The sequence below is a fragment of the Chenopodium album genome, chromosome 8 (genome assembly GCF_948465745.1).
Source record: "Chenopodium album chromosome 8, dcCheAlbu1.1, whole genome shotgun sequence".
Classification (NCBI taxonomy): domain Eukaryota; kingdom Viridiplantae; phylum Streptophyta; class Magnoliopsida; order Caryophyllales; family Amaranthaceae; genus Chenopodium; species Chenopodium album.
The window spans coordinates 62,916,781-62,988,869 of NC_137841.1; the positions used below are offsets into that span (position 1 = coordinate 62,916,781).

The window sequence follows — 72,089 nt, forward strand, 5'->3', positions numbered from 1 at the left end:
ATTAAATGGGGGAAAATATATGTAAAAAGAACATTTTTAGATATATAAATGTCCATGCACTATTATAAGAGTTTTGTTAACCATTTTATAATTAAGGTAGAGATAAATCTTAGTTATATATACTCCGTATATTTTATTTATATAAAATTATCAGTATCCATACCTATATACGAAGTATTTGTGTTGTATACTATATTTAATTAGTTGTTGGTTATATATATGACTATTATATAATACTACGTATATAGTTTTTGGCACAATGCTTAACTTAGAAAAATATATGTTCTGGTAGATCAAATATAAGGTTATTATTGTATCTATAGATTTAATGAGTGCGACGGGTAAATAAAACATGTATATATTAGATTGATTGTAGCCACTGTTGCGGATGGTATGATAAAATTTTTTTAGTTTTTTCTCAACGGGAGATATAAATAAATTAGTCCACTTCTTATATAGCTATGTGGAGTATTATTCAATTATTTTTCAATTAATAAAATAAAATTATAAAAAATTAAAAGAAATTCAAATAACATAAAATACTATTCAAATAACGTTCCTTTAATTTTGTTTTTATTGACCATTAGTAACCAAGTCCTTTAATAGTAAATGAATTACCTTTGTTTTTATTTTTATTTTTCCTATGGGTTTAATAATTTTATTTATAAACCGTGCATCGTACGGGCACTATGCTAGTTGTTCCATTAAATGTATCATGTTGTGAAATCTATTACTCCACTTTATCCGTCCATTATTTATATTCTCTTATGGACAATTTTTATGGGAATTAATAAACCTAAATAAGTATTAGTAAAAGGTAAATTTATATTGGGTATGTTAAAAAGTGGAGAGAGAAAATAATGAAAGTACATGCAAAAACAAAATTTACATAATGTTAAATTGGCATAAATATTATTGCAAATTGGAGAAAATTTTGATAAAATATTATTAATAGTACTTGAAAAAAGCAAATGAGACTATCATTTTGGGACTTAAAATTGACCATAAAGGACTATCAACAAGGGATAGAGGAAGTATAATTTAAGAGACAATTTTTCAACTTTTAACCACAACACTTCAAACTCTTAATCCTCAAATTTTGTTAACTTTACCCTTATTTTTTGTTAGCCTTTCAATTTTCATTGTAACTTCCTATTCTATAACTTCCACTAAACGTCTTGTCAAAAAAAAATATACGATTAATATATTTTGTGCCCGTGCAAAATGCACGGGATATATTAAGAAAAAAAAAATCTAATAATTAGAGTTAAGAGTACAATTAGGTACTCAATTCTTCCTTTTTTCACCTTTTAGGTACTAAATTTTTTTTGCTTTGCTTTTGGGTACTCAAAGTGATTTTCAGGTGAACTAACTCACCACTAACTCATCACTAACCATACCTAATTAAAAAAATTAATATTTTAAAAAAAAATTCTTAACTTTGACTCATAAATTAGCCGTTATTACTCTATTTAAAGGGGCATGAACTTGGCCAAAAAATGCCATGAAAACACCTGCAAAACACTAGCAGCACACCATGTTTTCTTAACAAAATTCATCCAAAACGATTTTCCCTGATTCAATTTCAATAATAAAAAAAAAAAACAAAAACAAAAACAGCAACGTAGAAGCTGTAGCAATACACCAGCAACAAATATCATCAAAACAGGTTCATTAACCATGTCTATTTAGGCACTAATTCTTCAACAAGGTTTTCCCAGATTTTTTTGAAATAATAATAAAAAAAAAAAAAAAAAAACAGAAACAGAAGCTGCTGCTAGGTTCTTCCCCTGCTGCTGCTAGTTTAATCTAACAACAAACAACAACAAAGCAACAAATTTAACACAAAAAACACAAGAAATCGACATCATCAATTTGTTCAAAAAAAACCCCAAAAAATCGAAAACCCTAGGTCGCAAATAACATCAAGAAATGGGCAAAAAATTCAAAATTTATATCAAAATATCAACATAATCCATGAGTAATTGAGCTTAGCTCAAAAATATGGCGGCTTTTGGTGTCGTTTTCCCCATAATCGAGCCCAAACTTGCTCGTATTCTTCGACAATGACGCAGCAGAATTTCCAGAAAAGGAAAGAATAAAGGGAGCAAAAAGGGGTAATAAAGAATAAGAAAGGGAAAAAAATTAAGGGTGACCCACGAATTTTTTTAATCGGATGGGGCCCACTTTCTCTTAACTAAGGTACTGAATTCTTTAACCAAAGGTTCCGAATTCTTAGGCTGATTTATTTTTTTGGCCGGAATTCTTAACTCAGTACCCAAAATCAAAGTAAAAAAAATTAAGTACCTAAACGGTGAAAAAAGGAAGAATTGAGTACCTGAATTTGTGCTTAACTCTAATAATTAAATTATATTTCAAATACGTGAAATTGATTTCAAACTGACTCTTTTATGCTATATAAAAATCAATTTCACGTATTTGAAATATAATTTTGTTATTAGATTTTTTTTTAATATAATTCTCACGCACTCTCCTTTTCTTTTTTTTTCTTCGGCGATTTCACCAAATGCCACCAAGTACTTACAAAATTCACAAAATGCCATCAAAGTTTTCAAAATTCACCAAATGCCATTGACAAACAATACAATGACACCTCAAGCCACTAATATCATATGGTGATATGGATGTTAATTTTCCGTTAATCCAATTCTTATTTCACCAAATGTCATTACTTTGGAAAATTATTTCACCGAATGCCATTACTTTTTAAAATTAATACACAATAATTGTTTATTTTAATGAATCAAAATCATTTTTTTCGATTTTCGTGACGAATATTGTTCGGGTAAGGTTTTGGAGATCATTTTGACCCTTTATGGGCACAAATTAAACTCGAAATTGGCAAATAAAATAAAATAAAATACCTGTTTCGCGTTTTTTCCGAAAAAAATTACAACATCGACATTCGAAATGGAGCATTTACGTTATTTTTTTTTTTGTCAATTTTGAGTTTAATTTGTATCCATAAAGGAACAAAATGACCTCCAAAACTTTACCCGATCAATTTTGATGGTTCAAAAATAACGACACGCTAATCAAAATATTTTTAACACGCAAAACGGAGAATTTACGTTATTTAATTTTCAACTCTGAGCTTAATTTGTACCCATAAAGGGTCTAAATGACCCACAAAACCTTACCCGATCAATTTTGATGTTTAAAAAAATAACAACACGCTAATCGAAATATTTTTCAACAATCTTAACGGAGCATTTACGTTATTTTTTTTGTTAATTCCGAGCTTAATTTGTACCCATAAAGGGTCTAAATTACCCCCAAAACTATACCCGAGCAATTTTTGCCACGAAAATGAAGAAAAAAAAATATTATTTTTATTAATTAAAATGAATCAATCATATTATGACACGTGTCAAGATTTAATCTTAATGACTAACGAAGTTAACGACCGTTAGTCATTAATGGCATTTGGTGAATTTTATAAAATCTCGATGGCATTTGGTGAATTTTGAAAACCTCAGTGAAATTTGGTGATGTTTTTAATTACTTAGTGGCATTTGGTGAAATAGTCGTTTTTTTTAAAAAAAAAAAAAAATTATTTGGCATCCAAACAACTTCCACCTCTTTTAACTTCCTCTATTATTTTTTCTAATAACACCAAACTACCCAAAAAAAAAAACTACCTATTTAATTATTATATATATATATATATATATATATATATATATATATATATATATATATATATATATATATATATATATATATATATATATATATATATATATAAATCAACTTCACGTGTTCGAAATATAATTTTATTATATATCGAGAACTATATAAAAATCAATTCCACGTATTTAAAATATAATTTTGTTATTAGATTTTTTTTTCTTAAAATATATTCAAACCACTAATATAAAAATCAATTTCACGTATTCTCAAACGGATTGAATGAGAATTGAGGAATTGGGTTTTGGAGTGATGTGGTGAGAAGTTGTTAAAATGACTCTACAATTATACAAAATATAATATATATTATATTAGAGCCATACAACTTATATTAGAGAAGTTGTTAAAATGACTCTACAATGATATATATTATTTGTTTATTAATCCATTAATAAACAAATGTAGCCATTATATCATATCAATAATAACATATATAGAATCAATGTAAAAATTGGTGACGCTACAAATACAATAATGTCTGTTACACTCTTTGGCCAATATGTTGAGATGATTATCGGTTGTCCAATATCAAGTATTCAAGCGATGACAGATAATGTAAGTATATCCTTTAATCATATATATTAAGGAATTACTCATAGGCATAATGGCTACATTTGTTATTTATGAACAGGAATTTAGAGACTACTTTCTAGAGGAGTATTTGAGTGAACGATTGATGAATACATTCACTTTCATACTACATGTTCCTGAGATAGGAAATGATGATATCATAGTTGCATCTGTTTTACATGTAAGATGGGAGGAAGAATTCTATTATCTAAACCGAGAGATGCGTGAACAATCTATTTGAAGACTTAAATTCATTTAGCACAATATTTCAAGACTTTAATTTTTTTTATATGAATTCAACACTTCTTCTTGGTCTCTTCTTTCTAAATGGCATCACGGCTACACGACAGAAAGCAATGTTGCCCACTCCGCCGAAAAAGGGGGCCGCTTTCTTCCCCCCAAAAATGCCAGTTCCACCATCAGGGCCTAGCAAGGAGCATAATTCTGTTCCGGAGCGGTCCTTCATTCCAGCAACAGTAGTATATGGTTCAAAGCGCCTTGTTCCATCCGGCGAGAATCCCCTCCATCACTAAGGCGCACTCCGGCTTTCGAGCCTCCGCTTGCTCCTCTTATATGTGGACTTATTTCAAAAACTTTTCTTTTATAAAGTAATAAAGACTAGTCTTTATTAATTGATGGATGAATGCCAATCTCGCTTTCTAATGTTATTGTCATGTTGATGCTATATTAAAAAATAGAATCTAAAAAAGTTGTATTTTTTTATTTTTTTTGTAATTTGTAATCAATTTGTTTTTTGTTTTTTCATTTTTTTGGTTTTTGTTGTTATTATACTTGGTTTTATTAAATACCATTTGCATCTATATACTTTGTATTTTTTTAATCCTATCCTTAATTATAACTCGTGCATCAGCGCGGGCACATTCTAGTATTAAGAGATGTTTTTTCCACACTTCCTCACAACACTCCAAATTCTCATCCTTGCAATTCTAGCGAATCTTTTTTTTTTTTTCTTAAATAACCACCCTTTTTACTCATAACTACCTGTATCACTTAATTAAAATCGAGACAATCTATGTTTTTCAAAAAAAAAAAAACCAATAACCACTTTTTTACTCATAACTACCCATATCACTCATTTAACACATACAAACTACATATATCCCGTGCATGAGTACAGGTATACTCTTGTAAAGAGAATAAGAGAAAAATTGGGGAGAGAATCAATCGGTCCATGGAATAATTCTTAGAGAACATTAAACCCTCAATCTAGAATATTATAGAGAATACAGGAATATATAGTAGACATTTACAAATATTTCATAACACTCTCCCTTGGATGTCCATTATCGAATAATGTGTCTCATTAAAACCTTACTACGAAAAACCTGTGGATAAAAATATAGTGAAGGAAAAAGAGTATATCATTCTTCGTAATACACTTGCAATGCTGTCTCATTAAAAACATTATCAGGAAAACCCAATGTGGGACAAAACCATGGTTGAGGGAAAAATAGTGTAGCGCGTATTTCTTCCCCTGATGAATCCATAACTTGAGATATTCTAATGTAAATGTAATTGATTCAATGCCTTAGTAACTTCACACCTGTAGCTGAATAACATTCCTTGATAGTTGATTCTCCCTAATATAATCAAACTTGAATCTTCTAATCTTCACTCCAAGGCATCTCTATTTCTCCATACTTATGAGAACAGTATCTATGTTGCATTTACCACTATCTTATATGACATTTTTGTTTCAAGTTGTCTTACCATCAAAATTAAACCTAATTCTAGAGATCGTAAAAGTAGCTATTGATAATCAAATATTGATAATAATTTATGGCAACTCATCATATCTTGATATTATTATCTAAGCTTATATGAATTAGTAATAACATAAGTAATTACTATGTACTTTACTCATTCTGAACCATAAAGAAGATTATTTTTACTGTTATATACGTCCTTCGTTTTTTAATATTTGCAACACACTATTTTTCATAGTATTTAAGAAATGTGGGGTTCACATAATATAATACACTTTAAAATGGATGAGTGGTTATTAGGAGTGTGATTTAGTGGGCCATGTGCTTTAAATAAGGATAAGGAAACTAGTATAGCTTTTCCCTAAAATAATACAGTGTGCTGCAAGTATTGTGACATTTCCATTTTAGGGAAGTGTTGCAATTATTAAAAAAAAAAACGGAGGAAGTATCTCATTACTAATCTTGTTTAGACATTTTGTATTTTATACGAGAGTTATCCAACGTATACAAAATCTATTAACTCTCATATGATTAAATTTCAAGTTGATATCTCAATAACTTAATCACCAATACTCTTCATGAGTTTGATAACAATATCATCAACATTGTCATATTCAGAGTATAGAATTTGAAGTGCTAGATATTTGAGTACGTTGTATGTAAGTTCTTCGAAAACTTTTCATGCATGATTTATAACATGTTATTGGATCGTCATCATATAAACTTTCATCACAATTATAAGCCCATCGAAGTATAAATTTCTTCTTGTAAGCCTTCATCTTAATTATAAACTCGTCATACGTACCACAAACATTCAAACATAACACAATTGGTGAAATTAAATATATATTAAGCAAAGTTTGGTGAAATTGGTGGGAAACTCACCTTGTGACTTTAATGTCACGATTCAAGCTCTACCAAATACATTTACTTGGAAATAGAGGGGTTTTCTTACCTCCCCCCTCTACTCTCAAGCGTTTACTTATTATAGAAATGAACTGGCTTAACCTATGAGAGGTGCCTGTGAGATACAAAGTACCTTGAAAAAATGAAAAAAAAAAAAAAGTACGGAGTATATGATTAAATGCATATGAGACATAGAGTACTTAGAGAAAAGACATACTGCCTCCGCCCCTTTATTTTTGCCCCATTGTCATTTTTGGGGTCAAGCTTTGAAAACTTTGAGTATAAATTACCATAAATCTATAAAAGATGATATAGTCATGAGTGTTCGTGTTAGTTTTATTTAATATTACGTTTTTATAATTTCTACGTGTATGGAAATAAAGGTAGGGATGTTTTATTACGCGTTTTGGACACGGTATACAGTGAAACGAAAAAAAAAAAAGGGAGTAACTAAGTAAACTTCATCCACGTTCTCTTGTCCCAAAAAAACTTCATTCACATTAAAAGTCTTTAAACGATTTAACATTATTATGTGATGTGATGGTCTGATGGATCACTTTAGTCAATATTTGGCCTTATTATTTGGTACTCCCTCTATCCCATAATACATATTACGATTAAACATTGTACATATTGTATGTCAATATACTAATTTGATTTTTATTTTATATATAATTAAATATTAATAAAAATTATTTTTAAAATTATATTATGAAACTTTATATTAAAACCTATCTAACAACATATTTTATGATAAAATATATTTTTATTATGTTAGTAAAAAATTATGATCAAATTTAATGCGTAAATAGTGAAAAAAAAAAAATCCATCGTCTCATGTATTATAGGACGGAGGGAGTATTTTGGTACTCAGACTCGCTAAGAGCATGAATATTGGAGAGGATGGTTTTATCCTCTTATTCATTCTCTCTCCTTACCCTATTTTGACACTTCACACTCTCTTTCATCCACCTCATTTTCCACTATTTCTTTCCTCTCTTCCATCCTCTTCCATTAATTTTTCCCACATCAAAGGGTATCCTCTTGATATATTTTATACTATAAATATGGCCCCACCATATTATTATTCATTATTTGTTATTGATAAGATCTAATAATAATAATAACATCAACATTAATAATAATAATAATTAGTATTCCGTAATTAGCATACATAATAAAAATTACCATACTTTACCAATATTTTGATACAATAACACATGAAATTAGGAATAAAAACACTAATTGATACACTAAAGTACAACAAATACAAGAAATTAAAGACAAATAAGTAAATATCCTCCTTTTTCCTTACCGATTATAAAAAGAGAGGAAAAAGAGGAAGGAGTGAAAAAAGGTAAAAAATTAAAGTGCATAAAAAATGGCCAAAATTAGGTTCATTTTATAGAGAAAAAAAAATTAAGCCGTTGGTGAAATCAGTTTTTTAAAATAAGTTACCGTTTTTCACTAATTACCATTATACATATTTTGAGGTAGTAAAATTTTGGTAAAAATAAACAAATAAAAGGTTGACACTTGTCAAGCAATTGGAGGCCAAATTGAAATTCTAGCCGTTGCCCTTGTTTTTGCTACTTTGAAGTTTCTGTCATATGTCAGTAAGTTTTTAATTTCTTTTTTTTTATCAGCTAAACGTAGTCGTTTGTCCATTAAAATTGCTCAAACGGTGGGTTTTGACTGATTTGCTCCATCCTTTTTGGCACAAAGGACGAGGTGAATAATCCTTCACCAGATGAGGATGAATGAGAATCCTCCTCCCCTTGAGGATCCTCTATACTACCTAATATCAAAGAGGATTACTCCAAATTAGCAAAAGTACCATACAATTTGATATTCATGCTCTAAGATGAGTCGCTACTTTCTAGTACCCTTTTCTTTTTTCTTTTCTTTTTATAATCAACCTTAATTTATCCCACAAATCCCCAAAAGTTCAGTGTTATTATTATTATTTTAAAATCAACTTTATTCCATTAAACCCCAATAGTATCTCAGCTCTCTCCTCAAACTCATGAAAAAAAAGGTTTTGATTTCCAACTTTAAAGTTGTAAAATTGTTGATAAAAAACTATAGATTGTAAAATTGTTGATCAAAAACTATAGATTGTAAAATTGTTGAGTGAAGTCGAAATATACCAATACTGTTGATTGAAATTTTGAAATTGTTGATTGAAGCTCTCAAATTGTTTATTGGAATAGTTAAATAAGTACGAGTAGTAAATTTGTTGACTTAATTAACTTGTGACATTGTTTAGTGGTGAACCAAGGGAAGTTTGCATGGGCCATGGCCTCCACCTTGGTTTTGGTTATGTATTAAATATTGCAATTATTTATAATTTTATATTATGTGTGTCATAGTTTAGTTGGTATGTAATAGAGTAGAGGTGTTCATAGGACGGGTCCGGCCGGGCCAAGGCCAAAAAATTCAACCCACTTCTCGGGTCGGGCCAAGATTTGGGCTGGATTTTTTGTGCCCAAACTCGCCCAAAATGGTTGGAGCGTGCGGGCTTTTCGGGCAAGAAAAAAAAGAACAACTAAAAATGTTTTAAAACACATTCCCAAAACCACCCAAAAAAAAAAAATTTCGAGCTGAATAATTCTATTCAAAACCAGGTCGGGCTGAGTCAGCGAGCCGGGCTAAGTTTGATCAGGTATATAATATAGTAATTGGATCTATGTTAGAGGTCTTAGGTTTGAAGCTTGCTCCTAACATTTTTTTTATAAGCTTTTATATAATTGGAAAAATTAATAGGAATAATCCCAAATTTGGTTGATTCGCTCAAAATAGTCCCAACTTTCGATTATTTTTTAATAATATGAACTTTAATTTCAATTTGCTTTTAATGATCCAAATTGGTTAACAAGTTAGATGACACGTGTCAGGCACTTGATTGTTAAAAAATAAAAAGCCAAAGTTTTAAGAAATTTTTTTAAAAAAAAAAAATTAAAAAAAAAACCACCCCAGCAGCCCTAACCACCCTCTCCGCCATTCACTCCGCCAACTCGACCCCCTTGCCTCCAACTCCGGCCACGCCTAGACCCTTTCCCCCATCCTGGCACCGGCGCCACGCTCTGAACCACCAACCCACCACCCTTTTAAAACCAACGACACACCATCGAGTCAACTGCCGCTGCTCTTCTCCACTCCCTCGTTTCCCTCCTAAGAGCCGCCTAACGTCGGCTTCTTCCATGGAAGCTTGTTCTCTGCCTTAGCACTTTTGACCGTGGCCGATGATTATGCCAACCACCGATCTTGGACGCCCCTTGGTTACGGTGGTTGTGGTAGGATTGTGTATTGGGTCGGGGAGGTAGCCCAGGTAGGGTGGTAAAGGTGGATGGGTCGTTGTTGGTGGTGGAGGTAGCTTAGCTGGGTCGTTAACTCGTTGGTGTCGGTGGCTGGCATGGCTTACATACTTTACACTTTGCAACATTAAATTTTTTTTTCCTTTTTATTTATTTATTTATTTAGTTTTAAATTAGTTGATTAAGTGTTAATGTTTTAAAAATAGTTAATTGAGTGTAGTATTTTTTTTTTTTTAAAAGAGTTAATCAAGTGTTATTTTATTTTTTTTCTGAATAAATAATTAAGTGTTGATTTGTACTCCGTAACAAATAATCATGTTATTTAAAAAAATATATATAATTATTTTGTTTAAACCAGTCACCTGAGACCATTAGAAGCAAATTCATAATAAAGTTCGACACACGTGTAAATAAATTAAACCTAAAATAAAGAAAAAATTACCTACTCAACCGGTTACCGATCACCTGAGACCATTAGAAGCAAATTCATAATAAAGTTCGGATTATTAAAAACTAGTTTTGTGCCCCGTGCGATGCCCGGGTGGTTTATGAAGTCTATTTAAATCTATCCAACGTGGCGCGACACTCAAATTTTATTTTATCAAAAATAAAACTCTAAAATAACAACTTTATCAATGCCAAGTGTCGCTGCCTCGTGACCTGGCTAAAAGTTTAGCTTTATATATTAGTTATATGATATGATAATCGAAATTTGGGATTATTTTGAGCGAATCAAGCAAAGTTGGATTATTCCTGTCAACTTTTTCTATTTAATTTTTCTCCTCACAATTTTTTTTTAATATTATATGATGTATACACAAGATAATAATACATATATTATATTTGGCCCCTTTAATAAATAAATTTTGGCTTTACCCTTGGTCATTGTTGATTGAAACTGTAAAGTCGTTAAATTCGATCTAAATAACTTAATGGGTATTGGGTAAATGGTGTCTTATAGTAAATGTTAATATGGATATATTTTGGCGTTTTTACTCTTGAGGTTTATAGCATTTTTGAAAAAATTATGTGTTAACATTATAGAAATCATTCGCTCATTTATCCCCAAATTCAATTCGAGTTGATCAATCTCCTTAAAATGAACCTCCAACACCTCTAATCGACATGTACGTTTATTTTAAATATGGCTCTCGACTTGACTATATACGTTTGAAAATTTTGAACACAAAATAACAAATTCCTTGATCCGCCAATAGTGATCAAATATCTTGATTTTGTCATAAAGAAATCTATTTATTTATTACATGCTATTAAAAGCGAAACATAGAGGACACACACTTGTCATTTTCAATGTTGTATCTATTTATGACATTTGTTTTATATAAAATGAAAATCTTTCCCTAAATTATTAAGCTATCAATATAATTATTACGTGTAATTTAAATATTTTCTCTTGCATGTTTTTATTATTATTATTTTTTTTTTTTTTTTTTTTGTTTTGACAGGAACATTTTTTTATTTTCAACTACGTTAACCCCGTGAGATAGACAGTTTTAACATAACAAATTAATTATACACTAAAGGGAAATAATTATAAAAAAAAAAGCTAAGAATTGAGTAAATGAAGCAGATTTGAAATACAGAGTAAAATTTAAGGAGATGAGAGAATAAAAATCTTTGTTTTCAAAGGGAAGATGACACGACCATAGTGGGAAAAATGGAAGTCGGAGGTCTTTTTTTTATTATTATTTTTATTTTTATAGTGACACTCAAAATTTTGTCATTTTTCTACGATAAGATGATAAGTTATACGTAGTATTTGTAATTTCATATAGCTTTATAAACAATGATGATATAAACGATTGTTATGTTAGTAATGTATATAGATATACTCCATATTTTTTTAATACTCGGATCGAGTCATTATATCTATACAGTTTTTATAATATAATTGTCAAATTTCTCAAAAAAAAAAAAAGAAAAATTGTCAAAAATATTTAACAGTGCATGGTAGGGATTTAACCTAGTGATTTATAAACCTCATTCTTAGTTAGCATGGGCCAATTAAAGGAGTGGATAGCAAGAGCTGGTTAGAGAGTCATTATCATCATCGACCTCCTTGCTTCCATAATCTCAGCTTATAAAAACTCAGCAAATTAAATCCAACTTCATTACTACACTATCTATATTTCACTTTCTTTCCTAGGAGAAAGAATTAAGAGTATTTAATAGTTCATAGAGTGTACGCTTAGTTAATAAAGTTGGTGATCATGTGGAAGTTGAAGATAGCAGAAGGCAAGGATCCATGGCTAGAGAGTCTAAACAACTTCACCGGTCGACAACACTGGGAGTTTGATCCGGAGGCTGGAACAACCGAGGAACGGGCCGAGGTTGAGAGGGCAAGGAAGGAGTTCAAGGAGAACCGTTTCAACATGAGGCAAAGTGCTGATCTTCTAATGAGAATGGAGGTCAATTTTTTTTTTTTTTTTTTTTTTTACACTTTCTTAGTTAACTTATAGCTCAAAGTTGTTTAATATTTTTTTTCTTTCTTTAGACTACTAACCCTTAGTTTATGAGTTAACGTTCGGTATATACACTTAAGAATTTGACTTACAAAATAGTTGTATTTATTTTATGTCCAAAAATTCTACTATATATGTACGTATACATTATATCAATTTCCAAAATATATAAGTATAGATTATATGTTTATAATTTTTGACGGGGTCAAGAATATAATCGAGATAACGTGATGCGATTGTTTTGATTAAATTTCAAACCAAAATGTTTGGACAGTTGAGAAAAGGAAAGGCAAATGTAGAAATGGCTAAAGGAGTGAAGTTGAAGGAAAGAGAGGTAATAGGAGAGGAAGCAGTGACCATAACACTGAAGAAGGCCATCAACTTCTTTACCAGTATTCAAGCCCATGATGGTCACTGGCCTTCTGATAATGCTGGCCCACTTTTTTTCATGCCTCCCTTGGTAAGTCATTTTTATTTACGTAGTAAAAAAAAATGGGTTTTTCTATACAGTGCCCCTAAGGTATTGACTTTTCTAAGTTGTGTCCACCCATTTTCAAAATTCTACACTGTACCCCCGAAGTATCTTTAGTGTCTACGATGTAACCCTAATCCCTCCGTTAACTTTCCGTTAACTTAAAAAAAAAAAAAAAAAAAAAAAACAACAACAACAAAAATCCGTAAACACCTCTCTCCTCCCTCACAACTACCCACCAGACACCACTACACCTCCAGCCGCACCACCGAGCCGCGCTCCACTCTCCTCGACCCACCACCGCGCGTCACCACCTAGTGCACCACCAAAGAAACTATTGGACAAGGCAATGGAGGAATTCGAATTCGAAGTGAAATTTTGACAAATTGGTTTAGGGCTTTTATTTCATTGGATTCTAATTGCAAAATTAAGTTGTTAATTGTTGTTTTTGTTTTGAAATCAAAGAATTTGGTTTAAAATAATATAAAACCCTAATTTTTTCCCCAATTTGATTTTAATTGTTAAATCGTCAATTTTGGTTCAATTAGATTAATATTCAATACACAAAAATTGTTTTAATTGATTTTTCCAATAAAAATCTGCACGAATATAGTTCAATTGGTCGAAAATTTGGGCATGAAGAACGAAATTTGGGCTGTCGCGCGCGGTGGTGCGGCTGGTGGGTCGAGGAGAGAGGAGCGTGGCTCGGTTGAGAGAGGAGAGAGGAGGGTGACGAGCGCGGTGGTGGGTCGAGGAGAGAGGAGCGCGCACGGCTTGGTGGTGTGGCAGTGGTGCGGTGGTGGTGCGGTGGAGGTGTAGTGGTGGGTAGTTGTGAGGGAGGAGAGAGAGGTGTTTGGGTTTTTTTTGTTTTTTATTTTAATTTATTTATTTTGAAGTTAACGGAAATTTAACGGGAGGGATTAAGATAGGGCTACATCGTAGACGTTAAAGGTAACTTGAGGGTACAGTGTAGAATTTTGAAAATGGGTGGGCACAGCTTGGAAAAGTCAATACCCCAGGGGCACTGTATAGAATAACCCAAAAAAAATTATAGTTGGGGTGTTTTTTTTTTTTTTTTTTTTTTTTTTGACAAAATAGTTGGGGTCTTTATAGTTGGGGTATTGGGGAGGAGAATTATTGCTGTGGCTTCTTTCAATTTATATTATTTATAACATTTTACTGATGCATGTGTTACTCCCTCCATTTTGTAAAAGTCGTAATATTTTGACTAGCACATATGTTAATGTTCAAATTTAACTATTAATATACTCCCTCCGTCCCTTTTTGATAGTCACTTGCTTATATCATTTTTGGTGATCTAAAATGTTAGTCACATTTGCTTTTTTTCAAATGGGTAATTCTATAAGCATTAAATACACTCTTGGAAATTGTATAAAATTAGGAATTAACACGTGTAATTAAATCAGTGTAATTAGTGTTTATATTTTGATGATTTCTTAACTTTTTACGTTTTTCAAGTGTAAATTTCATGCTTATATGTAGCCCTAAGGGCTATGTATAACATTTTCCTTTTCAAATACCATTAATTTTATTTTTTTTTACTAAAATTATCTCCCATTTGAAAAAATATTTGTGCAAATTTAATTTTCTTATGTAAATTTTACTTTCACATGTACTTTAATTACTTTCTCTCTCTACTTTTTTGCATACCCAATGTAAATTTACTTTTTCAATGTACATTTAATACTTCTTATTTATGTTTATTAATTTCCGTGATTTTCTACCAAAAGTGACTATCAAAATAGGACAGAGGGAGTATGTAATTATGTTTTACTACGTATTAAGAAGTATAAAAAGTTATTTATTGAAAATAGACCTGATTAAGGTTGGCCCGAGCCGATTTTGGGCGGGTTTTGGGCATTTTTTTGGACCGAAGTCGGCCCGACCCCTTTTTTTGGGCGGGTTTGGGAATGCGATTTTACACATTTTTAGTTGAGTTTTTTGGCTCGGCCCAAAAAGCCCACACGACCCGCCCATTTTGGACGGGTTTGGGCACAAAAATTCCGGCCCAGAATTTGGCCCGGCCCGAGGAATGTGCCAATTTTTCCGTCTTCGACCCGGTCCAAACCCGTCTCGGCCCGCCTAATGATCACCTCTAATTGAAAATATACTTAATGACTCATCCAAAACGATTTTACATGGCAACATATGTTTTTTTTATATATATTGGTAAGAAAATATAGTCGAAATTGGCATATGAATAGTGCAAAAGTCAAAATGTTGCAATTATTATGAAACGCAGGGAGTAATACCCAAGTTTGATTACTAATACTACCTCCTTTTTTTTTTTTTTTTTTTTTTTTTTTTTTTGTAGTTGACATAAACCATTTGACTTTTACACTATTCACAAACTACACTTTGACTACCTTTTATGATTTATAGTTATGATAAAATATAATTAAGTGAGATCTTTTTTTTTTTTTTTTGACGGGTAAGTGAGATCTTCTTAAAATCGTCTCAATGTATACTTTTATTTTATTAATATTCACTTTTTATAATTTTATAACGTCGGAAATTAGAGATTTTAATCGTTAAAATAGTGCATTAACAAGCGTGAAAAACGAATGGTGGCATTTAAATAAAAACGAAGGTAGTATTAATTATACATTACTAGATTAAAAAAATTAATGTGATAAAATGGTATACATATTAAAACTAAGGGCTTGTTCACATTTACTGAATTGAGCTGAACTGAACTGAACTGAACTGAATTGATTGGAGCTGAATTGAACTGAACTGAATGTTTTATGAGAGAGGGAAATTAGGAGCTGAACTGAGCTGAACCGATTAGAGTTGAACTGAACTGAATTGAAATTAAGTAAATGTGAACAGACCCTAATTCGACAACATTTTATATAAAAACATTTGTGTTTTATGCATTAGTAAAAATAAATATTAGAGGAAGTACTCATATACACTAACACGCATGGTAACTTTTGTAATTAACTTCTGCCAGCTTTACTATTATGCTTAAATACATACTTCGTACTAAGTAAAGCTTGGCGGAGTTGCAAAAATTTACGTTGTGACTTTCAGTTCATGAGCTCGAGTCATATCAACTACATTTGCTTGGGAACAGAGAGTTTTCTTACCTCCTAGCTCTACTCACATCATTGACTTACGGAGCTAGATTGACTTACGTATGAGTGGTGTCGGTTCAGTAGAATCAGTCAATTATATTTTACCTTTTAAAAAAATACTACCTCCGTCTTTTTAGTTAACATGTTTTGACTTTAACACTATTCACACAATCCTCTTTAACCGTGGTTTGTGCTTTATACGTAAAAAAAATATATAGTTATGTGAGATCTTATTAGATTTGTCACGATATATATTTTTAATATATCAACTTTTTATAATTTTTACATATCGATAATTAAAGATATTAATAATTGAATTTGTGCATTTACAAATATAACTAAAAAAAAACATGTCAAGTAAAAGGAAACAGGGAATTTTTTTATTTTATTTTTATTTTATTTTTATTTTTTGACAAGAAGAGCTAACAACGAAAAGACAGATAAATAAAACAAACAACAAACTAAAAGGACCAAAAAAGGAAATCATGACGACGAGCCTTCATCGCTAACCAGTGAGCCGGAGCAACCCACTGTCGCGGAACCTTCTGAAGTTTGCATGCAGAAAATTCCTGAATAACAGTTTGAATATCCTGGAGCAGCCATAAGCTAGAAATTTCTCGATCCGTTCCCTCTCGAAGAAAAGAAAATAAGGTCGAACAATCAGTGTAAATCAACAGACGACGAAAACCACGTCGATTCACTGCCCGAAGAGCCTAGAGGCAAGCTGTAACTCGGAATGGAGAGCTGAACTAAAAAGGAAGGCCCTAGACCCCCCCCACCCATAACCTGCTCTGAATCTGATCGTCGAAAAATCCAACCCGCGCCAGCCGTATAGTCCTGAACTTTACACGCACCATCAAACACAAGGCAAGCATCATAAAGAGAAGGAAGGGAACCACGAAGACAACAAGTAACCGGTCTCTCTCTCGTATTAGAGAAGGGGTGCCTAATAGAAGAGTGAACAAGAGTTCGAAACTCTTGAGCTGAAGAGCTCCTCGAAATTCACTCGTGAATTAGATGTAGGACTAGAGCCGGAGATAAAACAGCCTACCAAAAGACTTTATGATTACGTGCCAGCCAAACAGCCCAGAAGAAAGACGCAAGAGAAACAAAGCCGTCCTAGTTTCGAGCCTGACGTAATTCCAAAATCAAGTCAACAAAGGCTTCTAGAAAAGGCTTGTTATGTTGAACCGAAAAAATGGATCCATGAGATGTAGAAGCCCAAATATTAGTAATAACCAGACAGTCACGAAACAAATAAGCTGAAGTCTCTGAAGCCCCATGACAAAAGACACATGTTGAATTCACCGGGATTCCTCTAGTCTGTAAAACTTCAAAAAGAGGCAGAGCATTATTGAGAACCTTCCAAATAAAACACTGCAACTTTGGGAGTAGGGGTAAACCCCAAAAAATCTTCCACCAAGAGGCTGGGAAAGTAGTTGCTACAACTGAACCAACAGACTGATGAAGCAACATAGCATATGCGGACTTCATATCAAAGTTTCCATCTCTCGAGAATTTTCAGTATACGACATCCATCAGCTTGCTAGGACGCTCCTGAGCAAGAATGCGAAGAGCCGAAGAAGACTCGAATAGCCTGTGAATAGAAGTCGAATCCCACGCGTAAGAACGCGGATTAATGATAGAAGAAACATGAGACGGAAAGTCCGTCTCACCCGAACCCGGATGAATAGTCAGAGGTTCTCTAGGAACCCAAGTATCCTCGAGAATTCGAACTTGAGTTCCAAAACCCACCTTCCAAGCAATACCACCAGATAAAACTGCCAAGCCTGATAGTAAACCACGACAACCCCACGACGAGCGTGGAATACTTCTCGTCTGAAAAAGCCGAAGAGAAGGGTATTTGGCTATAAGTAATCTAGAAACCAAAAGCTGAGGGTGATGATGGATACGCCAACACTGACGAGCCAAAAGCACCGAATTGAAGCTACTGAGCTTACGAATTCCTAGACCCCCCATACCCTTAGGCATATGCAGGAGGGTCTTCGAGCACAAGGCTAAACCCCGAGACTGAGAGTCGGATTTCCACCAAAACTGGGCTAAAAGACTGTCTATCTTTGAACATAATGAAGAAGGGATCTTCAATACAGAGAGAATATGATTGAAAGATGCAACCAGGACAGAGTTTATAATAACCAGTTTTGCTGCCGAGGAAAGACCTACCGAGGAAAAGGAAGAAAGACGCTGAACCACCTTGTCAACTAAAAAACCAAAATTAGAGACTTTGCTACGACTTAATTCAACCGGTAAACCCAAGTATGTACCAAGAGAAGGTTTACACTGAAGCCTCAAATTTCGGGAAAGATAATCTCGATAATGAGTCGGGGTATTCGGGCTGAACTTTACAAAGGACTTCTGAAGATTAATAACCTGACCCGACAAGCTGCAAAATTCTGAAAGAAGAGCAATAAGGTTATCACAAACCTCGGGCGAAACTTGCAAGAACAATAAGGAATCATCAGCAAAAATAAGTGAGAAATTGCTGGAGCACCCCGGGAAATGCAGATTCCTGTAATAAGAGATTCTCTTTCAGCTCTCCGAAGCATCGCAGAAAGAACCTCCATACAAAAGACGAAGAGATAGGAAGAAAGCGGGTCACCCTGACGAAGACCACAAGAAGGCTGGAAGGCCGACGACGGATTCCCATTCACCAAAATCTGATAAGAAACCGTAGAAACACACTAGCGGATGATATGAATCCAATATGGAGGAAACCCATGGGCTCGAAGTAGCCTGAAAAGGAAATCCCAACTCACCCTATCATATGCTTTGTTCATATCTAACTTGATGACCGCAAAAAATCTTTTTTTAGCTTTTGACCTGTTCATGTAGGAGAGGATTTCATGAGAGATTAAAGCATTATCCAAAAGAAGGCGACCAGGAACAAAAGCATTCTGAAAATCAGCCACCAAACTAGGAAGAACCAAGTGAAGGCGCCCTGTAAGACACTTTGCAACACACTTGTAAACCACATTACAGAGGCCTATCGGACGAAACTGAGAGATGAACTCGGGGTCATCTACCTTCGGTAATAAGGCTAGGAAAGTGCGATTCCAATCCTTCAGCATATAACCATGAGCAAAAAATTGTTGAACCGTTGAAACCACCGAAGAACCAACATAATCCCGGTGTGACTTAAAGAAGGCTGAAGGGAAACCGTCTGGACTAGGAGATTTGTTATCATCAATACTGAAAATTGCATCCCGAATCTCATCAACTGAAAAAGGAAGCATAAGAGAAGGCTGTTGGTCCGGAGAGAAGGAAGGCAACAGTAAATTATCCCACCAATCTGAGTCCTTTGAAATGGCATCATCTTTGACAGAATAGAGATCCTTATAGAAGTCTAGAGACATAGAAGCAATATGATCATAATCTCGATGCCAAATTCCAGAAGAATCCCTTAGCCCGTAAATTTTATTCTGCCTCCTTCTAGATTGTACGGAGGAAAACAAAAGGCGAGAGTGTGAATCTCCTAGAGCATCCCACTTTACCTTGGCTCTTTGTTGCCAAAATAAGAAAGCAGCTTGAGCTTCCACTACCTTTTCATTCTTAGTAGTAACAAAAAGACACCGTTCCACAGGGGAAGAAAGAGACTGCGAAGCTTGTTGGACCTCCAAAACAAGTTGTTTCCAATTAATACCCCAAGCTTTTTTGTGAGAAATACACCATGCAAGTAGACGCTCCCGAGTAACAGAAAGCTTACGACTCAAGACGAACATAGGGGAGCTTGGAAAAAACAAGGAGAAAACAGAAGTAACAATATCTTTGATCGCCGAGGCAGATAAACACCAATTTTCAACTCTGTAGGGACGCTTGACATAATCTATATCAGCAGAATCTGATAAGATAATAGCAGCATGATATGAGAATAAAATGGGTTGATTAATAACTTTGGTGTCTGGGTAGTCTATAAACCAAGAAGAAGTACCATAGGCTCTATCTAGGCGCTCAAAAATGGGGTCGAAATCAGTTTTGTTATTAGTCCAGGTATAACGAGGACCTGAGAATGGGACATCTATCAAATCCGAACTTATACGCCAATCAATAAAATCTGTCCGTCCTGGAATAAAGGAATCACCTCCTAATTTATCAGAAAGGTATTCCACTTGATTAAAGTCACCAATAATGACTACTTTTGGAAGAGTTTCCAAAATACTACTAATCAAATGCCAAACCTCCAAACGATTAGTAATATGAGGCGAGCCGTACACAAACAGTACATGTTTTACCTCATCTCCTTGCACCAATTTACAGAGAACAACGTTTTGAGAACTATAAACAGGAACTAAGCTTAATGGGGCAAACCAACATATAAACATACCCCCACTAAGACCAACGACATCTATGCCATTACAACCCAAGTAAGACAAAGATGCTAACTTTTGCACAACCATATCAACAGGAAGCATAGTTTCCATAAGACACATTAAACCTATACTATGAGAGCGGACTAGAGAAGAAACATACGGAATTTTAGGGGAGTCCGCTTGTCCCAAGCCCCTACAATTCCAAACTGCTATTTTCATCTAGATTTTGGTAACCATGTCCGGGAGGTCATCGATCCCTCAGAAGAAACTGTAGAAGGAGAGTCTGAATTCTTCTTACGCTTCTTATATGGTAAAAAATATGGAAGACAACTAGAATCCTCCCACTGTTGCTGCTGCTCAGCAGTAAGAGGTGGAACCAAAGGCTCGATCGGACCTCCAGCTCGCTTCCTAGGACCATGTTGCTTGACCCACTCCCACACTTTTTCGCCACTTTTACGCAACTTAAGACCTGAACAGACTTTGACCTTGCCTCTGGTCTTCTTAATCGGTGAGAAGCTCGGGTTTGTTAAATTGTGACTCGAAATCTAGTAGGGCTGACTTTGAACGACTATATCTCTCAAACTACAACTGATTTTGAGGTGATTCAAGTTGGAGATGATAGCTTGGTTCTAGAGCTTTCCAACGATAGGTCATAACTTTCTTGTTTCTTATCGGAATTGGGCATATGACCTATCGTTGGAAAGCTCTTGAACCAAGCTATCACCTCCAACTTGAATCACCTCAAAATTAAATCAGTTGTAGTTTGAGAGATATAGTCGTTCAAAGCCAGCCCTACTAGATTTCGAGTCACAATTTAACAATCTCCACCTTGACTTGAAATCGACCAAAAACAAGGTAACTCCACCTTGAACCAAAAACAAAGAAGTAATGCTCATAATAAAACATAAAACCTCCACCTTAAACAAAACTCCATAAGCCTACTCACATTAGGCTATTACCAAAACGGACATCTTCCATAACTTGTGAACCGGTGCGTCTCCGAACACAAAATTCCGTACACAAAACCATCACATGACCTAGATTGAGAGTATAATGTCCCGACGCCAAGCATGCTTATCAAAATTGACCAAACTCTCTTCAAACACTTCTTCATCTAAAAAAAAAAATCAAACAAAAAAAAAACTTAAGCAATTCTAGAAAAATAAAAAATTACATCAAGAATTTCTAAATTGCAATTGTACTTAATAAATCACAAAAGTACCAAAATTGAGATAAGAAATAGCATAACTAGAACAAAATCTAATGCATAACCAAGATTGCTACTTTATTGCAAACGAAAATCAAAAGCAATCTATCATAGACTCCATACCAAAAATCCACACGGTTTCTCGTTTTACCAAGAGATCTCAAAGGGGAACTTATCATGAAGAGATCGTAGAAACCGCAACCCCAAAGCTCGTAACCCTAAAGTGCATAATCATCATCATTGTCGGTATTGGCAATATTTGCGGATTTGTCCTCATTGGACTTCTCCTCATTCTTTTTCTTTAATTTCCAACACTCGGCTTTGATGTGACCCTTCACATGACAATAGTTACAAAATTTTCCTTTACCAAAATTCTTATTACCACCATGAGCAACTAAAACATTATTTTGAGCAGGATTATTAGATTTATTAACGAATTTATTGTCAATTAAATCTCTTTGAGTTAAGGCATCCTTAACATCCTCCAAACTCAAATCATCTCTACCATACAATAAAGTATCTCGAAAATGCTTATACGTAGGCGGTAAAGAACACAACAACCTAATAGCCATATCCTCATCATCAATCTCAACATCGATGTTTTGCAAATCCATAATAATAGAGAAGAATTCATCTAAATAAGACTTAAGCGGTTTACCTTCTTCTAGACGAAGATCATGAAGTCTAAATTTGAGTAGTAGACGGTTGGTCACGCTCTTTGTCATATAAAGTGACTCCAACTTCAACCACAAACCCGCAGAAGTCGTCTCCTTGGCAACCTCTCTCAAAACATCATCAGAGAGGCATAATTGAATTGCCGAAAGAGCCTTCAAATCGATCTCCTCCCATATATCCACCGTCATGCCCGAAGGCTTGTTGGATACACCTTCAAGAGCCTTGTGATAGCCACTTTGAACAAAGATGGATTTCATCTTCAATTGCCATAGGCCAAAGTTCACTTGCCTATCGAATTTCTCAATATCAAATTTCATTGGCATAATTTAATCAAACTAACCTATAAACACCTAAACCTTAAGACCCTAAAACCTTGGCTCTAGATACCACTTGTTAGGAAATTAGGGTGTAATTGTGTTTGATTAATGCGGAACAAGTCAATGAAATTAAGAACGAGAAAAACAATAAAGAAGACAAACAAACAACACAAGGATTTACGTGGTTCGGTCAAAATAGACCTACATCCACGGGTGGGGGATTCGAGAGCTTCTTCACTATAATGGAGAAAGAAACAAGAGAATAATACAAGGAGTCCTAAATCTAATGGCTTAATAAGGTATATTCTAATTGATCAACTAAAGGGTCCTTTTATAACACAAGGAAACCCTAATAAAACCCTAAGATTGTTCCCCAAGTATATTCAAATAGCCGTCATAAAAAAGATATAATTTTAGGAAATATTCCATCAATTATCCTAGAATAACCTAACTACTGAGCTATAGCTCGGAAGCTAGCTCATACCTGCCGCAAGTCCTCATAGGGTCGTATCGAAACATGAGCAGGATGACGATTGAACTAATAAAGGAGCAAGTAATTGAACTTAATAATACATAACTTATGTATTCTTTGATAAAAGGAAAAGAAAATGGAGATTGTTACTGGAAGACGATGGAAAAGGACGAAGAAAGCTAGAAAGGCTCTAGATTTCTAGAGAGGGAAGCTCTCTTTGTAGAGAGAGAAAGTTTTTTTTTTTATTTATATTTTTTTTACACACAGAAACGGGGGAAGTATACGAGTAGTGTGATACATTTATACGTAGTATGATTAATGCATGGTCAACTTCATTCTTAAAAAAAAAATAATAATAAATAATGAGTAAGGCGTAACTAAACGAGTCAACTTTATCCTTGAAAAAAAATAAATAAATAATGAGTCAACTTCATCCACGTTTTAACTGTTAGCCTTATTATTGATGTGACATGTGATGGATCACTCTAGTCACTTTTTGGCCTTATATTAGGTACCGGAGTATTTTGGTAATTAGCTCGTAGCTATTCCTTTATCTCTATTTTTTTTTCCAAAAATATATGGGGTTATATTTTAAATTTTTTTGGGCCATATTTGGTATGTATGTAGTTTTAGTAATTAGCTACGGAGTAGTAGCTATTCCCTTTTATTTCAGTTTTTTGCCCCATTAAATGTTTTACCGTAAAATACTCTTAATCTATACGAAATAATATAATTACGAGGGATTTTGTTGGATTCATCTTATTGTACGTAGTATATTTTATTAACATTTATTTTTTATACTCCGTAATTTTATGCCTATTAAAATGGAGAAAGAACAGTGTTAAAACGCGTATTAAAAACCATAAAAAGTCAAATGGGCAAAATATTAGATAAATAGGGAGAAGTTGATATAAGTAGTTACAATATAATAAATGGTTTTATTAGCTGATTGCATTTAATATTTTTATACTACGTAGTAGATTCTGTAAATGATAGTCATAAACTCATAATAGTACTATGCACCAAATTCACACAAAAAGTATTCCATACAAGGTCATGATATCGCATTGATAAATAAATTTTCAGGTAATGGCACTATACGTCACAGGAGATCTCAATAAGATTTTATCCTCTGAACACCAAAAGGAGACAAAGCGTTATATTTACAATCATCAGGTATTTAAATACTCTGTCCGTTGTTTCAAATGCATCACTTGAGAATTTGCACTATTCATATGTTACATTTGACTTAATTTTTTCACTACTATATAATTTATAAACATGGTCACGTAATATATTGTTGGATTTGTTACAACGTCTACTATCATAATATAATTTTGTTATAATTTTTACTATTATCTAATTAAAGATATTAATGGTCAACGTTGTGTTTCGACAAGTGTGAAAACTCAAGTGATGCATTAAAAAAAAAATAGAGGGAGTAATAATGCAATACACTAGTATTCCAGTAGAACACTTTATTGTCCTTTCTTTCTCTTGATAAAGTACAAAGTATTAATTTTCGAAATATATTGCAGAACGAAGACGGAGGTTGGGGATTGCACATAGATAGCCATAGTACCATGTTTGGTTCAGCAATTAATTACATTGCCCTAAGGTTGTTGGGAGAAGGCCCTGATGATGGTGAAGATAACGCGATTGCTAGGGGTCGTCAATGGATACTTGACCATGGTGGTGCTACGAGCATTCCATCTTGGGGAAAATTTTGGCTTTCGGTTTGTTTATAATCTCCTTCTTTGCGACGTGGTTTCTTGTTTAATTGGAAGTAGCTAGCTAGAACACTGAACACTACACAATTTAAGCCATATACTTATGTACAACGTGAGCACCATACATGCTTTCGTTACAAATGACGTTCATAACGTGTGAGTTCTTTTGAATTTACTTTCATGTTATGTTCCATAAACGGTTGACATAAAAAACGTGAAAGTGGATTCAAAATAACATGAATACAGAATACATGATCATTAAAAGATCATAGAAAGCAACTAAAGTGACTACTACAGAGTAAAATATGTGGCGCTATAGTCTATAGACCATGATATATATTAACTACTATACGTAGTTTGTTGCATTATCTTTTTATCTCGAGTAACACTAAAACTTGTAACAAACCGACCCTTGTTTGGCTTTGGATCGATTACTATAGGTGCTTGCAGTGTACGAGTGGGATGGGTGCAACCCAACGCCTCCAGAGCTTTGGCTACTCCCTGATTCATTACCGATGCATCCAGGTTCTCATACTACTCTATACATCCATGCTTATGTAGTGCTACATGTAATTTATCTCTTGCAAATAGGCTATATTCAACTTTTATTGACCAAACTAAACGTACTCTGTACAAGACTTGACAATCCTGATCTAACCCGGATCCGACCTGCGACCTGAAAATTGACCCGAAGCCGAACTAAGCCGCCTTGACCCTAACACGACCCCAAAGTGACCCGATGCTCGAAATGACCCGAAGTTAACCCAACCCTAAGTGACCCGAATCGACCCGACCCGAAATAACCCGACCTGAAGTGATGTAATAAAGTACTCATGTTTTTATTTTATTTATTTATTTATTTATTTTTTATAGAATTTTACTTTTCCCACAAATTTTCTAAGTGAATTTATTTTTGGCGACCCGACTTGACCCAAAAACTAGTCCTCAAAATTGACTTAACTCAAAATGACCTACCCCTTACTGACAAAGCCCGAACTGACCTGACTTGAACTTGACCAGACCAGAACTCAACTCGAAGTGTTGACCCAAAACTTGTATTGATCCGAATCCGACCCAAATATTTGCTGATCCCAAAGCGATCCGACCTAAAATGACTCGACTCGAACAACCTGTTTGCCAGGTCTACTCCGTACTAACTTTGACGGTACATTTAGCATGGATTATAAATGGCAAAATTTTAAATAAATCAACAATTTTGTCTAATCAGCATGACATTTTGGTAAATAAATCAAAAATTGTATAAATGATAATAAAAAAAGTTGTAGCCCGTCTTGTGTGTGGCTAGCCACACCGTGACCACTAATAAAAAAAATAAAGTAACCCCCTATAACACTGACTAAGTAACCCCTATAATACTGATGGAGTTTCCCCTTTAACACTGATTAAGTAACCCCTATAATACTGATGGAGTTTCCCCTTTAACACTGATTAAGTAACCCCTATTACAGTGACAAAGTAACCCCTATAACGATTGACCACATCGTGTGGCCAGCCACATATAAGACTTTGTGAAAAAGTTGTTGATATATATACATTTTTTTCCATTTTGTCTAGTCATCATGACATTTTGGTAAATAAATTAAAACTTGCGGGATCCATATATGACAAAAAAGTTTTGATTTATTTACATTTTTGTCATTTGGTAATCATATTTTGTTTATCAAGAGGACAGACTTGTATTTTCTCTTTTTACTTGCCCATTAATATAGTGATGAAAGTTTAACAATTTGGATGTAATTCTCAATGTTACATCTAAAACTTTATACTAAAGGCGAACTTTGAGATGACACGTGTCATCTTCTAATTAAAAATTTTCCCGCCTAAATGTGATTATATATATATTTTTTGGCCAAATATTAACTTCTACGGAGTATATATATTTGGCATCAAATTTCTTCTATATATGTTCTACCAATATATAATTTCTTATCTTTCTTTCCATTTTTATTGGGTATTAAAGTAGTAATTTTCTATAAGTAGACTTTTTTAAAGGAAATTTTCTGTAAGAGTTAGGGCCTGTTCACATTTATTGAACTGAAATGAACTGATTGGAGCTGAACTGAACTGAATTGAGCTGAAATGAATATTTTATGAGAGGGAAATTAGGAGTTGAACTGAACTGAACTGATTGGAGGTGAACTGAACTAAATTGAACTGTTTGGAGCTGAATTGAACTGAAATTAAGTAAATGTCAACAGACCCTTTTTTTTTTTTTTTTTTTTTTTTGTCTAATTATATGTATATGTTGTACTATTTTATTTTACAAGAATAAACCCATCAATAATTTTCGATGAAAATTAAAAGAATTGAAGTTGTAAGAAACTATACTTTTAATAAATATAATACAAATATGCAATCCTAAATAATTAATCAAATTATATATTTATACATAACTATTTTTTTTTTTTGTTTAAAATTATAGGAATATTAGATAAAAAAAACCCATTGAATACAATCATAACAATAGTACTAAGAAAACTAAATTCTCCACGATTCACTAAAAATGAAAGGAAAAATACACTTTAATAATCCCAACTATTGCCGATTTACCTACAACAATCCCAACTAAGGTTTATTTTTTAACAATCCTAACTATGCACCCAGTTTTCCTCTAATAGACCCAAAAACCGGTTACCTGTTGAAAGGGTAAACCTTTTTTTAAAAAACTTTTAAGCGCCACATGTCAGCACATGATTGGCTGCTTAATATTATAAAAAATAAAAAAAAAAGAAAAAAAACAAATTACCAAAAACCATCTCAGCCACCCTCCTCCTCCCTTCACCCACCATGAAACCTTAAGCCAACCACCAGCCACCCCAAAACCACCAGTCAACGAGCCCTCCCAACCCCCAAAACCACCGGCCATGCGAAAACCTCCCAACCTCCAAAACCACTGGCCACGACACAACAATTACTCCTCCAGATCGCCAACAATGATCCTCCCAACCCTTAAAACCACCGGCCACGATCCAACCCACTCCAACCCTTAATTGCCGCTTGGTCGCCGCAACAACAATAACAACTACAACACCAACAGATCTAGCCATCGACATCGTCAACACATAAGCAGCCTCCAATAATCGGCGCAGGGGAGGTTGGGAAGTTTCGCTAGCACGCGGATTTAGGCGGAGAAGGAGATAAGGAGTGAAGTTTAGGTGGCTTCACGAGCAGAGCTAGGCGGAAAAGGAGGGAGGTTGGGGTGGTTTCGCGATTGGGTAAACAAGTGGGAGGTTGGGGTGGTTTCGCGATCGAGCAAACAGGTAGAAAGGGTGGTGGTTTCGCGGATGGATGGGGGTTTAGGGTGGTTTCGTGGATGGTCGGCAAGTTTATGGTTGGGGGTTTAGGGTGGTTTCTCGGATGACCGACGAGTTGATGACGGAATCCGGCTAGGCTACGGGGGATGGGGTGGCTGTTAGGGAGGAGTTATTTTTTTTATTTATTTTTTAATTTTAATTTTTTAAATTTTTTTAACCACTCATGTGATGCCACGTGTCAAAGCAACCTGTTATATTAGGTTGATGACCGGTTGGGTCTGCTCTAGGAAAACTGGGTGCATAGTTAGGATTGTTAAAAAATAAACCTTAGTTGGGATTGTTGTAGGTAAATCGGCAATAGTTGAGATTATTAAAGTGTATTTTTCCAAAATGAAACAAATAATTAATTAAATTACGCATGTGCCTATCTATCAAAGTCTGGGATTAAAAGCCGCACGGGTATGACCTTGATTTTATTGTTATAATGTATTGTGTATAATGAAGCTATTTTTTTGTAGTAATAATTAAACATTGTAATTAGTCATAAAATTTTGTAAAAAATGTACGGATTTATATTATAAAACAAATTCATAAGGAATACTGTAAGATTCGTGTAGAGGTTTTTTTTTATTATATATATATATATATATATATATATATATATATATATATATATATATATATATATATATATATATATATATATATATATATATATATATATATATATATATGAAAACATTACGAGATCCTCTTCACGAGGAGAGTTCCTAATTCATACAAAAAAAAACACATTGAAGAGAAGTAACCGTAGTCTTTTTGTATATCAAATGTGTAACAAATTATTGAATGTAAAATTAACAAGAAAAACCGACACATATTTACGTTGTTCACCAACAATGTGTTGGCTACGTCCACGGGCAGACAAGAGTAATAGTTTTACTGATCTTGAGGAAAACAAATTACAGATTTCAAAACCAATCACAGAAAACAAATTGATTATCTCTCGGATTTCTAATATTATCTCTATTAGAACTCAGAGATGAGAAATACACAAAGGACTCTAAGATTTCGAATAATCAATAACAACTGATCATTGCTTGTATAAGGCTAGGAAATAACCTAGGGATATTTATGATAAATTGATAACCCATAGACTACTAGAAAAGATAGACTTTATTCAAGGAAACAATGTCCACTAACAAAGTATCCAAAATTGGCCAAAATTGACGAGGCACAGACTTGCCTCACGTCTAAAAAGCACGAGAACTCAAAATCTGCTGAGGCACGGACGTGCCTCATCGGAACTCGGTTGAATACTTAGCTTGTGAAGCTCGGTGAGGCACGGACGTGGCTGCCTAATCAGCTCTCGACTCAAGGCTATTGATTCAAGGCATATTTCTTACAGAATTTATTTTAGTAAGACAAATATAATTACTACAATACCATATAAATCAATACTTTAATATAGCATTTTAATTTTGATTACAAATAAGTCATATACCTATTATCTAGAGACAAATATTAATACTTCCTACGTTCTTTTTTACTTGACCCGCTTTGACTTTTACACTATTCATCACCCTTTTTTTGATTATCTTTTGTAAATAATATGTAACGAATAACGTATTTATGTGAGATCTTTTTAAATTCCTATCAATAAATCACAAATTTTTAAAAAAAGCCGGTGTTCAGTAAATTAGTGAATGGCGGAAGTTGGGACAACCAACAACTGCCAAACCACCACTCCTGTCGCCACTCCCTTAGCTTCTCCTAAGAATCCGGCGTCCCCCTCCGATTTCGACCTTGCTAACCATCCCAATCCCCTGATTCCTGCGCTTCTGACCTCCCCCCATCCCCCGATTTGTCGAGTTTGAAGTCCGGAATTACAACAACTCCGAATACCTCGACCCCAATTGCATATATACCTTATTGTGGGTTTTTATCATTTCGCCTCATCTACTTTGATGGTGGCAAACATGGCAGCGGCGGAGGTGGTGATGACTATGGCGGCAGAGGTGACGATGACGACAACTATGAAGGGAAAAATATGAGGGCTTGCAGTTGGTAACGGAGAGGGAGAAGGGGGTTGAGGTTTTGATGGAGGAGAGAGAATTTGAAGGTTTGTTAATGGTGGAAATGTTTAGTTTTGAGGAGAGATAAAGATACGGGATGAAAGTAGAGCCATTGGGGTAACCTTTGTATTTTGTGTTTATTTTTTTTATTTTAATACTCTGTTTTTGTGAAAAAAAGGGTCACTTTTGTGAAGAAAAAGGGTCACTTTTGTGGAAAAAAAGGGTCATTTTTGTAAAAAAGGGGTAACTTTTGTGAAAATATGAATCACTTTTATAATAAAAAGGGTCACTTTTGTAAAGAAAAAGGGTCACTTTTATAAAGAAAAAGGGTCACTTTTTCGTAAAAATGTTCGATGTACAATAAAATTACTGTAAACCGGGGGCATGCAAAAGGAGTTGTCAATAAATACTATTATAATATATACTTCGTAACTTTTAAAATTTTTACTTGTGAAGAATCAAAATTATTGATCATTAAAGTTTTGCATTGACAAGCGTGATAAAAGAAACATGTGTAATAAAAACACGAGAAGTAATGTACAAGCATATATATTTTTATTTGTTTTTTTGCTTTGTATACCCAAGAATAGTTATTTGCAATTTATTTTATTTTTTTTAAATTTAAATCCAACATTACCCTTCGCTGTATAATTAAATCGCAGGGAAAACTTTATGCTATTGCCGATTGGTGTATATGCCAGTATCATACATGTATGGTAGGAGATTTGTTGGTCCAATCACTCAACTCATTGAGTCACTTAGAACAGAAATTTACCCCCAGCCATACCATGAAATTAACTGGAACAAAGCTAGAAACTCATGTGCTAAGGTATGTTCTAGAATTTCTTACGACGTAATGACTAATTTTGGACACAATCGAGCATAATTATGTAGTTTACACAACTAGCAACTTTTTGTAGGAGGATCTTTATACTCCACATCATGTGTTGCAAGACATGATTTGGGGAATTCTTCACCACATTGGTGAGCCAATCCTCAACCGTTGGCCCTTCTCGAAACTCAGAGAAAAGGCGCTCAAAACAGCAATAGCAAATGTACACTATGAGGACATCAACAGCAGATACTGCTGCATTGGTTGCGTTGAGAAGGTACACATTGTTTCCATTCACAATGATTACAAACAAGCCCTTAGCCATCGATTTGTGTCTTTACTTTCTTTTGTTGTATTCCTTATTAAGCACTTGCGGCACAGGTACTTTGTTTGATGGCTTGTTGGGCGGAAGATCCGAATTCAACAGCATACAAGAAACATCTAGCCAGAATCCCAGATTATTTGTGGGTTTCTGAGGATGGGATGAAGTTTACGGTAATTTTTTGTAACGAGGCAAAATTGTGGCGTAACACACCAACACAGTAACAATGTTGTGTAACAATTATTTTTCGTATGCAATTTACTTATGATAACAGGCCCTTGGTAGCCAAACTTGGGATGCAGCACTAGCTTTTTACGCAATATATGCCAGTGGTCTTACTGATGAATATGCAACACCACTTAAGAAAACACACAGTTTTCTCAAAGCCTCACAGGTTTTATTTCACTCGACAAACACCCCCCCTCCCTCTTTTTTAAAAAACTAAACTACTACCTTCGTTACTGTTTAGTTGCAATAAAGAAATTTATCATATCTCACAAAATATACTCCGTTATTGCATCTAAAACGTAACCGAGGTAGTACAAAATATTACGAGATATTTTTGACTTATGTGAAAGATATGTAAGAATAAAATATCTCGTGAAACTTCTCCTAATATCTTTACTCATGTCATCATGTACTTAACGCAAGTATCTGAATTGTATAAAATGTGATGCTCTATTGCAATATAGGTTAGGGAGAATCCATCAGGAAATTTTAAGGAGATGTATAGACATATTAGTAAAGGTTCATGGACTTTCTCAACACCAGATCACGGCTGGCAAGTCTCTGATTGTACTGCGGAAGGACTCAAGGTGATTAAATACATACATTTTCAAACAGAAAGCAAAATATTATATTTCATTTAAATTGTATGCTTCATGATAAAAATGAGAACTATTTCCCTTTTTAATCTGATGGTATATATTACTCAATTAATTTTTATTGATCATGTAATCATCAAATGAGCAAAAAATAACATTTATGCGCCTTAAATAACTTATATGTTTGTATATAAAAATTTGATTAATTTCAAATGAGCAAAAAATAACATTAGTGCACTTTAAAAATGACTTATATGAGTGTATAAAAAATTTCATGAATTTCAAACAAGCTTAAAACAACTTGAAATACTAATTATCCAAGGGATTGTGGTTGATATGTATCCTTTTTTGCTTATCGTTATGTTCCAACGGTATTGTTTTATAGGTTGCACTGCTATTTGCAAAAATGTTTCCTGAACTTGAGGAAGAAAAAATGGAAGCTGAGCGCCTATTTGATGCTGTGAATGTCATTCTTTCTCTACAGGTTAGTGTTATACATACAGTTATTGATTTAAATTAGAGACCATTGTCATTTTGTATTATGTTTTATTTCGATTCGCCACCTTTAATTACTTAAATTATGTTTACCTCAGCCTATTTTGACTCATTTCAAACACATTCATAATTTCAAATATAAACACATAAGTTCCGATAATTTCAAATATAATGATAATAGCAATATACTAGTAGATTGCTAGTATGAGATATGTTGGAGTAATTATTCCAAGCATTTTATCCTATCCTTTTGTTAGAGTGAGAATGGTGGTTAAACAGCTTGGGAGCCTCAGCGAACATACCGTTGGATTGAGGTATACCTAATTACCTAGTAACTACTCAAATCCCGTGCCACTCACGGTTTTACTAAATTTTATAGCAAGTATGTTATTTATTTTAACAATAATTTACTAAAATATTACGGAGTATATTTTTACATGAAGCAAAATAACTTGAATTTTCCTGTCAAAAAAAATAAATAAACAAATAAATAAAAAATAAAAAACCTTGAATTTTAATTTATACTTGTTATTATTATTTTTTTCAACAGGTAGTCAAAGTCGTTAAATTGATGTATAAAACTTTGTAAATATAAAAGGGAAAGAAATTTATGAACTACACCATATAAGAAAAGAGAAGAATTCAGATAAGTACTCGTACAATACTACAATATGCTCATATATGGAATTATGGATATACCCTTCATTCCAGTAACCTCCACCATAACCCTCACCAGACCACCATAACCCCCCACCACCACAACCCCCCACCACCACCACCACCTGCCGCCAGCCGTCGCGCATACCCCTCCCTTCCCCTGCCTAAATGTTGCGTCGCTTTCCCCTCATCCCCCTGTGCTGGTGTTGAGATGATGTTTTCTGGGGTGGGGAAGGTAAGGGGTCTGAACGTGGGTTTTTTCCGGTGAAAGAGGGAGGGGCAGTGGGTGGGGTTGGGGGCTCCGGTGAGCAGGGGTGGGTGATTGTTGGTTTTTTTTTATTTATTTTATTTTATTTATTTTATTTTTATATTTTGGATTTTTTTTAACCAATTAATACGTGACACTTGTCACTTTAACCAAAAAAAAAGTTAACCCATTCAACCGGTAACCGGTATTTGGAATTGAAGAAAATGAATGTCTCTCAAAGTTTGGATTATTCCAGTATAATTCAAAGTTGGGATTATTCTACCAAAATTGATGAAAGTTGGGATTATTATTTCTAATTTTTACTTTTCTTTTTAATTAATTGAAATAGTCTTTATTGCTAAAAAAATAGTTGGAGAAAAAAGAATGATAATATATTGTAATTTTGGATGATTATAGATTCTAATATAGTACTACCTTGTAATTAATATGGGAAGGAAAATATAATTGGAGGTTATATTGTTAGGAACTTTTGACACAAAAAATCAAAAAAGGAAAAAAGAAAACAACTGGAAAATTTTTAATTAGAAAATGACATGTGTTACTTCTAATTCGCTTTTATTATATAGTTATATTAAGTTTTTTTTTTTTGTCCCCCTTGTACAATTATTGATTTAAATTAGAGACCATTTTCAACAAACAAGTACTCCCTTCGTTTTTAAATAGTTGTTCCACTTTCCTTTTGCGGCCGTTTTTAATGCTTGTTCCATTTCCTTATTTTGAAAACTTTTATAATAATTAATTTATTTATCTCAACTAGTGGATCCAACATAAATCATATGGAGTATTTTATTAATTTCATATTCTCTCTCCTCAATTCCCTCCACTACTTTTTCTTTTTACAATTTTTTATTCTTCTACCAACCCCACTACCTCCATATTTTATTACTTTTCCACATTTCTCTTAAAACTCCGCGCATGAAAAAATGGAGCAAGTATTTAAAAAACGGAGGAAGTATATGTTTTAATGCGATTCACCCATTTCAAACAAAATAGTATCTGTTAAGTTAAGACACGTTCATAATTTCAAACAATATAATAACATAAGTTTCGATAGTTTCAAATATAATTATACTAGCAATATACAATAATAATAGAGATATATTGGAGTAACTAGCTTAAGTTCCGGCATAGTTTTTATTTAGCCTATTTGCAAATTACAATGTGAATTTAAAAATAATTTACAAAAATAAAAATCTATATTTTAAATTGAAACATAGTAATTTCAATTTTATGTGTATATTGGCGTTAAAAGTTACTAATTAATTAGACATAATAAAAAAAAAAATGAAAGAAATTTAATGATATGGGGTTTTATTTTAGAATGAAACTTTTGGTTAATTAATAAACCCGTGCAAATGTGCAATGTAGTCATATACTCCATCCGTCCTAATTTTGTGTCATACTTTGACTTGCAAAATGTTTTAGATAAATATAATTGAATTTATCTTATTTTGCAATAACTAATAATCAAGTTTTATTTTTAGACAATCAGAACTATTGAATAGTGGATTTTTGAGAGGAAATCCAAGTTACTCAACATGAGTAACATATTAAAGGGTACTATTAACTTTTCAATACTACCATTCAACTTTCTCTCTCCGCACTCCTCTTCTACCTCAAGCTTCAACCATGGCGTTGCACCCCCGACCCCACTTCTTCACCACCACAACCACATCATGTGTGTGTTGTGTGAAAGATATGCTTTCCAAAAAAAAAAAAAAAAAAAACCTAGTTAATGTACTTCACACATAATTGCCATATTAGAAGTTAAATATTATAGGATGTAAAATTTTTGTCATAAAGATTTAACAAATTATAAAAAAATACTCCATAATAAATAAAAAAAATGCCGAGAAATTTTTTAACCAAAAGATATCATGTGTCATATTTGGTTTTGCCTTTAAGACCTGTTCACTTTAGCTTAATTTCAGTTCATTTCAGCTTCAATCTTTCTTAATTTCCGTCTCTCACAAAATATTCAATTTAGTTCAGCTTAGCTCCAATCAGTTCAGTTCAGTAAATATGAACATGCCCTTAGTATATAGTTATTGATGATTATTCCATGCATCTTATCCTATCCTATTGCATGTTATAGAGTGAGAATGGTGGTTTTACAGCTTGGGAGCCTCAACGAACATACCGTTGGATCGAGGTATAACCAACTTCTTCTATCATAATATAGATCAAGTTAAATTCAAAACAAATTTTATAATTTCTAATGAGATGCATTGTCTAATCTCAGAAATTCAATCCAACAGAGCTCTTCGATGATGTTCTAATCGAAAGAGAGTAAGCTTCTATAGGCTAAATTTTTTCATACTCCATAATCCATCGTTATCAACTAATACTATCGTAGTTCATTCAGAGAAAAAAGAAATCCCCTAATACTATGGAAGTTAACTAGAGATGATCATAGACCGGGCCAAGACGATCAGTTGTAGTCTTGTAGGGTTAAGAAAATAACAAACAGAACTTAACTCTTCTAATTTAACGAATATACTCTTGATTTTTACTGTTATTATAGGCATGTTGAGTGCACTTCCTCAGTAATACAAGCTTTTACACTCTTCAAGGAGCAATACCCAGATCACAGGACCAAAGAAATAGAAGACTCCATCTCTAGAGGAATACAATACATTGAAAGGGCTCAAAACCCTGATGGTTCTTGGTAAATATGCTGATTTTTAAAAGAAATGTGATTTTCGTAAGAGAGAAAATACACTTGTGGAATTGAAAGTGATTTCTTTTGGGTTTGTTTTTGTGGGGATAGGTATGGTTTTTGGGGAATTTGTTTTACCTATGGAACATGGTTTGCAGTGGAGGCACTACTAAGGTGTAATAAAAACTACCATAATAGTCAGGCTGTGCGAAAGGCATGTGAGTTTATACTCTCAAAGCAATTGCCTAATGGTGGGTGGGGCGAAAGCTACCTCTCAAGCTCCAAAGAGGTACTCTAATCCACCCCCCTCTCTCCCTCCCCTGTGGTGGTAAAAGCCGCGTCTCTTGTAGTGAAATAACATCAGTCTGAGTTTTCTCTAAAAGTCTAGATTTGTGCATCAATCCTTGGTTTGGGATTGTGGAACAGGTTTATACAAACCTAAAAGGGAACAAGTCAAATCTGGTGCAAACTTCATGGGCATTGTTAACTCTCATTAGAGCAGGGCAGGTGCGTTACTGCGTATAACTGTATTCTATCCTACATTTCCTATTGCACCTTAAAAAATGCGAGCAAGCTTAAAACTATGGTTAACCCAAATGGTTCTCAATGTAACAGTGGGAAGTAGATCCCGACCCCGTAGACCGAGGGATGAGGTTGGTAATCAACTCACAGTTGGAAAATGGAGACTTCCCACCACAGGTAATTGCAAGGTTTTCTTCTAAAAATAAATCAGTTTTGATATTCAATAATATTACCTCCGATTCTTGAGTACTCAACCTAGTGGGCTAGTGGGTACTTCCTACTTCTAGGAAAGGATAGAGAGCAAAAGATATACTGTATTAAGTATAATAGGACCCCAAGAGGTGAGGTAGGAGATGATTATTAATGAATAAAAGATTGTCATAAAGGAAATAAAATACAACAAGAGATAAGGTATTATTATATGAAGGAACAATTTTCAAATTCATTAAAAAAAGTCAGACGATATCAAAGTTCCATGATTATGCCACCTTTAAGTGGACTCTTTTATAAATAAAAAGAATCATAAAACCACCAAATCAATCAATAGTTAGCAAAAGTAAAGTGCTGATTAAGCAGATTTTAGTTTAATAAAATTACTGGTTTACTATAAGCAAAAATATGCTTTGTTTTTTTTTAAGAAATCAACAAAGGTAAACCGCTAAATGAATAGCAGTTTTGTCCATGGTAAAAAATAAAAATAAAAAAATAATAATAATAAAAGAATAAAAAAAAAAAGTTAATTCAATTATTGACTTTATTCAATAAACCGCTAATTCAATTAGCGATGTTATTCAATGAACAGTTAGTTAATTCAATTAGTTACCTTAGACAAACCCTCTAATTCAGCGATTTTACTTTGGACAAAACATCTAATTCAATAATATTTTTAAAAAAAAAAAAAATTAAAACGGGATATTATATCTTGAGATGGTGTGTAAGTCATCCATCCCTAAATAAAAGTCTCATTTACTCAAGAGTAATTTTAAAAAATGATATGCGATTAAGTTGATTAATTGCAAACTAAAAAAAAAGTGATGTTCAGTTATTTGAAGGTGAATAAAAAAGTGGATACTGATAAAAAATGGGACTTTTAAAAACACAAAATTGTAGTAAATGATACTATCAAGGGACAGAAAGAGTATCACTTATCAATATAATAATGTAAAAATTGTTCCAAGGAGAAACTTCTTTTATCCAAGGACTAAGGCTATTCTTCTTGGTAAGAGTAAGTAGACTGTTCCTCTATAGTCTCTATACAAGAATTTGCCTTGGCAACATGAATTTAAAGTTACAAACCGAGACTCTCATTTAACTTAGTCACAGTACACAGTTTTACTTCTTATCCATGAAATCTAACAGCTATGGTAACTTTATACAGGAAACCACTGGAGTATTCATGAAGAACTGCATAACCGAATTTTCATCATACAGGTGTACTTTCCCCATATGGGTTCTTAGTGAATATCGTCGTGCACAAGCAGAAAGATCTGCCATACAATAGCCAACACTCACTGGAACTCCAAGAGAGATTGGTCACAAGCTATTAGTATCTATAGTGTATTGCTGCTAAACATCACACGATGTAGAAGCAAATCAATAAATCATCCTTAGTTGGCAATAATCGAATTTTATGCTCTAGTTGACTAATCTTTGTCAATGTGTAAGGTTACTGAGGTAACTTCTAAAAAGTAACTTCCAAAAGTCAGGCCAAATTACAATTTTCACTTATTTTAAGGGCAATTTGTGAAAATATAGGAGCAATTACCATGAAAATTACTTAAACAAACCACAATTCCACAATTATGCTGCTTTTTAACTAAATTCCCTACATAACGTCCACGTCAGCTAAATAATTCATGATTTTTCACAATTAAAAAGTGTGAAACCACTTATTGAATCAGCGGTTTATAATTTAATGAACTGCTATATAAACCGCTAATTCAATTAGCGGTTTTATTGTGAACCAGGAAAAAATTAATTCATATTTATAGACGTTTACACGGACGATAGGTAGGGAATTTAGTCAAAAAGTGACGCATTTATGAAATTTTGATCTCTTTAAGCATTTTCTATGAAAATCACTCAAATTATAGTGTGTTAGGTACTGAAAACCTATAAGAAGAGCTTTTCTATAGTGTGTTATCATGGAACCCATTTAAGCAATTCAAAACAAAACCAAAAGAATTTAGAAAAGAAAAACAGGGTAAAAAGATGATTTTCTAGAGTGAGATTTACATTATTGAAAGGGACATGATTTGCCTGGCGCGCCCAGGATCTTGTAACAGTAGCTCCCCTTCAGGTTGTTTTCCACTTCTCCCCATCTTCTCCAGGTACTCTTTAGAAGTCTAACACCAAATATAAAGACAACGCGTCAAGTTAAAATCTCCCAGCAACATAGTAATCTCTATAAATGAACATATACAACTGAAATTGGGATATATTTCTGAAATATTGCTAGGTGGTCTTGTTAATACGACACTAATCAAAGATTTGAAAAGCGATAAACTGAAAACCAAACAAGTGAAAGACAAATGGAGAAGGTAGAAAACAAACAAATTTATAAGTATAAAAACCTGTAAAGAAGATATTGCAGTCTCACTATACTTGAACTTTGGTTCCTGTTCATCCATCAAGACCGATTTTGGCAAAATATGGTTGAGGATTTACAACCATATATTCTGTAAGCCAAGGAGGACACTCACGTTTGTCCTGCATAACAAAGGAAACAAAAACACCAATAAGTACAAAAATCTATAAGGTAAACAATCAACCAACAATACAGCAGTCACATATCAATTGAACATAGGTCCCAAACTGCACCACACCCCAAAAATTACAGACATGTGGTTCAACTCATGTATCAAGAACTTATACTGATATTGAACTTACCAATTAATTTGTATGTATTCGTGTCATAATGCACTTGTCGGAACTCCTCCAAGGTTAAGTAAGAACGCTTCTTTGCTATTTCTTTAGATCGTATTTGGTTTTGCACCTACATAGATCATAGAACATCGACACATGGTTACATTTAACTATACAAAAGCATAAAGACAAATTGCAGCCCATGAAACTAATGTACTAGAGGGGAAAATTTTGATAGGGAGCACTTAAGATGAGTCACAAGTTATAGTGCTAACATCAGACTATAGGAGACATGTACCAATGAACATATCACACTAAACAAGTTCCTCATTCCTCACAACATGTTTTTGGAGAGTAACAGGATGAGTGATAGGATATGTAGATTGCTTCACATATCTACCTATGTGTCACGGTCAAGTGTTATGACACTGGATCTGTGTAGTACTCCCTCTAGTCTATTGGCAACGAGGGCACAAACCAAATGCGGAAATGGCTTGTAATTATGAAGCAATACATTCTATAGACGAGTTTGATGGGCACTCTGGCCGGTTGGCAACAAGAGTGGAGTCAAGGGGGGTTGATCGGGGCTTGTGACAGTCCAGCAAGGCAAAAGCGGGTTCGACAACAAATTTTGTCTATTTTGAGGGTCTCTAGAGATTTTATTTGTTTTTGGGTGTTTTATACATGTGGCAGCATAATTTTTATAAATGTCTACAACAACACACAAGTAATAAAGCTATAGGCAATGGGTAGGAAGCTCAGATATTATTAATCATTGCCTCCTACAGAGCTTCTTTTTGGAATTACATTGTTTTCCCAAATAATAATTTATTCTAAGGCCTAGAAAAGTAAAATGCATAGACAGCTTCAAATACATTCAAAGAGAGTTGGATTCTAACACTATTCTGCCAGTCTTCGCTTGGCATGGCTAATGCCAAGCCCTGGTGCAAGGGTTGCATTAGCTAATGGACAGACAGCATAAAACACTGTAGAAGCTTTGTAACAGGTACTATTACCAGTTTACCACTGTATGCAATTTAAAGTCCAAATTTAGCATGCTAGGTTAGAGGGCCCAGAGGTGTGCCATGTCAGGCGATCTTCTTGGAAATGACCCACTGAAATTCTTTTTTCACCCTTGACTGAGACTCTACCAAATAAAATATATAAGGGAGTTCAGGATGTCCATACCATTTACACAACAATAATGGATCTAAGTTCTTTAAATAACCTAATCATCTTTATAAAATTTTGGAGGGAAAAAAAAATTATGAAATACAATCTACAAAGGGAATGAAGCCGTCACAATTCCTAAATCATCTGAAGACCTATGCACTTGACCTTTGGGAAGCAAGCCTCTAAGGAGTGGTAACATCAAGCTTTTGAATATCTCTACTCCGCTTGTCCTTAAATAAGCTTCATTTTCCCAAAATAAAAGTCTCACTATTTATTCAGTCGTCCCATCATATATTAATCTATATAATTACTTTTAATCAACAAAACCCCTCCAACCCTTACATTTTTCTCTCTTCCTCAAAACAATAAACTATCCCATTACCTTCCTCTTCATTTATTTTTTATTTTTTATTATTATTATAAATCTACAATACTCCACTATAACTCCTTCCTAAATCCTTGTACACTGGATAAACGCGGCGGAAAGGGTGAACCCCTTCTTTTTCTAATTTTGACTACCAATATTAATCAAACTACTAATAACCTAATTCCAACCATTATGCCTGAGCATAGATACAAATTCCAATTCCACATAGTCAAATAACTAATTCAATCATTAAACAACAGTAACATGTCTATAACATAGCTCCAAATCTTCCAATGAAAGAAATAGATACAAACAGCATTTTGCTCACTTAGGAGCTAAAAGCTCTACTTAAGCACAAATATAACATAAATGCATCCAGCCACATCTCAATTATTCATATTCTTCTTTCATTCAAATCTGTTCGTCTTTTTCTACTAGTACGATTATTGAAATGAATATCGAATATACATATTATTTGAAGATAAAAACCATTAAAATAACATAAAACCAATCTTTTCTTTCCAGAGGAAAAATCCATAACATCATGGCAGTATTCATTTTTTCATAAAATCTACACGAATGCAATTAAGTAGCAAATGAAACAATAAACCATGATAAGAACAAGGCAGCAAAATTCGAGATAAACAATGTCATTATACATAGTAAGGGGAGCTAACCTGCTTCAATTTTGAAGTAGTCTCAATCATACCGTTCACATACAAATCTCAAATCAGCAATACCCTGTATAATTCACATATTACATAAATTAGGTTAACATTTTCTTCAAATTTTAAAAAATATACTAAAATTTGCAAAAATTTAAGCATTAACAACATACTGTATTGCTTGCTTCATCCGCCATTTGAGCAGCTGAAATGCAGACTCAACTCAACCTTAATCACTGTTTCAGAAGAATAGCAAATAATCAAAGTATATTCAAATTACTAATAGAAATGAAAACGAAAAGCGGAAAGAAACTAAAATCATGGAGAAAGAGTAATGTAGTAGGGTTTAATTGGAAAAACCCTAGATATGTAAATTGATTGAATACTTATCATATGAAGAAATGAATAAACCTCGGAGAGATTTAGTTTACCGGAAAAAAGTTAGCGGAACCAATTTTCCACGCACACCTCCTCATCAAGAGATCCGACGCTCTCCAAATTCCCCTCGTATCCCAAGACCGTTGTTATTTGTCGCTCCCATTTTACCGGGTAACGCTCCCTTTTTTCTTAAAATTTCAATTTTACCCCTAATATATAAATACGGTTCTTTCCTTCCCGACCAACATTTCTCACTTCTTTACTTCTATCTCTAACTCTCTTACTCTCAAACTCTCTTACTCTCTAAAACAATTTATTTTTTTAAAAAAAAAAAATTCAAAAATTGTTCTTCATTTTTTAAAAAAACAACAATCATCATAAACACAAAAGAAAATGGGTGATTCGAGGCGGATTAGGCTGAGATTCGGAGGGAGGACCTTCGGCGGCGGCGGCGATGGTGGAGACGAGGTATTTTTTTTTTTTTAATTTCGGATCCCAGGAACTTCCGCCCAAAATTTCCGGAAGTTCCATGGAAGATCCGCCTGGAATTTCCGGATCCTCCATGGAACATCCGGAAATTTTGGGCGAAAGTGACATCCGCCCAGAAATTCCGGATGTTCCATGGAGGATCCGGAAATTCCAGGCGGATCTTCCATGGAACTTCCGGAAATTTTGGGCGGAAGTTCCAATTTTTTTTTTTTTTTTTTTTTTTTTGGCCCGTTAATAAAATTGTTAATTTTATTTTTTTTTTCGGATTTTGTTTTTTTTTTGTTATTTTGAAGTGTTATGGTGATTATTGTTGATATTATTATTATTGTGCTTATTATATTTTGTAATGTAATTATTTTTAAAAATATGATAATTTTTATTATTTTGTTGATATTAGGTTTTTATTATTAATGTTAAGGTTATTGTTGTTGTTGTTAATTTGTTTTTTTTTTTTTTTTGGATTTTGTTATTTTTGTTGTTATTTTGAAGTGTTATGGTTAGTATTATTATTATTATTGTTATTATTATTGTTGATATTATTATTATTATTATTATTATTATTATTATTATTATTGTTGTTATTGTTATTGTTATTATTATTATTATTATTATTAATTATTATTATTATTATTATTATTATTATTATTATTATTATTATTATTATTATTATTATTAGTGTTATTATTTTTAAAAATATGATTAGTATTATTATTAAACTAATTTGATATTAGGGTTTTTATGGTTATTGCATGTTGTTGTTTAATTTTTTTTTTTTTTTTTTGTTGTTGTTATAATAATATTATTATTAGTGTTATTAGTAGTACTATTATTAATATTTTTAATTATGATTAGTATTATAGTTGTTGATATTAGTGTTATTATTATTGTTATTATGGTTATTGTTGTTGTTGTTAATTTGTATTTGTTGTTGTTGTTGTTGTTGTTGTTGTTGTTGTTATTGTTGTTAGTTATTGTTGTTAGTTGTTGTTGTTGTTTATTTGTTGTTGTTGTTGTTGTTGTTATTGTTATTATGGTTATTGTTATTGTTATTACTAAAATTGGATTATTTTTTTATTTTATGTAGATCGAGGGTTCTGGTGCTCGACATGCAATATCACGACGTCTGAATGCGTCTGTTAGGAGACAGACATCTCGATCTTCACCGGTTCAGCCCGAGCAGCAGCAATACGGGTCTACTAGTGGTTGGTCGAGAGACCAACAGTCTGGTAGTAGTCGGCCCTTGTACTCTGCAAGTGGAGCACCCATATCTGACGAGGAAGACGATGTTCGGCTAGTCATGCTGGTGACCGGGATGAAGAACAGGACCCTCAGGATTTCCATATGGTATATAGGGGTCAGTTTGGGAGATTTGTTGGTAGTGGGTTGAGTCAGCCTACTTCCAGCTCTGCAGAGGCATGGTTAGTGCAGGAACCGATGCCGGGTGGGCCTGAGGATGGGTCAGTTATCCCTAGTTTTGGCGGTCACGTGGCACGGTATATCTGGATGGAGCAGGAGCGTAGTGTTTTGCGCTGTTTGAGTAGGACAAAGTTATGTTCTGACTTGTTCACTTGGCGAGGTCGTCAATCTGTGGAGGACATTGCTGCGATTGATGCTAGTTGGTTGTCTCACTTGCCCGGCCTGATGTTTAAGAGACTTGATTGGCCGTTGATTTCTGCTTTTGTTGAGAGGTGGCAGCCAGATACGAACACCTTTCACATGCCATTTGGGGAGATTACGATCTTGCTGCACGACGTGTACAACATACTTGGGTTACGGGTTGCAGGCAATATGGTGTCCACTACTCCTAGCACGGACGTGTTAGGGGACGCGTGCTCGGTCACCATGGATATGACTCCAGATGATCTTTCTGAGGTTTGCGGCACAAAGACCATTTGGCAGGGTAGTGGGGTGTTGACTGATAAGATTTTTGAGTCGACATTGGCGGTTGACCGGGATTTTAGTGAGCAGCTTGATGCATACTTGTGGTTAGTGCTTAGAGGTACACTGTTTGTAGACAAGAGTGGTAACCGTACGCTTCCTTCCTTCCTCCACGAGCTATGTCACACGGATGTCCCTATTAACGAGTATGCTTGGGGAACAGCTGCACTGGCCTACTTGTATCGGCAACTGGGCACGGCATCACGGAAAGGTGCTGATTCGATTGCTGGTTGTCTCACGCTTCTGCAAGCGTGGATTTACGAGTACTTTCCGTGCTTTCGGCCACAGCAGGGTACCTTGACCCGGGACCTTCAAATGCCTCGTGCGTCTGCTTGGGATGTAGGAGCGGGATGTCCTAGCAAGAACCTGGAGCGCCTGTTAGCTTTTCGTACTAGGATTGATGCGCTTACTGACCGTGAGGTGAACTGGCTACCGTACGGAGCTGATCCTGCATTACGAGTGCCACCCACTTTATTCATTGGATGCATCCAGTACCGTAACATCATTGAGCCGTACATGCCTGATAGAGTGGTGCGCCAGCTTGGTTTCGTGCAAGGCATTCCCCGCGAGATCATCAGGCCAGAAAAGGCCAAGAGGCCGACTAACTTGAAGATGTATCGGGTAGACTTCCCGACTGAGATGACAGCTGTGATGTGGAACAGGTTTGTCCCTGGGGTATCTCAGAGTGTTGTTTTAGGTGCCCTACCCAGGCTTAGTGCTGCAGCTCCTTCGGTTGCGCCCGGTTACATGTAGTGGCTGTACAGGTTTTCTCACCCGCGGGTATCTCCAGGTCCAGGAGTTACAAGCAACCTGCCTGAGCGGACTAACACTGATTACGTAAGTATTAATGCTTATTATTATATTAACAATGACTTCTATTAATTTTTGTGTTATAATATGTTATTGTCTGATTTGCAGTGGATGGGTCGGTCCATGGAGATTCACCAAAGAGCACTAGCTGAGTATCCTAAAATGTCGAGTGAGACTCGAACACTGACTGAGCAGCTTGTATTTGATTGGAAGTAAAAAATGGGACTTTAGATTATTTTGATTAGATGTTCTGTTAGTGATGGTTTTAATTATGTTATTAACTTATTTTTATTTTATTTTTTTAAATGCAATGTATAAACTGGACACTTATTTTATTTTATATTTGATGTTTTGTTGCATATCATGTTAGATTAAAAGCAAATACATTTAAAATTAATTTCATAATTCTAATTTTCTTACAAATGTTCAAAGTTAGTGAATGTACATTACAAACTACCTAACTAATGCATCCCACATGTCCCTTCTCAATTGATATGCTTGATCCCATCCATTGACACTATCCTCGTGGTGTTCCGTCCACCAACCGGCGATCGACGGGAGTGGTGAATCAGGTACAAGGTCAAGACGGATAAAATGTGATCCACCAACTGTAGCAATCACAAACTCTCGAGTCGGTGACCGAACCCCGTTGCGTGCCCTAAGCGGTAAGACTGTGATGCATGGGTAGTAGCAAGTTGGTACTAGGCCTACTCCGAGACAAATCACCCTTGCGTTGAACCACGTAGCAATAGGAAATAAATCTTGAATTGTAACCATCCAATGCCGCTCCCCGACAGCCCCACCATCCCATCGAATACGCTCCACGTTCATCCAAAGTCGCCCAAGCCCGTAAATCCGTTCGTACAAATCAGGATGACCAGCGACCTCGTTCGCTATTGTTTCCCGAGCGTCAAACCACTTATTTTGATCGCCAAAGAAGAAGTCGGCGACACAACGAAAGCCACAGTTCCCATCACCAATGACATCCTTCCAAGACGAAATGTACGGCAACATTGGGGCTGGAAGCAAGTTCAAATATCTACATTGACTAATGTCACTTGGATCTACAACACAAAATTAAAAGATAAATTATTAGTAAAGCTACAAGTATTAAGTTTACATATTTTTATATTAAATATAGAATTTTAGTATTACCTGGTTCTGGGTCACCACCACGTTGAGTGTGTTGACGGTTCACATGCTCGAAATAGCTACGATCACGCCTGGTGTTATTTCTTTTCGGTCGACCACGAGTGTTAAGGTTGATATGTGGTTCTTCAAGGTGTGAATGATCTGGATGTAGCTCCTCTTCAATGATTCGCGTTACATTTCGACGTACGGCCGTGTCACTTTCCATGACTTCGTCGATTAGGGACCGAAAATGTGCAGCCTCCTCGGTCGAATCATTTACCACTTCAGGAATGTTAACACCATCACCAATAACCAGTATCTTCCAGAAAGAATGAATTTGGCTGCTATACAATCCTGTCTGTGCAACTATCGAATCATGTATCTGGCAAGCACATGGAAGACCATGGGTCAGACGCATAGCACATCCACACCGTTCATGGACCTAGTAACTCAAATCCCGCATCCTTTTCGTCTCGTTATCCAGAACTTTCAAGCAATGTTGAGACACTTTGCCATTTATACGTGACAGTGGCAACTGTCTGTACATCTGACCAATTTTAGACCTTGATGCCTCCAAGTCATTACGAATTTGTATGATGCGATTACCAATATGACAATGGACTCGGGCCCATACGGTATCCAAAGCACCTGCCAATGATTCTAATTAGTAAATTCAAATACAATTACAATTAATACAATTACAATTACGTAACAACGAGAACAACTAATAAAATAATACAACTAACCTGTGGATGATTCTAACCAAGTTTTCACTGCTGAATGTTGGCTCTCAACTCTGCAGTTGGTGGTGTTACCAAAATGAAGAACCTGGTTCGTCCAAAATTTCACAAATTTCTCCTTATGACAAAGCCAAGTTCTCTGAACATACTGAATCACTTCCGGATATTTTCCCCACCTCACTTGCATGGCAGTTAGAGCACGATCATACTCCGCCTGTGTTGTTGCATTCACGATTTTGAACCATCTCCCAGCTCTAAAACTGACACCAACCGTCTTGTTTCCAAACATCTTCGTCACCTTAGCCTCCACATCTCTATTGATGTGCCATAGACAGAGTAAATGTGACGTCCCTGGAAAGACTTCTCTCAAAGCCGCACATAGCCCAAGATCATGGTCTGAAATAAATACAGATGGCTCTTTATCAAACCCAATCAACTCCCTTAATCTCTGCAACACCCACCGATAGCTAGCCGTGCACTCATCGCGCATGAAAACATATCCAACTAGAAAATTCTGGTTTGTCGGTGTCACGCCTACTATCTCAAAGAAAGGCATGTTATATCGATTGGTCTTGTAAGTAGAATCCATACCTATGACATGTGGGTATGTGCGGAGTATGTTGACCATGATCGGGTGCACCATAAATGCATGTTGCAAAACGTTGTGATCATCGTTCGTGAACCAGTAAATGTATTTACTCTCTCTCGCCAGATGAAGAAATTGCTGAACAACTCCTCTTCCTTCGGACATCTCCATCCTGAAGTCATTTCGGCAATTGTAAATGTGTCGGATGTTTGGATGATCATCAGGAAATTGCTTGGCAATAGTAAACATGATGTTACGGGGAGCAACCTTGGACTTTGTCATGTCCCGCACAACCTGTTTTGCACCCGGACTCAATCCGCTCACTTTACGGTGACCCTCTGGGTACACAATCATTGGGTGGTTATGTGTCCCGGTGTGATCATTTTTCGCAATGATCTTCCAACTTTCGGTGCTGACATCATAATATATCTTGATGTAGAATGGACAACCATTAGCTTTGGTTTTGGTGTCCTTCCGTATCGCGTTCTCCAAATCTCTCGGCTTGCTCCTTCGTGACCGATCACATCGCAAATACCGATACGGCCGACCATCTCTGGTTTTGTTATAAGACGATTTCACCAATATAAATCCCAATTTTATGGAAACACCATTAGCCCATGTAACAGCATCGTCAAATGTAGGAAAAAACGTATCGGTGACAAAATTCCCACTATAATTCATACCGTCACCGCCTTCCTCAGATTCCATATCCTATACAAATTAAACAAAACATGCTTTATGTCAAAATAATAATAATAAAAACAATTATAATAATAATAATTATAATTAAAATAATAAAAATAATAAAAACAATACTAATAATCATAATAATAATAATAATAATAATAATAATAATAATAATAATAATAATAATAATAACAATACTAATAACAATACTAATAATAATAACAACAAATACAAAACAATAACAATATTAATGATAATAAAAAATTATAACAACAACTACAAAACAATTTATAAGACCATAACATTAATTAATAAATAAATAATAATAATAATAACAATAATAATAATAATAATAATAATAATAATAATAATAATAATAATAATAATAATAATAATAATAATAATAATATTAAAATTATTATTTCTACAAATTAATAATAACAATATCAACAACAACAACAATAAAAATAACAACAACAATAATAATATCAACTACAACAACAACAATAACAATATCAACTACAACAACAACAATATCATCAACAACAACAACAACTACGATAATAATAATAATAATAATAATAATAATAATAATAATAATAATAATAATAATAATAATAATAATAATAATAATAATAATAATAATAATAATAATAATAATAATAATAATAATAATAATAATAATAATAATAATAATAATAATAATAATAATAATAATAATAATAATAATAATAATAATAATAATAATAATAATAATAATAATAATAATATAAATAATAATAATAATAATGAAACAAAAAATAAACATATTACTAATAATCATATTAATACAACAAAATTACATTAATTATCAAATACTAAATCACAATAATCACAAGACCACGAAAAAAAAATACATAAAAAAAAAACTTAATAAACATAAAAAAATTAAATAAACGTACTTAAAATTTAAAAAAAAAAATATATTTTGAATAGGGACATCCGCCTAAAATTTCCGGATGTCCCTTGGTACATCCGCCTAAAATTTCCGGATGTACCATGGAACATCCGGATTTTTTAGGCGGATCCCATCTTCCGCTTGAAATTTCCGGATGTTCCATGGTACATCCGGAAATTTTAGGCGGATGTCCTAATTACCGAAAATAAAAAAAAAATAAAAAAAAACTTACAGAATGATCCGACGCATTCTCCGGTGTACGTATGTTCCACTCGCCGTCCATGACCCAAGACCCGTCGGAAAATTTCACGATTTTTAAAAATAGAAAATTTAGGTAGTCGTGGGGACCGATTTGGTTGCAAGGCCGTGGGGACCGATTTTGGGAGGCTCGGGACAGCAATGTCGTGAAGTGTGCGGACCGTTTCATGTATTGTGTCCAAATGGGGAACAAGGTCCATTTTATAACACAAATTGCATAAAGGGCATAGTGGTCCATTCAAGTCAAAAAGGGAGCGTTACCTGGTAAATTGGGAGCGAAAAATAGCAGTTGAGTACATTATTACAATTGAAGTTTACACACTCCTTCCTTCCCCTTTTGATAGTCCGACAAATTTAAATGCCAAAATGTTCATCCCATTTATTTTTTCCAACAACCATTAATAATGTATTATATTTTTACCAAAATTCCCTCCAATTTGCAATAATATTTGTGCAAATTTAACTTTTTCAAGTAAATTTTGTTTTTCCGTGTACTTTTATTATTTTCGCTCTCTATTTTTTTGCATACCCAATGTCATCTCTCTCTACTTTTTTGCATAACTTTTTCAATGTATTTTAACTATTCTTATTTGTGTTTATTAATTTCCGTGAAAAATATTCATAAGGGACTATCAAAAGGGGACATAGGGAGTACGTGTCTAAACATTAATTTGATCTTTAATTTTACATGAATAAGGCTCCGTTTAGTTGACTTTATTTTTGTTAAAATGAAATTATTTTACTGAACTGAAATTATTTTTACTGATTCTCTTTTATATTTCTTGTTTAAAATTGAAATTAATTTTGCTGCTGAAATTATTTTTTACTGAAATAGGGCCTAAATATTACAGAGTATTGAAAATTAAAAAAGAAAATGCTATATTACTCCCGCTGCGTTTTAATAAGTGTTACACTTACTAAGGGCCTGTTCTGATTTACTGAGTTGAGCTCAACTGAACGGAACTAAACATAGCTGAAATGAATTGTTTATGACAGAAGGAAATTAGAAACTGATTGGAACTGAACGAAACTTAAGCTGAAGAGAACATACCTTAAATTCGATCGTATTTTAATAAGTGTTACACTTTTTTTAGCAAAACAATTCATTAAATATTATATCTTTCTTTTCTCATAATCCCCACCTAAACCAACTACTACTTTTTTTTTAATTATATTTTCCTCTCACTTACCTCTTATTTTATTTAAGTCAATTAAATTGTCTAAAATTATGTACCGGGCAAACTGTAACACTTATTAAAACATGGAGAATGTATGAAATTTTAAATCAATATTTTTTTCCCCTATATATCATTAGTTCAATACCTATCTAACGAGTAACAACATACTCCCTCCATCCCTTATTAGATGTCTGGTTTCCTTTTAAGGTTTCAAAATTAGATGTATTTTCTTTTTTAGTAAGTAATTTTTTAACAAATTCTCCAAATTTATTCTCCAAAATGTCTCCAAATTGTCCCCAAATCAGTGTGATGTGGCACTACTTTAATTACTTTTGCTTTTGGCATTTAATGGTTGCACAGAAACATTTTATTCTCTCTCCTCCTCATTCCCCCATTTGAACAATTGCAATCCATGTATAGCACATTAAATGAATTTGATTGATCCTTTTATTTTTCATAAACAAATATCATAGATTTTTATTTTTCTTAAAGAATTGCTGACATGTGCAAGCATTTAATTTCATTTTTGATTTATTCAAATGTAGCAATAAATGTCTTTTTATCCCCTTTGTACGTTACTTCCCACTCAATCATGAGTTTTAAGGATATTCCAAGAATCTTAATTTCCGTGTAATTTTAGAAGTAGATATCTAATTAAGGGACGGAGGGAGTAATTTATAATAAAATATGTTACTCCGTACTATGTTAATTAAAAAAAAAAAATCTATATTCAAAACTAGTACTTCCTCTTCTTAAAAAAAAAAAAACTAGTACTTCCTCTGTTTTATAATATATATATATATATATATATATATATATATATATATATATATATATATATATATATATATATATATATATATATATATATATATATATATATATATATATATATATATATATATATATATATATATATATATATATATATATATATATATATATATATATATATATATAGTATTTAAGAAAAGTAGAGTTTACATGATTTAATGCACTTTTAAATAAGATGGATGAGAGGTTATTAGGAGTATAATATAGTAGGCGGCCATGAGTTTAAAATAAGGGAAATAGTACAACTTACTTCTAAAATAACTTTTCCATTATAGTGTGTTGCAAACTTGTAACAACTATTGTGACATTTTCATTTTAGAGAAGTGTTGCAAATATTGAAGAACGGAGTAAGTATATGAATAGTGAAAAAAAAGTCTTGTGTGTCAGCTATACTGGAATAGAGGGAGTACAACTATTGAAATATTTCTTTGGTTCACTTAGTAAGTTATTTCCATAAATCCTCGAGGTTTGGGGTTCGAATCCTATTAAGTGAAGGTGCTTGGGAATAGGGGTCCTTCTTAGCACAAAAGAATCTGATTAAAGTTCATTTAATTTTATACAGAATTTTTTTTAAGAGATCATACCTTAATTAAAGTTTATTTAATTTTAAATGTCATATAATAATAATAATAATAATAATAATAATAATAATAATAATAATAATAATAATAATAATAATAATAATAATAATAATAATAATAATAATAATAATAATAATAATAATAATAAGAATAATAATAATAAGAATAATAATAATAATAATAATAATAATAATAATAATAATAATAATAATAATAATAATAATAATAATAATAATAATAATAATAATAATAATAATAATAATAATAAATCAAAAACAGACAAAGTCATACATGCTACAATAAATTAGTGGATTGCTAAATACCACCAACAAAATTTATCAAACCGCCAGCATTTCAAACAAAGGGAAAACTTTGCCTTTACTAAAATCTTCCCCATTTTCTTCTCCTACTTTATTCCATGATTTCCATTCACCACTTCTAAAACAACCACATCAACCACCAAAAATCACACCACCGGTACCACCCATGCCACCATATCGACCACTACAACCCACAATCGCGTCAACCACCACCATTTACACCAGACTACCAATAATAATAACATTTAATCATAATAGTTATCTAATAATAATAAAATTAATTATAATTATTATGTAATAACAATAACAATTAACTAGGATAAGTTTTTTTTAAAAAAAACTGTTTGTCATTAACCGGCGCTAAAAACTGGTTGACAGCCACCAGTTACCGGCGGTCAAAACCAATTGACCAGTACGGCCAACAGGATTTGACCGCCAGTTACTGGTGGCGGTCAACCAGTTTTGAGCGCCGGTTACCAGCCATCGAGACTTAAAAAAAAACTTAAATTCAAAACAAAAAACTAATCGGTAAACTTACCTACTTCCCTGAATTTCCAGCCATGTCATCAACGTTAACGACCCAACACCGACGTCTATTTGCGCCGCCACCTCCTGAATGTCGCCGCCTGGTACACCGGTTGCCTGTATTGCGACGACGGTGGTGGTTGTGTTTGGGGATCTTGGGTGGTGGTTGATGAGAGAGAAAAAATAAAAAGGAGAAAGATGAGTTTGGGTTAGTATTTTAGTAAGGGTAATTGTAGGCGTCGCTCGAAGTGCGCCTACGTTAAAGCATGTTGTGAATATGCTTGACACTCATAGGAAGTGGGAATTGACATAATACGATTAGGGACAAATAAAGTAGGGAGCCGCCAACAAGTTTTTAAGGAACTTGTAAACCGTTCACGGATCATAAAAAGGCACCCACGAATAAGGGACAACGATAGGCAACAACGATTGACCCGTAAAGGTTACACCCCATTCATAATCCATGAGATTACTAACTCCATATGGTTCGGAACCACGAAAGGAGGATCGGGGATGATGGTACGAAGTGAGTCATGGAGTCACATTCGCCCGTATTGGCCTCTACTCGATTCTTATAGTGAAAAGTGATTCCTGCGATATCAAAGACATACAAACAAAGATTCAATTTGCTCCGAACTATTATTAAGCTAAATTGGTTGAATATTAATGCAACATGTAATTCTAAACTATTTGTGATCACTTGAATTAATTAACAAGATTAAAAAGGAACCTAAACCGGTTGTCCAAATTATCTTATTAGGCGTGATTTTCAATTACATATTCCCTTTAAACATGCAATATGGTGATCATAAATAATAATAGAATAACATCAATATTGGAAGCAATTTAAAAATAATAGCATTAGTCAAATCAAATATAAAATAACCTAATCATGATACTAGCAATATTAAAATAAAATAAGAGTAATTAAATTAATTAATTACTCACATTCCGCACGTTCCTTTAAATTGCTACATCATGAATAAACTGTTAGTAACTTCAATAAAAAATATAAATCAAATTGAAATAATTAAATTAAATTAAATAAATATAGAGTTGATTTGGTCCAAACCCTCAGTTAATTATACCTTTCACGCCTTGGTTTAAGTATAGAACTTCAGGTATTGTATGGACTCCTTGGAGTGCTTAATTAGGGGAAGTATTTTGAGAGAATAGGGTGTCTAGTATTTAGGCTAAAAATGGAGAAGAGAATTATTTTATGAAAGCTTGTTGATTATTGAAAAAGGGGTGATATGACCTCTATTTATAGAGAAAAAAGAAGGTCGAAGAATCAAGAAAAGATAAGAATTCGAATCGGATAAAACTCTTGCGATAGACAACAGTTTTTGCGGTTTTTGTTTTTATCATATCTTTTGATCCAGAAATCAGAATAAGATATCGTTGGAAAGCTCTTGAAGTCTACTTTCTAACCCAATTAGAATCAGATTAAAATATTTTGTATAATAAAAGATATGGACGAAATAGTAACGGTGTCAGTTTTGGATAGAGTCTGACATTTTATTCATATCTTTTCCGTTATAGCTCGGAATTGATATTATAATATATCATTGGAAAGATAATTTCAAGGGATATCCAACCATATAAAGTTTGTATAAAACTTATGAGGTACGAAAATAATATCTGTCTATCTTTGAACATCTTTCAATTCGGATAGAAATAGGATTTTAAAAAAAAGGAGTTTTATTCAATTTCAAACTATTTAATCTTATCTTTTCAAAAAGGATAATTAAGATCTTTTAGAAACTTATAGAAGATTCCAATTAATCCTAATTGGTTTAGGAATGGGATTAAATAATTTAGACCCTCCACATGATCATTGGGTCGTAGGTAAGGTGGGCTTAGGTTCGGTTTGGGCTCGGTTTAATATTTTGGCCATAACTTATTCGTTATAACTCGGATTTGGGCTTATAATGTATCGTTGGAAATCTCTTTTAAAGCCCTATACAAATATTCAATCATTAGACCCAGATTATGGACCAAAATAAACTGGAATAAACGTTTTTATAAAAAGGACACGAAATGATTGATTTTAAAGGACACGAAATGAATTATTTTGGGTTTAAAGGCACGAAAAGAGGAAAATAAGTTATGGTTTGGGAAAATGGGCTAGGAATTGGGTTGGTTTATGAAATGGAAATATGGATTTAAGCACTCCAAAAAATAAATACTCAACCCGACCAATAATGGTGGTGAAAGGTTGTTCATCATCGGGTTTGGTTTTGGGGAGACATTTTTAGGTGTCTACAGTAATAATGACACTTTTCTTGAAATGTTGGCGGTTTTGATAATTTTTGTTGGCGGTATTTAACACCCCAATTAGTGGGAAGTCGAGATACAATCTGGTTCCCCCACTCGTTTAGCTATAGCAAACCTTATCCTAATGAAAATGTGAGTAATAACTCATGCCCCAATAGTCGTCGAGAACTTCTAAACCCGCTTTAGCAACGTAACATCATCCTTGTCTAATTCCCCAAGTGAAGAAAATGAGAAGGGAAGGAATCCATATCCAATTCCTCGACAGCTAGATTCATATTTGATCCGCTTTCGATTAGCCGCACAACCACTACCCGTCCAGGAATAAAGTCAGATAGCCTAGATTGAGTCAAAGGAGAACACCCTGTCAAATCAACATGGATATCACGACCACGATCCCAGGAATAAAGTAACACATCTGCAGATCTGAGGGCCTCATCGTTCCCTCCAGACAACCCAATATCGATCAACCTCCTTTCTCGCTGAAATTCTAGACCTATCGCAAACATCAACAAGGGTATCTCGAACATAGTATCCTGATGTTTAATACCCACAATTCTAGCACACGACACCGCTTAATCATCGAAAATATCCCCAGTAAAAACCCTTGAACAAGTAGAGCACGACGTCGAGACAATGAACAATGGAATGCCCAACCGGTAACACAACACACAACAGTAACACTACAAGAAAAGAGCCTATCTCCGACGGACTAGTTCCGACGGGCACGTAATTCCGTCGGAAAATTCGAAATTTCCGACGGATTTTTGATCCGTCGTATGTTTCCGACGAAACTAAAGAATCCGTCGTAAATTTACGACGGAATTTAATTCCGTCGAAAAATTAGTACTTTCCGACGGAATATTCCGTCGAAAAGAGTAATTTCCGACGGAAAAAATTCCGTCGGAAAGTTCCTACGGAATTTCCGACGGAATATATAACTTTAAAAAAAAATAAAATTTCAAACCCTAACCCTAAAGCTCTTCCGCCCCTTTTCTTTTTTTTCCCTCTCTTCTCTTTCCTCTCTTTCTCTCTCCTGTCCGCCCTTCTCTTCTCCTTCCTTCTCTCCTCTCTTCTCTTTCTCTCTCCTCTCCTTCTTTCCTCTGATCTGCCTCTTTCTATCTCCTTCTTCTTCTTTCCTCTTCTTTTTTCTTCTCCTTCTTGCCTCTTCTCTGTCCGCAGTTCCGCACTCTTCTTTCCCCTTCTCTCCTAAGTCCTAACACCACCGCCATCACCAACTACCAACAACAACGGACACCATTACAACTGTGCAACAACAACGGCGACCACAATAACACCGGCAACACGCAACAAAACCAATTGCACAACCACCGTCGCGAGAATCGTCAACCGCTCAAGTATTGTAGATATTGTTTTAGTTTAGTTTAGATTGTAGATCTAGTTGTATTTTTTAATAAATTTCTGATTATGGTTAATTTTTCAAGTAATTGTAATATTAGTGTATGAATTTTTGAGGATAATTGTATATTTATTTGAATCCTTTTGATTTTTGTGGTTCGATCTACTTGTTTCGACATTGTTTTGGGTTAATTGTTGTTGTTTTGGTGGTTAACTTTAGATCTATATGTTGTGGTTGTTGTTTTTTTTTATTGGGTTAATTTTATTTTAGATTTTTGTTTTTGTGGTGAACGGTGGTAGTGGTGTGGGGTTTGAGCTGGTAGAGAGGTTAAGGGGGAGGTGAGGCCGTGAGGTGGTGGTGGTGGTTGTGGGGAATATTTGAGGAGTTTTTTTAGTTTTATTTGTTGCGGTGGAGGTGGTGGTATTGCGGTGCGGGCTGGTGGTGGTATGGGGTGGTGCATCTTTTTTTTTTAATTTTTTTTAAAGGGTTTTTCGACGGAATTTTCGTCGGAAATTTCCGACAGAACGCAATTCCGTCGGAAATTTCCGACGGACTTTTCTTAGACTGAAAAACCTCTGACGACGGAAATTTTCGTCGGAACAGTGTTTCCGACGGAATTTTCGTCGGAAAAGGTCGATTTTCCTACGAACAATTTTACGACGCCACTTTTCGACGGAATTCCGTCGGAAACACCATTACCGACGGAAATCAGGATGTTTTCGAGGGATTTTTTCCGTCGGAAACAGCCTTAATTCTAGTAGTGTAAGTCTTTGTATTCATCGTCTGACCCAACCCCGAAATAGGAATTGCCTAAAGTCAAGCAAATGTGTGATCTCCCTACTGCGATTTTCGCAATGCTGATTGTCAAGGAGATAAAGAAAAAGTGGGTTCGATAGAAGCGGTAACTTTTGTGAAATATATATCTGCTAATTAGTTTCTTCATGAGTTTAGCGGTAGCAACCTCACTAGGGTTACTCAAAATGTCAGACCTCCACCGTTCAACGCATCCTCAAAGGCTCAACCAAGACCAACAATGCTAACATACCACAAAAGATTTGTCTGCAACCTAGCAGACTAACCCAGAAGCAAGAAAAGCATAATGATGAACATCACCTGCAGATTAAACACCAAGCCCTTCAAACGCAAATGGTAAGGTGGATAGTCGCCATAGTCAATCGCCAAACCCAATCCCCGAAGCATTAACAATACGCTCCAATGAAGATCGAATATCCTTGCTGATTGTGCGCCGAGCATCCTCAAAAGTACTAGGAGGACAAGTATGCAAAGCAAAGTAGAGTTTAGAAACTCCTATACATGCCCTAAGAAACAACATCTCACACTCCATAAACGCAATGGTCTTGGTCACCCTTTACATCACAAGATCACCACTAAAACCGGAACTAGAACTTGCAGGACCACCAAGCAACTTAACACCATGCGACGGTCATAAGGTGTAATCCCCATAATATAATCTAGCTGGATTAGAATAGTAAAATTCAACCCATCGCGAAATGCCCGGACAACGATGACAAACTTCACGCAACATGACCGTACAATCAACTAGATTGAAGGAATTTTGAAAATTCACCAACAACATTGAAAGACCAACATCAGAACCACGATCCTCAATCAATCGATTCATAACATGAAGAATCGACTCACCACCTGAAAAAAGCCTAACACCAAATCGAAGACCATCAAAGTAATTTCCCAAAGAGTGGCCTACCATAACAACACTGACCTTTGAAACCAGACGCCGCCAAACAATACCCAAAGCTATAGGACGTACACCACCACTGGGCTTGACAAGTAAGTAAGAAGAGCACTAGCAATATACTCTACTAGCTCCATAGGACATCTTCTAGTAATAATAACAATAACAATAACAATGAACTGAACTAAAACGAACTGAATTAAACTGTTCTACATAGAAGTCCCCCAAACGAACATGGCTTAAATCAAAAACTGTGAGACCTATATTTATCGAGAAATGATAGTTTTTCCACTAGAAAAACAAATTTATTTTTTTTTGAATTTTATTTATCAAGAGGACGATAATAGGAAAAATGAAAACTAATAATCCCACTAATATGTCCATTTTATATAGTATTTTACCCCCATCCCTTGGTCATAATTAGTAGTGTTTTTGGCTCTTTAGAGCCACTTTTATTACTAATTGGTGTTTTCTAGTGTTTTCGTAGATTTGGTTGACTTTTGTAGGGATTTGCACTCTTGGAGCATTTTCCCGAGATATTATGGAGTATTTACGAGCATTGGAGAAGCATGACCAGTTTCTATGGCCCAGGGCCGGTTAGAGCCATCGAACCGGTGATTAAGGGCTCGGTATATGTGATACCGGGGCATTTGGACCGAGTATTCAAGACCCGAGGAGGAAATCCGGATTGGCTCGAAGAATTGGAGCCCAATCGAAGTCCAAATAGTAGCCCAAGAGTGCCTCCCGGCCAAAGGAGCTCCCGCCCGAAGGCGCGCCCGGCTGGGCGGGGGAAGCGAAGCTGGCGACCGAACTCACGCCCGGTCGGGCGCAAGAGACGCACCTGGAAGTAAAAAGGCGGGCCCGATCGGGTGGTGCCTCGCCCGATCGGGCGCGAGTCATTATTAGGAGGTTTTAATCGTCGTTTAAGTTTGTTTTAGTTTAGGATTCTTGCTTAATATAAATACTTTTCCGTTAAGCGAGTTTAGCATCTTCTTTTACTCTTTCTTAATTCTTCTCTTAGATTTTCTCTCTCTACTTAGCTTTTAGATTAGTTTCTCTCTCTACAACTTTGTTCTTTACTCAATCCTTAATTCAGATTATTTGGTAACGATTTCTTCTACTTTAATCTCAGTTATTTACTTTAATTCTTTCATCATGTCTTATTTTATTACTTTGATTAGTTTAGATTTAATTATGTGTGAGTAGTTTTTTTTCTAGGGTTTGTGGGGATCCATAAATAATATGAAGGGGTAATTTATTATTGTTGATTATCAATGCTAGATTAATTTCCTATTGATTGATTTAATGCTCTGTGACTAGATTAGGCCTGATCTTTTATGCATGAGTTTGACAATATTGATTCGAGATTCAAGAGATGAGATTTGATGTTTAGGTCTAGTTTCAATAGGCAGGTTAATTTATAAATGGTTAAGTAGTCGAGATTCGAGAGATGAGATTTAATACCGGTAGATTAATTTTGTGATTGTAATACGTAGCGAAAGCCCCTTTATGATCTGATTAATTGATGCATTGATGTTTGATTATTATGCTTTACCCTGGAATGTTATTTATTGGTGAACCTATGCCCTAGGTCTTTTATTCATTGATTTTCTCTATTATTACTCTTCCCTACTTTTACCCTTAGTAGTTTAGTTATCCTTCGATTACAATATTTTGGTTGATAATTTAGATTATAATAACTAATTAGGAATAGAAAGACTTGTTTCCCTGTGGATTCGACCCTACTTCCCTATCCGCATTAGCTAGAGGATTTAGGAATTACTTTTGATTGGGTGATACGACTTTAGCTTGTCAAAATTTGGCGTCGTTGCCTGGGAGACCGGGCGCGAGAGTAAGGGTACAAAAATTGTAATTTTCGCTCGACCAGGCACGAAAGTTGACGTATACGGACATTTTTTACCGCCCGATAGGGCGAAGGGCACTCGACCGGGCGCGAGAATAGAAGGTTTTTTGCGCAACAGATCGCTTGACCGGGCGCGAGAAGAGTGTAGTTCGAGGGTTTAGATCGCCCGATCGGGCGAAGCACCGCCCGACCGGGCGCGACAATTCGATCAGCCGACCCCCCTTATTTTCTTCTTTCTTTATTTCTTCTTCTTCTTCCTTCTTTCTTTCAACACTTCTCTTTTCCTCCATGACTTTCTCTCTCTAAAACCTTAAAATCTCTACCTTCTCTCTAAGATCTTCTCTTCATTACTCACCCAAATTCAAAATTTTTACATATTCCTTCTCCTCTCTTCATCCTCTACAATCTTACATAAAAATCTTCAATTTCCACTCAAATAATTTTTATACCCATTCTCAAAAATGGCGGCAAAGAGGGCAAGAACAATTCTAGGGGGAAGCTCAAGCCAACAATACGACCCGGCGTTGCAACTACCACAATGGCCGACGATCAAGATAGCAACCCCGGAACAGAAGGAAAAGCTTGAGCAGCTCTACGGGCGAGAGGTAATTCCTTCAAGGTGGTTACACCGCCCTACTCTAGAAGCATTGGGATTATATGACTATTTTTGGAGATTTTTGAACGATATTGGTATGAGGAAATTTGTTGATATGCATTATGCCACTTATCGTGAATTAACCCGTGAATTTCTTTCTTCTTTGCATGTTCATAACCATAAAACTGGGCCAAAATTGATTTTTAGGTTAAATAATAGAAATATTACTTTAACTTTTGTTGATTTTTGTAAATTATTTGATTTGGAACCTGATTTGCCTCACCAATGGCATGCTGAATATAAAATGGATGATATTTATACTGCTTTGACTAGTTTGCCGGCGCCTAACGCCCAACATGCTAGTGCTACCTCGTCCCTAAAATATGGCAAATATTTGCGGGTGTTAGCTTTTTAGGTAGGAACGAGCCCTATAACTGTCAGGCCAATGAACTTGCTGTTATTGGCCATTATATGTACGGGTTCGGGAAGCTTAACATAGCTAGGTATATCATCCATCACTTAGCTTGGCATGCCACAGCTAGTAACGCCGCTAGTACCCCCATCCGTCTAGGTGGCTTTATCACTAGGATAGCTATTAAGAAGGTCGGTTTTGTAGAGACTAGACCCCACCAGATGACTAACTGTGGACCGGATACCTACATGACCACTAGGTACCTAGAGAAGTTGGGTTGGGTACGATTGGATAGTGAGCAGACCCCCCACTGGTGTATTAGGACTGAGATTGAGCAACCATTGCCTACCTTTTCCTTATCTAGTCCTGACTTGACCGCTTTTCCCCCCGGGCAAGCCTCCTACACATACGACCTATTAGTTGCCCATGCTAGGGGGAAAGCATCACCAGTACCACCACCAGTTCCACCACCCCAGCCTGAGCCCGAGGTAGTGCGTTCACCACCTCGCATGTCTCACTCTGTCCCCCATGTTGACTCTGACCCAGTTTGGGACCTTCAGAGTATAGGTCAGGATCTAGGCCGTATTGAGCATTCCCACACTGACCTTAGGAGGATGGTAGGCTCCATCGACCATAGATTAGGGTACCTTGAGAGGAACCAGGGTAGAGCTCTCTACCCTATGTATGATGAGTATGCTCGTCGGGACAACATTCCCGACGATGCCATCTACCCTGACTGGTTTCAGCCTCCACCCCAGGGATACGATAGGGATCTATCCCACTGCCCATGGTATTTATACTGACTATTTTGCCTTCCATGGGTACGGCCAGGACATTCCTTTCGGGGGACCAGCGGGGGGGGAGTTTTCACGCTGACTATTTTGGTGGTAGCTCTTCTGGTGCAGGTGGTGCAGGTGGCAGCGGAGGTGGAGGTTTCGGCTCCATGGATGAGGATGATGAGGATTAGCCATGTTGGGCTAGTTTCCGAGCCAATGAGGACATTGTCTGATTCTGGCTTGGGGGAGATTTCGGATTTGGTATATTTCTTTTTCTCTTTTCTTTTGATTTTAGTGTGTTTTCTTAGATTAGATTTATCGCTTTCTAGGTTAGTTTTATTGCTTTCTTATATGAAAAATCCAAAAAAAATTGAAAAAAAAAATCCAAAAATACGTTCCAATGAATTGTAAATCATGCTTCCCTGTGCCCCATACTTGGAAACTATTGTTTTGATTCTTGGTATATGATGATAAGCATTGTGGATTTTTTTATCATGATTTGAAGTTTGATTGCTTAGATGTCCTAACATACGTCAATTTCGTCCAACTGCTTGTGAATATGGTGCTTGACTAGTTGATTTGGTTAGGAATGTGTGATAGTTCCTGGTATGTCAATGAATTTGAGTATTGATTTGCAACTATAAGTAATGTTTATATGACTCATTATTATGCACATTGTGGAGGACGAAGGCATTTGTTCTTTTAGGTAGCCTTCAGATGATTTTAGATACATTTGTTCTCTTTTTGCTACCCATGTTGTTGCCTTGACTTTTTGTTGTTTATTAGCCACATTACAAGCCTATTTTTCCCCATAGGTTACTAGTCCCAAGCTTGGCTTGGGGGAGCTATTAGTGAGTGAGGTGAGGAAGTTTGTAGTGTGCTTATTATTTGCACAATTTGGGTGGGTTTTGTGAAGTTGTTTTGCTCTTGATTGTGGTTTATCTTTGATGATTATGAAAGTGTATCTCTTGAAAAAATAAAGCATGATGTTGATAAAAAAAAGAGAGAAGTTCAAAAAGAAAAAAAAACGAAAAAAAGTGAGTAAACTTCACAAGAAAAAAAAAGAGCAAAAGCAAAAAAAATTGTTCAATGTTCAAATGTTCTAGTTGGAGGTTAATCAAAGGAAAGAAAAAATTTGAGTTTCAATGAAAAATTCAAGTTTGGAAAATAAAGTTTGTTTATTCACTCCAGATTTTCATTATTATATCTTATGAGTGAAATTTGTAAGTGTTGGGATTATATTGTTGTTTATGATTGGAGTATATTTGGTGGATTTTTGTTAGAGTTGGTTATGTAGGAGATGTTGATCATTATTTATATTGATCATGGATTTTATTAGGATTTTCTCCCTTTAAGCATAGCTTTTCTCTCACTTGTTCCCAAATGTTTCCTACCCTTTACCCTAGCCTTACATTACAAGTTTTAAAGACCTTCTGACCTTTGTGCATATAGTTGTATGAATGTGAAAGTGTTGTTTATCAATGCAAGTTATGATTTGACATATTTCGAGTCGACTAGTAGGTTGAGTGTACATATTTTTATACACACGAGAGTGTGAGTTTGGGAGGGCATTGTTCACATTAAAGGGGTTGGTTGGAGAGAGATCGAGTACATCTTTTACTCGCCACATAAATGAGAGTTGAGTGTGTGAGCACTAGTCTTGAATTCTATATGCTCTTGTGGTTTGCTTTATTTGACAATTGTTAGGGAGGAAGAGTAATTGGATGGATGAGATTGGTTGATGTTGAAGCATGTTTATTAGATTTACCTTAAATTGTTTGTGCTTGATTTTTACTTTTTGGGGTGAAGCATATTTATTTATTCATTGATGAGATCTTTGCTTAGGGACAAGCAAAGGTTGGCTTGGGGGAGTTTGATATGTCCATTTTATATAGTATTTTACCCTCGTCCCTTGGTCATAATTAGTAGTGTTTTTGGCTATTTAGAGCCACTTTTATTACTAATTGGTGTTTTCTAGTGTTTTCGTAGATTTGGTTGACTTTTGTAGGGATTTGCACTCTTGGAGCATTTTCCCGAGATATTGTGGAGTATTTATGAGCATTGGAGAAGCACGACCAGTTTCTATGGCTCAGGGCCGGTTAGAGCCATCGAACCGGTGATTTAGGGCTCGGTATATGTGATATCGGGGCATTTGGACCGAGTATTCAAGACCCGAAGAGGAAATTCGGATTGGCCCGAAGAATTGGAGCCCAATCGAAGTCCAAAGAGTAGCCCAAGAGTGCCGCCCGGCCAAAGGAGCTCCCGCCCGAAGGCGCGCCCGGCCGGGCGGGGGAAGCGAAGCTGGCGACCGAACTCACGCCCGGCCGGGCGCAAGAGACGCACCTGGAAGTAAAAAGGCGGGCCTGATCGGGCGGTGCCTCGCCCGATCGGGCGCGAGTCATTATTAGGAGGTTTTAATCGTCGTTTAAGTTTGTTTTAGTTTAGGATTCTTGCTTAATATAAATACTTTTCCGTTAAGCGAGTTTAGCATCTTCTTTTACTCTTTCTTAATTCTTCTCTTAGATTTTCTCTCTCTACTTAGCTTTTAGATTAGTTTCTCTCTCTACAACTTTGTTCTTTACTCAATCCTTAATTCAGATTATTTGGTAACGATTTCTTCTACTTTAATCTCAGTTATTTACTTTAATTCTTTCATTATGTCTTATTTTATTACTTTGATTAGTTTAGATTTAATTATGTGTGAGTAGTTTTTTTCTAGGGTTTGTGGGGATCCATAAATAATATGAAGGGGTAATTTATTGTTGTTGATTATCAATGCTAGATTAATTTCCTATTGATTGATTTAATGCTCTGTGACTAGATTAGGCCTGATCTTTTATGCATGAGTTTGACAATATTGATTCGAGATTCGAGAGATGAGATTTGATGTTTAGGTCTAGTTTCAATAGGCAGGTTATTTTGTAAATGGTTAAGTCAAGATTCAAGAGATGAGATTTAATATCGGTAGATTAATTTTGTGATTGTAATACGTAGAGAAAGCTCTTTATGATCTGATTAATTGATGCATTGATGTTTGATTATTATGCTTTACCCTGGAATGTTATTTATAAGTGAATCTATGCCCTAGGTCTTTTATTCATTGATTTTCTCTATTCTTACTCTTCCCTACTTTTACCCTTAGTAGTTTAGTTATCCTTCGATTACAATATTTTAGTTACTTAATAATTTAGATTATAATAACTAATTAGGAATAGAAACACTTGTTTCCCTTGGATTCGACCTTACTTCCCTATCTGCATTAGCTAGAGGATTTAGGAATTACTTTTGATTGGGTGATAAGAATTTAGCTTGTCACTCACCTTTAGTAAGTCTTCCATAAACAATCCCACCTTTAACATGGATCTTCCATAAACGATCCCTTTAACCTATAACCGTTTAAACCGGTTAAACTTTTTTTTTTTAAGTTATCTTCTCCCACCTTCCTTGAGTTCCTTCAATGAACTGCCACCTAAACCACCACCACCTCCTCAACTCCTCACTCGTCACCGGCCACCACTCACCCAGCCACCACCAACCGCAACCTTCTTACAACCCCACCAGCCATAAACACCTTTCCAATCCTCCACAAGTAACCCCTTAACACCCACGCAACCACCAACAACACCTAAAGGCCGAAAACCCCACTCTTACCGAAGTTGGGTTGCAGGGGAAGGGAGGCGGTTGCAAACCTACCACAATGATGTGGAGGGCGGGAATGGAGAGGAGGTGGGGCAATGCATTAAGATTGACGGGCTAGTGGTTTTTTTTTTTAATTAAATTATTATGTTTTTTAAATTTTTAAAAAATATAATAAACTTGTTAATTAAACGTCGGACACGTGTTATAAAAGTAGAGAAAACCGTTTACCAAAACAATACAACCGGTCAGGGATTATTAATGGAAGATCCATGTTAAAGGTGGAATTATTTATGGAATTTCAAAAGGTGGGATTGTTTATACAAGACCCACTAACGGTGGAATTATTAGTTGCTATTTTTCTATAATAATATATTTTCTCAAAGAAGTATAATAATATGAATCACAGAAAATGACAAAAGAATGCAAATAAAAAACACATAAGAACATTGAAGAAAAACTAGCATGATTAAGAAGCTGATCGAGGTAATCATTAAGGCTTCATTTGTTTTGACAAAACATTTTCTTAAAAAATAATTTTCTCATTTTATGTTCTTTGGTTAGTATAGGCCTATAGAAAAAGAAAACAATTTCCCAAAGGTGGAAAATAGGAGTTGTGCCCAGTTAATTCTCTAGATAAACAAATTTTGTTTATTTGGAGGTATAATCGTCTTTTCAAGTACCAATGGAGGGATAAATGCGTCTTTTCATGCAATGGTTGAGGGGACATATGTAATTTCCTCACCAAACAGCAAATGCAAGTTGCAAACAGTAATTAAACAACTCACCAAAAGTACTGAATAAATGACCACGCTTTTTCAATATATTTACAGAAATGTCACCAGATTAACAAAAATTCGTTTATCTGGTTGATAAACTTGTATTTGCCGGGAACCAACGAGTAGATAATGTTGTCTTATTATAAAAGGAAAGCATGTCACATTATATATTAGGCCCCGTTCACTTCACCTTATTAATTTTGTTGAACTGAAATTGATTTTATTGAACTGAAATTATTTTTACTGAACTGAAATTATTTTTACCGATTCTCTATTATATTTCTTCCTTAGAGTTACCGATTTTTACTAAACTGAAATTATTTATCTGAACTGAAATTAATTTTATTGAATTGAAATTATATTTATTGAACTGAATTTATTTTTACTGAATATTATTTTTTTTTAAGGTGAATTGAATAGGACTTTACTTTTTACTGTACTCCAGTAGTGCTTATACCTCTTACTTCTCCGCTCATCCATATTCTCCCTTTTACCCCTATTTTTATTTCTCCTTATACTTCCTCTGTTCTTTTTTACTTGACCTGTTTCTTTTATCACGCTTGTCAATACAAAAATTTAGTGATCAATAACTTTAATACTTCATAAGTAAAAATTATAAAAGTATTACGATAGTACTTATTGAAACAACGCGAATTAAAAAAGATATCATTTGAATATATTTTTCCTTACATATTATTCACGAAAGACGGTCAAAGAAGAGGTGGTAAATAGTGTGAAAGTCAAAGCGGGTCAAGTAAAAAAGAACGGAGAAAGTATAATTTTTCTTGCAATTGTAAGAAAACATACAAAGAAAAACCGTTGTTACAATTGTGTTTTTCATTAGTTTGGAAATTATTTCATGGAGAATCATTATCTCAAAAAATTGTTATCCGTTAAAACAAACGGGCCTTTAAAGCAAGTCACTTAACATTTTTTTTGAAAACCGGTTATTGCTTTATTATATCATAGTAAGTGTATCAACGACTACATACGAGGAAATCTCACTAGGGACATGATTTTCCCAACATTGTTCTACGCCAAACGGCACTAACCTAGCAAGATGGTGAGCAACGAAATTGTCATCCCGCTTAACATGAGACCAAAGAATAGAAGAAAAGCTAGAACAAGAAACTACAATGTCTTCTAGAATGCTGCCCACCGAGGATAAATTGAAGGAGTCACTTAACATATTCAATGAGAAATACAAACATAATTTTATTTTATTTTATTTTTAATTTTATTTATTTATTACTTTTTTTTGGCATCGGTAACCCAAAAACAGAAATTGATATTGGAACTTGTACGTTGTAAAAAAAAAAAAAAAAGAATACGTTTTTTTTTTTTTTTAATTTTTTTTTTATAGATATATAAGTATTAAATATACTCTTGAAAATTATATAAAATTAGGAATTCATGACAAAAACACGCGTAAATCAGTGTAATTAGTGTTTATTTTCTAATTTCTCAACTTCTTACGATTTTTAAGTGTAAATTTAATGCTTATATGTAGCCTTAAGGGGAGTAAGGTCTATGTATATCATTTTCTTTCTTTTTTTTTTTATTTTTTTTTTATTTTTTATTTTTAATTATTTATTTATTTTTTTATATTATTATGTTATGTGTTATGAGCTGTTGCGGCAGGTCATAACGTACAAGATATATACTCCAATATTTTAAAGGAAAAATTGCTCCCATTAATCTGAACTTTGCCTCGTCCGCCGAAAATAATCCCAACTTTCATTTATTATCTATTGCACCGAACTTTGGGGGGTATTAATTTTCGTTGCACCCAACTTACCTGCAACCGGTTAATCCGGTCAACATTTGTGTGTTACATTTTTTTTTGGACACGCGTCACTACATGAATGGTCAAATAAAAAAAATTTAAAAAAAAACAAAATTTAAAAAAAAAATAAAACAAAATTAAAAAAAAAAAACAAAATTTAAAAAAAAAAAAACAAAACATAAACCCACCCCTTCCCCCTTAACCACCAGCCCCCCACCCAAACCACCCCATCCACCAGCCCTCCCCCATCCCTTCCACCAGACCCCACCTGAAAACACCCCCCACGCAGCCGGAAAATCGCCCCCACCCCCGACCACCACTCCCCACCTGCCGAAAACGAAGGGAAGGGGGCGGAAACGACGGGTAGGGGGAAACGACGAAAACGAAGGGGAAGGAGAAGGGGATTCGGGTCGGAAAACGGTGGGGGAGAGGGGAGGAAATAGGGGTGGGGGAGGGTTTTTCGGGGGTGGGGAAAGGGAAAGGGGGAGTTTTGAGGGAAGGGGGAGGGTTGTGCGGCGATTTTCGGGAGTGAGGGAGGGGTTTTTGAGGGTGGGGGAATGGTTTTCGGGGGTGGGGGAAGGGAAAGGGTGGGTTTCGAGGTAGGGGGAAGGCTGGGCGACGGTTTCCGGCAGCAGGGGAGGGCTTTTTTGAGGGTGGGGGTGATTTTCCAGCGTGGTGGGGGTGGGGGTGTGGTGGCAGCCGTTGGGCGTGGGTGGTTTGGGGTTTTCTTTTATTTTTTTGTTTTTTGTTTTTTTTTTTTAAAAAAAATTAAGCCGATCATACACTGACACGTGTCTAGGTAACTTGCTACATCAGGTTAGATGACCTGTTGGGTGCAACAAAAATTAATACCCCCCAAAGTTCGGTGCAATAGATAATAAACGAAAGTTGGGATTATTTTCGGTGGACGAGGCAAAGTTCAGATTAATGGGAGCAATTTTTCCTATTTTAAATTAAGTTTGCAACAATTTTTGTGTAATAAATTGGGATGGGGCTATGTCGCTATGATAAACTATATGATAAACTACAAATAATATTAATCTCGTGATTATTTATAAATACTGTATCAAATATCATTAAAGAAAAAATAAAGGATCATTCACACAATATTAATAATTTAATTTAGTTAATCATTGTTAATGTAAACTCTGAATTCAGCTCTATAAAAGGGATCGAGGAGGGTCATGCACGTAAAAATTATCCAAAGCTCCCCTTAAACACACAATTTCTTGCTCCCCTTGCACTTTTTACAAAGTTTATAAAATTTATAGCCAATAATTAATTGGAAATTTTGACAATTACCACCTTCTGTTATGTCCATTTTAGCAATTACCACCTTGTATTTTTTTTTTTTTGAAAATTACCACCTTCTACTTTCAAAAACATCAAAAGTTACCACCTTCTTGCCCCCCAACTACCACATGACGTCATTTTGGGCTTATTCTTTCCCTTCCCTCCCTATTTCCCTCACATTTCTCATTCTTATTTGGATTCTCATCTCCCCTTTCACTTCTTTTTCCCCCAAACCATCAATAATTGTTCGTCAATTTTGATTTGGAGGAGTGAATTGAAGTGTTTTTAATTGTTTGGGGGAAAAAAAAAGTGAAAGGGGGGATGAGAATCGAGTTAGGAATGAGAAATGTGAGGGAAATAGGGAGGAAAGGGAAAGAATGAGACCAAAATGACGTCATGTGATAGTTGGGAGGCAAGAAGGTGGTAACTTTTGATGTTTTTGAAAATAGAAGGTGGTAATTTTCAAAAAAAAATACAAGGTGGTAATTGCTAAAATGGACTAAACAGAAGGTGGTAATTGTCAAAATTTCCTAATTAATTTCATCCTTCCCTCTAAAAGAAATTTGTAATTTAAAATCTTACAAGTTCATTATAATGTGGAAGCTGAAGATATCAGAAGGAAATGATCCATGGCTAGTGAGCTTAAGCGATCACGTTGGTCGGCAACATTGGGAGTTCGATCCCGAGGCCGGAACACCGGAGGAACGAGCTGAGGTCGAGAAAGTTAGAGAGGAATTTAAGAGGAATCGGTTCAAGAATAGGCAAAGTGCTGATCTCTTGATGAGAATGCAGGTTTAAACATTATCTTTGTTGTTGTTAACTTGTTATGCTATATACTTCTCCTTACTAACCAAGCTTGTTTGGTGGAGTTGGTAATTAAGAAGCTAAGCTTGTGACTTTGAGGTTACGAGTTCGAGCCCATCAACTACATTTGTTTCATTGTTTGGGTGTAGAGGGATGTCCTTACCTTCCCCTCTTCTCTCAAAGAGTTGGTGAAGAGCTCATCTTGTGACTTTAAGGTTACGAGTTCAAACCCATCAACTACCTTTGCTTGGGAATAAAGGGATTCACTTATGATCTTCCCCCTCTACTTTCAAGCATTGATCTAACCTAGGAAGCTAGATTTTGACCTTTAAATCCTCTTGTATGACATTATTGTGCATTCCTCCTCCTTCAATTCTCAAGTTTAAATGCATTTTTTTCAACAAACATTAAAATTGGGTAAGGGAAAAGTGACTAGTAAATTCGATCTAATTCAGGCTCATACAAAGATGATCAAGTCACTAAACATGTACTATTTATAATTAAAAACTGCACATAAAACGATAATCTGATATGGACTTATTTTTTCTGATCTGAACTTATTTTTTCTGATCTGATCTGAACTTTTTTTTTTTTGAAATAAGTAAAAATAAGGTGAAATAAACAAGGCGTAAGTGGGCATTGTACTAAAAAAAATATTAGTATTTTTTATAAGCATAATAAAACATACTTGGATCAATACGACAATACGTGGTTCAATTATATCCTCCGTATAGTTATGTCGAATTTCAATGTAAGAGTATAAATTATTTGTCTTGACATATTGTTTTGATTAAATTTTTAAACAAATTTGAACAGTTGATAAAAGTAAAGCCAAGTATGGAAATGATTCAAGGAGTGAAGTTGAAAGAAAGAGAGGTAATAGGAGAGGAAGCAGTGACCACAACACTGAAGAAGGCCATCAACTTCTTTACCAGTATTCAAGCCCATGATGGTCACTGGGCTGCTGATAATGCTGGCCCACTTTTTTTTCATACCTCCCCTTGTAAGTCTCATTTTTACAAAAAAATTTATTTACTACTATGTAGGGCTGTGTACCGGTCCAAAACCGGACCGGACCGGAACCCGGAATCGGTTTTTTTTTGGGACCGGGACTGGACCGTAATCAACCGGTCCGGGTTCCGGTTCAGACCTGTTTATTCCGGTCCGGTCCGGTTTTGGACCGGAATGGACCTGTAGGGAATAATTTCAAGCCTTTAAAATCCCACTAGCTTGAACCCCACTGTGATCATACACTAAAGTACGGTGGCGTCCAAAAGGGAAGAAGATAGAGCAAAAGAGTCGCCAACAAGTGTTTTAGGAACTTGTAAACCGTTCACGAGGTGAAGGTTACACCCCTTAACGATCCAAGAGATCGTCAACTCCATAAGG

The 72,089-nt window shown here is 34.7% G+C and overlaps 1 protein-coding gene and 1 long non-coding RNA gene across 6 annotated transcripts; one reads left to right on the forward strand and one right to left on the reverse strand.

Moving 5' to 3' along the window:
• The first annotated feature begins 12,209 nt into the window (after positions 1-12,209).
• Positions 12,210-38,509, forward strand: LOC145641964 (lupeol synthase-like). Its single transcript, XM_081692998.1, has 18 exons — positions 12,210-12,660; positions 12,989-13,174; positions 24,373-24,462; positions 24,825-25,022; positions 25,457-25,541; positions 31,029-31,195; positions 31,287-31,475; positions 31,580-31,693; positions 31,795-31,914; positions 32,213-32,335; positions 32,730-32,828; positions 35,860-35,916; positions 36,007-36,053; positions 36,289-36,432; positions 36,535-36,712; positions 36,850-36,930; positions 37,039-37,122; positions 38,324-38,509. The coding sequence occupies exons 1-18, from the start codon at positions 12,463-12,465 to the stop codon at positions 38,444-38,446; spliced, it is 2,283 nt and encodes a 760-aa protein (XP_081549124.1). The 5' UTR covers positions 12,210-12,462; the 3' UTR covers positions 38,447-38,509.
• Positions 35,342-42,505, reverse strand: LOC145641966 (uncharacterized). Of its 5 annotated transcripts, none has more exons than XR_014115604.1 (6): positions 42,189-42,381; positions 42,028-42,091; positions 39,835-39,940; positions 39,519-39,654; positions 39,181-39,290; positions 35,342-35,465 (listed from the first exon to the last, which is right to left on the reverse strand). It is a non-coding gene; the product is annotated as an uncharacterized LOC145641966 (long non-coding RNA). The 5 variants fall into 5 exon arrangements; XR_014115603.1 differs by lacking the exon at positions 35,342-35,465 and adding an exon at positions 38,330-38,456; XR_014115606.1 differs by lacking the exon at positions 35,342-35,465 and adding an exon at positions 42,447-42,505 and having other exon boundaries at positions 38,612-39,290; positions 42,189-42,251.
• Between the last annotated feature and the right edge of the window lie 29,584 nt (positions 42,506-72,089).

What these genes read in the sequence shown, in the direction of transcription:
- LOC145641964 (XM_081692998.1), top strand. Translation starts at nt 12,463, where the DNA reads ATGTGGAAGTTGAAGATAGCAGAAGGCAAGGATCCATGGCTAGAGAGT. An exon ending in AGGATGGGATGAAGTTTACG is followed by an intron (nt 31,694 to 31,794) that starts GTAATTTTTTGT and finishes TTATGATAACAG; the next exon opens with GCCCTTGGTAGCCAAACTTG. An exon ending in GATGTTCTAATCGAAAGAGA is followed by an intron (nt 36,054 to 36,288) that starts GTAAGCTTCTAT and finishes CTGTTATTATAG; the next exon opens with GCATGTTGAGTGCACTTCCT.